Raw genomic sequence first — 72,089 nt, 5'->3', positions numbered from 1 at the left:
AGACCTTGATGCAGCCTTAACATCTGGTCAAAGCCATCTACGTTGTCCAACTGGAAACATATCTTCAATATCAGGGTAAGGCAAAAGTGTTGTTTCAAAAGTTTCCCTCACATATAATATTTCCAAATTTTCAGCATGACATTTTATCCTTGACACAATATAACTGATTTACATGTCTCCTAATCTCTTGACCACTTGCAATCACACATATATCAGTGAACGCAGTACCTATTTGATTACAACTTTATTCCACTTTCTCTTCTCTCCTTCCCTCTTATCTCTGGCTAACACCTGTGTAGGAGAGAATACATTTCATTTTTATTAATTTGCTTTCATGTTCTTTTACTTGTTTGGCTTGTATTTTTCTTACAAATATGTTGCTATTTGGGGTCTTAGCTCTTGAGAAAGAATCTGATTCTAAGAGATCAAAACAGCTCATTTTGGCTTTTCTGCCTTAGAAGAATAGCATATGAAAAAAAGAAAATATTTTGCAAACATTGGTTCGTCCCTATGTCTGAATGTTTGCCTTTCTCTTTTACTTTTTTCAGTGGTTCCACCAAGACCTCTCCCAGCCTGTTTGATGCAGGATAGTAAACAGCTGATATGTTTTACGAGTATGTTTTATATCATTTTTCTTTAACAATGTGTGAAAATCCTTAAATGTGAATTGAGGACCAATGCCTGATATGACTTTGGCTGGCTGCCTGAGTGCAGTAAACACATTTCTTAAGAATTTGCTGGCATATTATCTAAATCTGTTGCATCTGGACACCTTGAACATGAGTCAGCTAATAAGAGGAATATTTGCCCACCCTCCTCTGCAGTGTCGGTATCCATTGTCTGACCTGGGTTTTGGCTGAGACCATTTTCGTGAGTAGCAGTATAAAGAGCCTGCAGACTCTAGTTAAGCTGTGCTCTCAGTAACTCTGCATCCTGACCTAAACTTGGCTACTGACAACAGCTTTCTTTTTAATTAGGCCAGTGTGGACTTTATGCAATTCTGGCAACAATCTGACTTGAGAGGACTTTGATGTTGCCAGATGAAAAATCTGCAACAGACCATCGTTAGTCAACCGCAGTCTTGTCTTTTGGACAACATGCCTGATGTTTTAGGCCCCAAGAGCTAGGGCAGTGACCTGCTAAATCTCTTTGTACACAAAAAGGGCCTCTTGCACAGCACCTCTCATGATGGTTCCCTGAATGATCAAACACAGCCTTTTCCAGGGGATCAGGAGCGATTGTGACAGTGGTATCATAATAGATTCAAGCTCTGCCTCTTAATCTCCTCTGCAGTTCTCAGTGGTCTTTTAGCTAATCCAGTTCTAGACTTAATATCCCTGATTAGTAGTGATTGAGAATGTTGCGCCGCAGCCTTCACCTCTTCTCAGGGCCGGCTCTGCCTTTTTTGCCGCCCGAGGCAAAAAAGCCTCCGGCCGCCCCCCCTCCCGCCAGCGCAGCAGGGGAGGGCGCGGGGGGGAGGGCGGCCGGAGCCCCATGGGGAGGGTGGAGTGCCCGGCTGGGGCTCCGCTCTCCCTGGCGGCGAGCCCCGGCCGGGGCTCCGCTCTCCCCGGCCGGGGCTCCGCTCTCCCCGGCCGGGGCTCCGCTCTCCCCGGCGGCCGGAGCGCTGGGAGGAGGGTGGAGTGCCCGGCCAGGGCTTCACTCTCCCCAGCGGCCAGAGCGCTGGGAGGAGGGCGGCGAGCCCCGGCCGGGGCTCCGCTCTCCCCGGCAGCCAGAGCGCCGGGGGGAGGGCGGAGTGCCCGGCCGTGGCCCCGCTCTCCCCGGCAGCCAGAGCGCCGGGGGGAGGGCAGAGTGCCCGGCCGTGGCCCCGCTCTCCCCGGCAGCCAGAGCTGGAGCACCGCACCGCGCCGCCCTCCTCCAGGTGCCGCCCCAAGCACAAGCTTGGTGGGCTGGTGCCTGGAGCCGGCCCTGCCTCTTCTTGTGGAAACTCCAACTGCCCCAGCTTCAGTTCCTATAACTTGGCCAGTTCATACCTATTGCTCCATCCTATGGGCATGGGGTGGCATAACACTGACTTTAATTTGGTTTTGCTATAATTTCATCTTTGCTTAAGGATGCACTTTTCCTTGAAGGGGAAGAAATTTAGATTATTACTGTCAGAATAAAGTTTAATAAGTCTATCCAGGTTTGAAGTAAGCTCTTGTTTAGATACCATTTGGACACGGGGAAATTGAGTTATTAGCAAATATTTGTGGGGATTAAATGAAATCGGCCCAGAGAAAGGAGCTGTAGTTTATAAGGAGGGAAAGGCTCTTTCCTGCGGAGATTATAAATTATGCAGTAGAAAGGGTCCTTCCTGGGGAATTTATTATCCATTCAGAACTGCAGAATTTATATACAGTACAGAAAAGAGCTATGAACCCACACAACTAGCACCTGATCCAAAGCCCATTAAAGTCAATGAGAGTTTTTGCATTGGCTTCAATTGGCTTTGGATGAAACCCCTTGTCAACAATGTAAAAGTGGTTCAAGGGATTTTGCTCAAATGTTCCTGAGTCAGTTACCCTGTGGACTGAAGAGCAGCTAGAAAATGTCAGCCTAGAAGGAGCGTTTTCCAGAAAATTATGAGCAGCTGAAAACAAGGAGTTATGCTAAAAGTCCTGAAGTTACTATGGCTGAAATGATTTCAACCAAATGTCTGCGCTAATAAGGGAAATATGGTGCTGCTATGTTACTCGCTGTTTCTGAAAGTGTGAGAGCTTGTCTATGTGGAGCATTAGTGCACGGCAAGCTGGGGTGAAAATCAACCATGCACTAAGTCTGCTGCACACTGAGTGGCCATGTGGACCTGCTACCATACTCTAAAAATTGTATAGAGTACTACTACTCCCATTTCAAACTCTCCATATAGCCAAGCCCTTAGGTGTTTATTAACATAAACAAACATAGCCAGTGGAACACAAAAAGAAATAAAGGAGGCCACTAAGACCCTGACCCTAAGGCCCTGCAGAGACTTCCAAGTGTGGGTTAAAGTAGATTAACTTTAATGGCATGAGTGGTCTCATTGATTTTATCTGGACTACTCAGATGCTTAAAGTTGAGCATATGCATAAGTCTGCAGGATCTGGGCTTTTTATTCTATCTACTATGCTCTTAGAATCTGAGTCAAGATTCTCATTGACTTAAACAAGGTTTGGATCAGGTCCTTTAAAGAACTTCTTCCATTCTCTCCATGACTCTGCTTATGGAAGTAGATTTTGTTTTTAATCAAGTAGGATTGTATATGAATGTTCTCAGTCAAAGTGTCTAATTTTAATAGATTTCCTGTCTACTGTGAAAGGTCAATAGGAATTGTAAAAGAAAGTATTGAAATCCTTGCCTAGTTTTTGTGGCTAACATTAACACTTCTTGAGATACACACATACACACACACACACACAAACGCACACCTTTCAACAAAATTAGGAAGAGGAGTAATTAAGATTACAAAAATATTTTTCCAACCAGCAAAACTTTACTGGTGGTTTAAACATAGTACTTTAATGATATTTTTACCTTACACATAAAAGTTATTGATTCAGCAAAATGTGGTTTATTTCAAAACCACTTATAAAATCATTCTCTGTGTGCCAACAGGAAAAAATTATTTTCTTTATACCACAGTTTCCAAAATGTCTTTAACCCAAAATGCACAAGAGAAAACAAAAATACAAGAAAGCAGTATCACAGACAGCACTTTTTTGGAAATTTCCCAGTGCAGAAACATACTGTAATAGATAGTCCATATCTTCATTGGTAGAGAAAAAAATTGTATCCATATTAATGAGGCTGTTCAGAGGATTGGACTTAAAAAAATATGAACACTAATCCAGGGCAGCAAACAAAAAGCCTCCTTTGAGGGAGAGATGGGAAATGACAACATACTTTCATTTTCCTACTTCTGGGGAAAGACTTTCAAAACAGCTCTGGGTACGATGTCCAAAAACTACATTCAGAGTAAAAGTATATAAACCACTACATTCAAAAGCATTAAGCATCTGTCTTAAACCCACCAAGGTAAGGAAATTCAAAGTTAAGACTGTAACTCGATCCTTAACTCACACCTTTGTAGCCAGCACATATGGAATGACAGATCACCCACTGTTTAGAGACCACCGCAATGTAAAGTCAAAGGTAGAATTTCAACTTTAACTCTAAATACCTTTGCTCTTTAAGTTTTGAACCAGACGTGGAATTTTTAACATATTTGTTGGGGTTTTCTCTTTATTTTTATTCCTTTTTCCAGTAATATGAATAAAGACAAATAAAAAAGTGTAGACGCTGTATATTTTGAAATTGTTTTTCTTTTATGTTTTGGGCTCCTATAATTTTTCAGTGATCAGATTAAAAAATAAACTAATTATGGTGAAAACATGTTTTTTTGTGCTATGATCTTATGCCAGGTCTCAGTACAGAGCAAACTTTTATAGCCCCTTTAAAAAGTTTATAATGGAGGCATTGACGACGAACCTTTAAGTATAGCCGGGAAAGTAGGTGTCTCTATAATATTACTCAGTAAGACGCTTGTGATTACAGCTCTCTATAGAGGAGGAAGGATTTTCCTCCATGTGATATTTCTGGCATATTTGTGCTGAAAATTTTCCAGGGTCTGCTGAGCCATAACCACAGATCACTCCTCCAGTAACAAAATATTAATGATACAACCATTTTTCAACTAGACTTTTAGAAGAGTGCTTGTTTTCTTAACAAGAACTATTTTTCTCTCTGTTGCTTAAGTTTCAATTACAGTTGAGAAAATAATTTTGGAAGTTAACTTATTCATGAATGTTGTCATACAGGAGGAAAAGGTTACATTTCAGCAAAATCACACTTAGTTCCAAGGGAATAGGTTTCATGAACTGTAGATTGCCCGCTGAAAGTCAGTACTGTCAAGCCCTTTGATAAAGAAGAATAGTTTCAAAGTTTAAACAGCTATAAAAAGTTTTTCCGTGATTCACTCAGCTCCAGGTGTCAGGCTTTGCTGCCACAGTTTCATCTTTAAAACTTTATTTGTAGAGCTTTCCATTTGAAATTCCACATCATTCTAAATATCACCCCTGTCTCCTAGCTGGTGTCACTCTTTCCCCAACATCTGTGCTGTGCTCCTGCAGCAGCACCCTGGTGAGGGTAAGAATCAGAGTTCTGCTTCCAGCCAACTCTTAAAGATGGGGCCAAATGGACAAGAGTTTTAACTTGGATCCCCTGCATCACAGTTTGCTGTGCTACCTCTAGGACACAGAGGTTAGTCAGACATCAATTTCTCATATGGTCAGAAACTGGAAACCAAGTTACAGGTAGAAGTAAAGAGGAAATGGACATGAAGATAAGGCATTATTGTAAGGTCAAAAAGAGTATGCAGTAAAATGTGAATAATTAGCTTTTTGCCAAGTATTTCTAGAAACCAATGTTCTTTTTCAACATTTACTTAGCCCTTGCTCAGGCAAAGTTCCTATGATCTGATATGGAATTTGCTTGAGTCCTTAATTCTTCTCATGCCAGTGTAAATCAGGAGCAGCTCCATTGCACTCAATGGAATTACACTAGTGTAAATCTAATGTAACTGAGAGAAGAATCAGCTCCGCACTGAGGATCTCAGGATGTGGCTTCAAATCAATCTAGTAAAATAATAAAAAATTAGAATCACCCTATCTCTTTGTGTACATGTAAAACAAATAGCAGCAAAAATGTTGTGTTCTGGGCTGTTTGCACGTCCCCATTCCTAAGTACTAAAATCATTTGTCATGGATGCATGGTGTGAGATTCTCACCCCTCTCTGGCCCCTGTACACTGGGTAAAATAGTGGAAACAGAGGCTCTAACAACCTCATGTCCAGTTGGGGGAAATTCCCCTGGTGCAGGAGCTGACAAAAGCAGCAGCAAACTGCCCTCCAAGGAGCTCCTTGTAGTGGGCACCCTATGAGGGTGGGGGTGGGAGGGATGTAGCCACAGTAGTTAGTGCTCTGGAGATTCTGGGAAGTGCTCCTGCCCATAGGTAGGCAGAGACAGGTATGTCTATGCTGGGAGCCACTCTGCTTCCTGGAGCAGATCAGGATCAGGAGAACTCAAAGGTGGCTTAAAGCCACCTTAATCCCATACCCACTGAGTGGTGAGTGCTGTGTTCTGCCTCTTCGAGGCCTTAATTTTAAGGCCAGAAAGGATTGTTATGATCATCTAGTCTGACATCCAGCATAACATAGGTCTAGAGTGGTGTGAAAAACAGATTTTTTTTGGTTTCTGGCAATTCCAAAAAAACCTGGGGTGGGGTGGGGGGGAGAAGTCATTTTGTGTCAAACCAAGAACAAAAATGTTTGAAATTTCTGGTAAATCAAAAAGTCAAAAGATCTTTTGTTTTTAATTCAATAAACCATTTTGTTTTTACAAAACTGAAGTATTCAGTTTGATTTCAACCATTTAAAAATGTTTTTGATTGTTTTTAAAATAAAAGTAAAGGGAATTTTGAATAAAGAAAAATAGAAAAAAAAGTTGGCTGAAAAATTTTGCCCAGCCTTACAGGTCATAGATTTATCCCAAGTCGTTCCTATATCTACCCCAAGAGCTTGTGGCTGAACTAGAAGATATCTTTTTATTTATTCAATTTTGGACAAACATATAAAAGTCATTTTCAGATATATGTTTTGTAAAAAGGGCCAGATATAGTATCACTACAAAAAAATACTGGAATAAGTTAACTTCACTCAATTAAAATCAATGATTTGTCCCATGGTATGTCCCATTGACTGGGTTACTACCAGAAACAGATATACATGTGTCATCATTTCCATTCAAAATTTGTTCATAATAAATAAATAAATTAAATAAAGCTTTGTTTAGCATGCTGTGGCATAGTCACAAACTGGGCAAGCAAAGGGACAAAGCTGTGTGACTGGCACGGCATGTGCTAAAAAGGCACTCGGCAATAAGTGAAGAAAAACATCCTCAGTGGGCCTGCTTGCAATGTTGGCAAAGAATAGCAGGGGAAAATAGTTCACTGAGGAATGAAATGATTACTCATAGTGGGGCTGGTGGTTACTGAAAGAAATGCTAATGGTACTGAATCAGCTGCAGAAGAGGGTGAAGTTTTGGCATGTTTTATTAGTGCTGTTAGAAGGGGTTCTTTAAAAACTCTTACTGAAGGTGCAATATTAGAATGAGCCTTGTATGTAGCCATTCAATAATCTATGCACATGCTTCTACATTTTTCAAAATGTGCTGCTCCTTTGTATTAGATCACTGTATATCATCTGCAGAATAAGGGAACTCTGCATTTAAGTCTTCTGTGCTTGGAGAGATCTATAGTCTTCTTTTCCCCGTAAACAAAATAATTTTTGCTTTGCTTGTATTCTGTGCCTGTGGTGCTTGATTTTATTGTTACTTGTACAGTGTATATTTGCAACTGGTTTTCTTTCATTACTTTTTATCCTTAGTGGCATCTCTGGAATTTTTTAGTCTCTGAAAATAAAGATATATTTGCTGTGGAGGGAAAAAAGAATCTCTGTTCAGTATACATTTCTCTGACATTGATAGGTTCCACAAAATAGCTGTAGCTTCCATACCTCTTCCCTGCAGCTTACATCTAAGTCCCATGAAATTATTATTAGTTTTCTAGAATTCACAAAGAGTTTGCAGTTTCAGCCAATTAAAATAAAAAGTAGGGATGAACAAACTTCAGAGGGCTTGGTGGTTAGATTTGGGTTCAGGTAAGGGCTCCAAAGTATGGAGGCTTCTCTGAAGCTTATGCATGTTATAATACTAAAAAATACCGACCAATTTTTCAGCTGGTATAGGTCGGCACTGAAGATATTGTAACTACACTGATCGTACCAGCTGAGAATCCGGCCCCACGTTCATGGACTACTAAGAATCAGGGCCTGATTTTTATTTACACCAAGCCATTTTAATACCATTCTGGCAAGCAGTGTAAAGTGGCCTTGGTTTACATGAGCATCAGTCCCTCTGCATTTAAACACTCAAAGGTCAGAAACTGAAAATGGTTAAAGTTTTCAAAGTAATTCTTAATTCTTCAGGATTGCACACACCATTTAAGAACACAAACATTTCTATGCTAAGCTACACATAACAAGAAATCAGGACTAGAAAATGCTATATTATATATATAAAAAATCATGTGGTCAAAGAAAGTTACTCTGAGAATACACATATTTATGTAATAAATAAATATTTACATATTTAAATATGTAAATATTTAATTTTCTGATTACTGAATGTTTAAACTTGTAACTCTAGTATTTTATAGAAATACATTTACAAATTTTAATTTATCTGGGTATTTTAAAAAGAAAGGAAGCTAAAAGTGGCATTAAATTACCTGCTAGGCACTTGGGACAAACCCCTATCTACAATGCTCAGTCATACTGTTTGTGCTATAGGTTTGTGGTAGATCTTTGGACTCAACTGCAAACTCAGGGCACCTGAGCTGCTTTCCCCTCCCCCTCCCCTTACAAATATGTGTTACTTGGTGCATCTGTATAGCCATATTTCCACTGGCTCTGCCCCTTCCTCTGCTCTTCCCCAGAACATCTCTGAATGCTCTGGCTTAGGAAGTCCTCACAGAGAAGATTTACAGCTTGTAGGGAGCTTGGACACAATGTAGTTTTGCTGTGTTCAGGGCCTTGTGGGGTGATGTGGGAAAAGAAATTTTAGTTGCATACAAAAATCACAAGAAATGGTGCAGCATGAAATGATCATCACTGAGGGGGCCTATGTAAGTGGAGTGTGATGTAATTTAAATATAGAAAAATGACTACCAAACTGAAGAAAAGGAGACATAAAGGGGGAATAAAGCATGAAATCAACATGATATCTTTAGATTCCAACCATCAGGACAACTTTAAAGAAGAAAAGGCCAACCCATCTGAATCACAAAAGGAGAGTGAGATTGACAAAATGGCTGCCATTACTGAGAAACAGAGCATAGCAGCACAACTGAAGGCAGAGCAAACTGCTGTTTAGAACTTACTAGAAGTTGCTAGAGACATTAATTACCATTAATGGTACAATGACAGATATGAAGACCACACTGCCTGAGCTGAATTTACAAGTAGCATTAACTGAGTTTAGAATTTCATATAGAGAAGATAAAATAATAATTACCTAAAAGCACCCCATAAAACATGCAACAATCAGAAAAAAATGGAAATGTCTTCAAAACTTGGGTGATTAACATATGAATTTTTGGCAAAGGAAAAAGAGAAGTATATTTTGAATCTCTACTACAGTGTTTTACATAAAATTGCTATAAGTATGCTAAATTTAGATGAGTCTAGTAACTGGGAAACTGGGAGAGCCCATAGACACTTAGCCCCAAAACTCTCAGCAAATCAACCATTCCAGGCTCTAATTGCAAAAGTTTTGAGATTCACAGATAAAGATTTAACTTTGAGAAGAGAGATACTGAAGTCAAAGAATAAACAACCAATAATATTGAAAGGAGGAAATGTAAGAACCTTCATGGATGTAACCAGAGAAATAGCAAATAGGAAAAGCTACCGATACGAGACCCCTTTTTGCACAGGAAAAAAGTGTGTCATGGCATCCTACAGCCTGCCACATTAATTTTTACTGCAGGAAACATCACAAGAAAATGTGAAGAGCCAGAGGCAGCAAAGATATTCTTGGGAAAGCTGGAAAGTGGGTTGCATTACAAGTTGGATTCAAATAAGGATGAATTCACTGAACTTGGATGGATACCATATGACTACTACCTAGTAACAAAAATGGCTAATTGGAAAAAGACTTAGACAACTATGAAGGCCCTGGAGAAAAAGGGAGAGGAAGGAAAAAGACCTAAAGCACATTAATATGCCGTAGAAGAGAGAGAGTTCCAGGTGAAGGACTGTTTCTGCAGTCACTGTATTAACTCCTTAATATTGTTATTATACTAGCACTTAGAGGCTCAAAACAAGACCGGAGTCCACTGAGCTAGGCAGTGTACAAACATGCAGTCAGAGGTAGTCCCTGCTCCCAAAAGCTTACACTCTAAATAGACAAAGGTTGGGAGAGGAAATATAAGCACAGAAAGGTGATGTGACTTGCCTAATTTCACACAGCAGGTTGGTACTAGAGCCAACAGGTTCAGCAGATCTCCTGAGTTCAGGTCCAGTGCCTGATCCATTGGACCATGGTGCTGCTCAAGTGTAATTTAGACATTGGACGTCATTTCCAATAGTCTCATTTTTAAAAGTGAATTAGGAATTGAGGAGCATATGTTTAATTTACAGTCAATTTATTACAAATAATATAATCGTTGAAAGAAAAGAGGATTGGTGCACAAAGAGAAGGAAAAGCTACAGTTGCAATTAAGAACTCAGCCACCTGCTGTGATAACAGTGCCATGATCATGCACTACTCTGAGAGCCCACTTGTGTGCTCTCCCATTCACTCTCTGAAGGAATCCTGTGTTTATAGATGTGAACAACTGCTGTGCAGTCAGAGCTATGAACCTCTGTGTATTTCTAAGAATGTCACTATTAATATAAACTTAATTATTGAGAGTGAGCATCATTTTTCCTTTGGCGCCATAATTTGCATCTTCTCCTCTCCTCCTTCTCCAGTAGGTGTGGCAATTGCTACCACCTGTTAGCTCCTTGCCAGAGGAGGGAGAATAAACATTCTACTAGCATCCAACTCCCAACATGGTAGCCTGAACATTCCACCACTGGAGAAGTATTGCAGTATTTATATCATGTTACTTCTGAGGGGATCATGTAGGTTTTTACTGGAAAGAGGAGGCATGAAGATTCCATGCCTCAGTGTTATCTTCCTCAGGTCTTTTCCCCAGGCGGTACTAGGGATTATGTCTCACGAGAGCCCAGGACTTGCAGCAGCCATCCATGTCTCTTCTTCCTCACAGATTCTCAGCACCCTAAAGAGGGGGAGTCAGGGAAAGTGTCCTTGATTAAAGCATTGCTTGTGGGTAGTAGGATGTTGAGAGTTTATCCAAGGGCTTTTGTTTTTTTTGTTGGTGGTGGTAGGTTTGTTGTGTTGTTGTTTTCCCTGGAGATACTATTGCATCTGAAGGAAAAGGATATGGGGAAAAAAGAGAGAGTCCATTGTGCACAGGAGTGTTGTGTATTAACTAGTTGCTTCCTCAAACCAGGAAATTGAGCTAGGATCTTTGAAAATCATCTGTCAGGGCTGAGAATAGGTGATGGTGCAAATAGGGGGTTGGTAGTTGAGATCACATTTTAGGAGAGATCACTTTGAAAAATAGCCCTAGATATGAGTTTGTATTATGAAGATGATCTATGCATGGAAAAGAAAGAAAGAAAGATTGACCCTTGAAATATGCAAAGCGATAGGTGTAACTGCAGATGAAAAGTGTTGTCACAGCAGTATCTCACAGAGAACTAAGTAAGCGAACAATGACATTTAAAAAAAACAGCTATATTTTATTTAAAACACTTTCATGTACTTGTTTTCAGGGAGTATTAAATATATGTAAAGTTGGAGGTTTTAACATTAAAGTGGATAGGGGAAAGTGTAAAATATAGCCCTAAAACTTAGGACCTCTGAGACTAAATAAAATTTCAGACTACTACAACCTTAAATATGGAACCAGTATTGCTGTTTCCATATCTAGGTATTGATCCAAAACCCATTGAGATAAATGGGAAGACTCCCATTGACTTCAATGGGCTTTAGATCAGGCCCTTAATTATTTTTTTCTCCTTAATTTCAACAAACAACTTTATACAGATTGTACTATTTTTTGCATATGGTATCTTATTGCAAAATAGAGCCCTAAGTATTTGTCTAGGTGAACTTCAGTGGGGTTCAGGGGTCTGTCCACCTACAGACATCTCATTGCAGGATCATGCCCATAGTATTTTGCTTCTAAATTACAGACACATCCTTCTCCATCCTATTAAATGTAGTGAAAGTGGATAAATGTGTAGCCTGGTGGGTGCTTAAGCATTTGAAAAAATATAGGGTCATTTGGCTATAGATCTGTTAGATCTTAGGCTTGAGGTAGTGCTGAGGAAAAAGTAGATTAATTCCAATTTTTTTAACGAGATAGTCTTTTCTCCTGTTGTCTGAATAGTTTTTCAATACTAACAAGTAAATGAGAAATTGAAGAATTATGATTCACAAACCAGGATGATACAAATGCCCTCTAATAAAAGGCCTGAGTGAAATACATTTGTTTCTTGTTTAAGGAGCAGTAGCACAGAAATGAAGCAACTGTTTCCAAATCCCCAGTTTTATCCTGGATTCCTTTTACTTTTGCTGGTCACATAAGGGTGAAATGTAATATTGCAACACTATAGAAAGATAACACAGGTATGTTTTCACTTCTTATTGAACAATAGCTTCTGGTTATTACAGGTGGGAATCACTTGCAATGAAGTACACACCACACCACATTCTCCCAGTTGAGAATGGAGATGCTTTCTTCAGATGAATAACTGCATAATTTACATCCACACTGTCAGTTTGACTCTTTTTTGTTGCTTTTTATGAATAATGTTTAAGTCCACAGGGGGGAATCCAAACTAAGTGGCACAATCAAGTGTCACATTTCCTGAGTTGTTTCAGGAGGAAAACAATTTCAGAAAAAATTGAAATGTATCATTTCAGCATTTTTACAATGACTTCGTTTAGAAACTTTTTGAAATTTCATTACAAAAAACTAAAAGGAGTAAAAAAAAGGTTGAAAATGTAACATTTCATTAGGGGTTGAATAACACATTTTGTCTGACACAAAACATTTTTTTAAACTTTTTCAACTCCCCTGTGTCACAGTGTGAGACCACTTAGAAAGAGGGATAAAATGAGTTTGCTCTACAGCCTTAGCTAACAGCTAATTGGCTTTTAGCTCATATTGCAGAGTCTTATGCACTAAGCTCCAGAGATCCCTGGTTCGATCCTGCCTGCTGATGACTAAGGTCTTATCAGCGTTACAACAGCACTTGCCCTTTAAGGTACCCAGCCTACCAGGCACAGGCTCCATTGAAGTTAATGAGCCAATCTGGGTCCACCTGGGGATAGTTAACTGCCAAAGGGTATGTTTACACTGTAATAAAAGACCCATGACTCAGTGGCAGGGCGTGGATCAGCTGACTTGATCTTCCAGAGCTACTGAATTGCAGTGTAGACATTTGGGCTCAGGCTGGAGCCCAGGCTCTGAGACCCCGTGGGGGACATGGGGCTCAGAGCCTGGGTGCCAGACTGAGCCTGAATTTCTACACTGCTATTTTAACCTCACAGCCCAAGCCCTATGAGCCCAAGTCAATTGCCCTGGACTCTGTGACTCAGTGCTGTGGGATTTTTATTGAAGTGTGATGTACTTTAAGTGGCTGGAAGGGAGTTAATTAAGCAAGGAGCACCTGAGCCTAATAAAAAGGTTAGGGCTCAGGTGGAAAGCTCCTGAGGAGAAAGGAAACTCAAGAGGAGGAGAGCTTTCAGGGAGCCTGAACTAGATAAAAACTGTTTAGTCAGGGAGACCAGGGAGAGGCCCAAACAAACAGGGGGAAGGCTGCAGAGTTCTCTCAGCAGCAGAAAGCCTGACCTCTTACCATAGAAGCTGCTGCCACTGGAACCTAGAGACTTTGGTTCTGGGACTTTAAAGGTTTTTTTTTTTTTTTCTGGGCTGTGAGGTTAGAGCCTTTTAACCATCGTACAAGTGCTCCTGTCCATAGGCTTTATTAAAGGCAGATATATTGCTGTAAAGTAGTGTTGGGCTTCTCCTTGACCAGACTGTTTAAATCAGTCGCTCTCAACCTTTCCAGACTACTGTGCACCTTTCAGGAGTCTGATTTGTCACTTAAAATCTACCTGCTTACAAAACCAGACATAAAAACACAAAAGTGTCACAGCACTCTATTACTGAAAACTTGCTGACTTTCTCATTTTTACCATGTAATTATAAAATAAATTCATTGGAATATAAATATTGTACTTATATTTCAGTGTATAGTATATAGAGCAGTATAAACAAGTCATTGTCTGTATGAAAACTTAGTTGGTACTGATTTCGCTAGTGCTTTTTACGTAGCCTGTTGTAAAACTAGGCAAATATCTAGACAAGTTGATGTACGCCCTGGGAGATTTCTGCGTACCCACATACCCCTGGTTGAGAACCACTGGTTTAAATAATGTGATTTTTTTTGCCCCACTGAGGAAAGCAAAGCAGAGTAACACTCCACCATAAGGGGGTTCCTGAAAGGCAGTGGTGTCCCTCCTATGCCTGAAAATCTTTTTTTTTTTAAGTGAAAAATCATTTATTTGCACAGCTCTATTGGAAAGGACTGTCAATTAAGCTCCTCTGTGTGTAAACCAATACGCTGCTATAGTTCCTTACAATTCTATATTTCTGAGGCAACAGTAGTGAGTTTTATATGGATATAAACCATAGGAAATTGGGGAAATGTGCTTTGAGATCCAGAGCTGGATAGCCTTTCAAGAATCAAGTAACAGCCAGCAAAATCAAGACAAAACAAATAAAACAGTTTTGATCTCAGTTTCTGAAAAAGTTGCAAAATTGAATGCCTGGTTTGCATGTACATTTACTGTGTCTGTATGTGAAAACTGAGAAATCATTCATGTAAATAGTTAATGATGGTCATTTCCATGCATAATTGTGTGTGAGAAGATGATTATTTTGCATGCACAGTATATACATATGCACACATATATAAGTATACAATTGCACACCACAGTGTTCAATACATTAGGCCCTTTGTATAGATCAGGGGTCGGCAACCTTTCAGAAGTGGTGTGCCAAGTCTTCATTTAAGGTTTTGTGTGCCAGTAATACATTTTAACATTTTTTAGAAGGTCTCTTTCTATAAGTCTATAATATATAACTAAACTATTGTTGTATGTAAAGTAAATACGTTTTTTAAAATGTTTAAGAAGCTTCATTTAAAATTAAATTAAAATGCAGAGCCCTCGGACCGGTGGCCAGGACCAGGGCAGTGTGAGTGCCACTGAAAATCAGCTCTCGTGTCGCCTTTGGCATGTGTGCCATAGGTTGCCTACCTCTGGTATAGATGTAAAGAGAATATTAAAGTTTCAGATATACATCTCCAACAACTCTTTCAGCAGAGGCCTCCACAAGTTCCAGCAAGCTTTGGAGAAGTGGTGCCATTTAGGGACTTCCGCATATGGAAGGGGCGGGGAGTAGAATTGCACCCTTCCATAGGAAATTTGGGGAGGGATTATGCCTCAGAGAGGAAAGATCTCTCCTGAGTGGCATGGTATGCAGAGACACTGTGTCCTGCATTATCTTTTAACGTGGTGCAGCCAGCTTTCCGCAGTGTTGTTGATCCTCTCCATCTGCTGTGCGGACAGGGTAAGGCCATGAGTCTACCTCTTCCCCAGTCCATATTAGCCTGTTTGAGGTGTTCAGCCTTTCATCCCTGGCAGCCCAGTGAAGGAGCCCTCTTCCCAGTGCAGGGAGGCCCTTGCAAAGGATGCACAGGAAAAGAGGAGGCTCCTTTCCTGCAGCCTTCTCACTCCTTTTACACAACCTTATAAGGGTAGAGTGTTAATTCTATCAGGTGTACTGACTAGTAGGTGACTACACACACTGGAGCTTATCTTACTCTGAAAAAAAATCTTTTTCTTAGGAAAATGAATGTTCTGTCACATAAACAAAAACAATTGTTGCCCCTTAGCAATCAAGTTTTAATATGATATTTCTGGCAAAATTGTCTGTTTTCATCAGTAGCAAATACCCACAGAAATGCACCTAAACATTTATTTATTGCATGTTCTGACTCTCTCTAAACATATCATTCTGATTCTGACTAGAATCTGCCATGTCTCTGCATAAGTCAAGGGGAACTGATGTATTCGATTATATGTTGTTATGGCTTTTTGGCATAGCTACTGGTGTCTCTATGTTCAGGAGCACAAGAAACCATTGCTGTGGCAGCTGTTTCTAACTCTGGTTATTGGTTCCTTTGGTGGCACTGAGAAATCTTCTGTTATGCAGGTATATCTATCCATCTATCTTCATCATAGATTAATTGTGCAGCTGCTTCTTTAGACAAATGCCTTTCTTCACTTTCCCTTTGCCTCTCTCAATTGGTGATGGCTTCTTCTTTCTAATGTGGCCCATTAGCAGTCCCGTGTGGTCTTTGTTTCCTTGATCATGGGGTGCCTTGATTTGCATTTGCACTAATTTATTTTAATTTTAAATACCTGCTGCTCCTTTTATGACCTGTGGCTGAAGAAGTATACAGCGGTAGTCTGATGCTCCTGGACATTCGCTTCTGGACCAGGCTGATGTTTGCACTGTGTATTGGGTATTCCATCAGTATGTTACAGCTTTTCTGGGATCTTTGCCCTAACCTTCAACTGTGACATGGCGATGAGCTTCTGTGCTCTGATTCCTCTACTTTACCAACCAGAGTAATCAAAGCACTTACAGAGTATTGCATATACCATTATTAATGAAACCAACAATGCCATGGCAGCTGATGTAACAACTGAGACGTGGGCAGTTGGACCTAGTGGTCGGAGCAGGAGGTCAGAGTCCAAGATGGGCCGGGGGGCAGACTGAGAATCAGGCACCAGGAGGCAGGCAGGGTTACTGGGAGGTCAGAGTGCTAGACAGGCCAGAGGGTGACCAGAGAGTTAGGATGCAGGCAGGGTCAGGTTACCAAGGGGGAGGTACTTGCACTGCTATCTGTGCAATTTTCATTCACATTCACACATGCTACAAGTTGTACCTTTTAAAAGGGTGTCCACCTGTCTGAGAATTTGCTCCTCTGTTTCTGTAAATGCTGCAGCAGTCATTGAAAACATTTTGAGTGGCAATTAAGGATTTAACGAAGATGTTTTCTAGACAATCTTAAGTCTGATTTGATCATATCTTGTCCCTGAAGACTGAAGATCTCACATACAAATACTATAATGAGGCATTCTTTTACAAACTGTGCATATTTCTACTGGGCCAGTGAAAGACACTTGATGCAGAAGCTCCAGGCTATCCTTCCTGTAACAGAGCTGCACCTTACCCTTTCTCACTGGCATTGCATTGAGTTTTGATTCTCCCCCTCCAAAAAAAAGATCCTGTTGTTCCATGCCATATTACTAGGTGCAAGATAACAAGTGCTGTCCGCTATATAATGGCTTTGCCTTATATGACTGCCACTCCTAGACAGTGCTCTCATCTGTTACCAGCCACACTGGGCAGATATCTTATATGGTACCTTACAAATCCACAAAGCAACATGCTGCTTGAACACTGTCTGGTTTAGGCAGTGCAATCAGCTTGGAACAGTATCACAAATTCACAGGAGTCAGAGAGAGAAAAGACCTGTTAGGTCATTTAGTCCATTTTGCTATCCCTTTAAATGGCATTTATTAGAGATTGTGAAGACTAGTTTTAAGTGTCCTAAGCAGTGGGTTTTAACAGCTTCCCTTGGGAGACTACTTTGTAGCCTAATAGAGCTCACACTCTTCTTACATTTTCCATTTTAATTTCACCCCACAGCTCCTGACTACACAGCCTTTTAGTATCTTACTTTGTTCATTCTGCTTCCCTGGGGAGTTATTGATTGTTTTGGTGTTTTAACACAGACTTATGCCTGAGTATTATCTGTAGCTGATATTTATTTATGGGGGAGACATTTCTCATCATTCAGAATCCTCAAGCTGTGCACATTGTAGCCTATGTAACAGCATGAACTTATCACTGTTACCCACATTCTTCCTTCCCCCTCTTCCCTTCTACTGCATGTCAAACTCATTTGTATCTTGTCTTAAGTTAAACTGCACACTCACCTCAGGGCAGGGAAAGTGAGTCTCCATTACTGGGAATCTTCAAATCAAGATTTGGTTGCATTTCTAAGAACTATTGCTAGTTCATTCACAAGTTACTGCGGGGTTCGAGACAGAAATCACTGGATGAAGTTTTATAGCCTGTTTTATAAAGAATGTTAGACTAGATGATTGTAATTGTCTCTTTGAGTCTTAATATCTCTGCATCTCATTTATATAGCACCTAGCACAACGGGGCTGATTGGGTAGTACTGTAGTATTAACGTATAATAATGGAATTAATAAATAAATAATAAAATAACCTTCATTTCAGTCAGGCATTCCATAAGAACTTGATCCTGTTATTGCAGATAACATTCTAGAACAACTACTATTCCAAATTACATGCTATGCCGCTAACATCCCCCCCAAGTAGAGTCCAGAAAGCTGTTTTCTGTGTGTACTTTTATTTATCAAAAGCCATCTTGAAACAGAAAAGACAATTGCTAGTTTGAGAATAAAAAGATGTCTTTGATAGGATTCAGTTGAAAACTATAGTACTAATACTAAATCAGCACTGATACGTATCTTCAGCTTGCCTGGTTTTCTAATAGCCATCATTAAATTCCTGTTTCAGTTGGCTTTATGACTTACTCCATCACAACTTATAGCATGACGTTGTTTGGTTTTGCCTTGAGTGATGCTGATTCTTTAAATTTTAGCGTGAACACCATCAGCCACGTGGAGGTTAGCTCCAAAAGACACTTACCCAGCAGGGCCCAAGTCCAGGAAATAAATCCCTGTAGTCAGCCATAGTTTTTTTTTTTTTCCCCAAATGCCAGACATGTGGATACATTGTGCAATTTAACCAGTTCAGTATGAGTTATTTTATAGATTGCTTCTTCCACATTTACTGAAATTAGACCCACTTTCACATAGATGAGAGGAATGACTTCTGCATCCTTTCCCTTACTTGAAAGTATAGACATTTCTCCTTAACCTTGCCTATAGCTCTGTGTGCATTGGCTTTTGGGGACTTTAAATAAAAGTATCATCATATAATTTTAGTCTGACTCGAAGTTGCTATAAATCCAGATTTCTATCCAGGATTCTTTTGCACTAATCTTGGTAGGTGATTTGGTTGCATATAGAACCTCAGTTCATTTGGCAGAGGATTTCTTTCACCAGGTGCCTGTTGCTGTCATGTTTAGTTTTATGAACCAATTTTCCTGTCGTTTTCACTGACCAGCACGATATATCACACTCACTGTGGGGTCATCAGGTGAACTATTATCTTGATCTTCACCTATATTTACCTAATTTTGCTGCTTTTTTCTAGGGACAGGTTTTTCAAGATTTGTGCACTTCCTATACTTTCTACAGACCTGTCCATATGCTAGCTTCTTCTGACTTTCTAGCATGCTTGCTACTGCAATAATGGTAAACAAGTCATGAGGCAGGACTGCCTCTGTTTTTAAATGCCTTTTCTTCTTTGTTCCTTTCTTGGGATGGGGAGGGATAAGCATTTTACTCTGTCTTGAACAAATTTATTTCTGTAATTTCACTGACTTTTCAAGGTGAAATTTTGCATGTGGCAAATCTAGTGTGGACGCCTAACATCCTAGCCTTGGTACCCTTATCTTTGAAAAAGATGAAAAGAAGTTACAGTGATAGTTTACTGAGGATTAGGCCAAGGGCTAGTAACTGTTCATTGGTTCTAAAAGCTTACTATGGTATAATACTGTGTCATGTTCCTCTAGAGCAGTGATACTCAGACCTCAATGGTTCAGGAGCCAAATTAGTGATCAGCATTACCCAAAAGAGCCACAGTAGTGTGAATTTCATTGTTTCATTTACTACATATAATTCTCACACAGCAAAATGACTGACCAAGTATTATTTTATCAAATACAATTGGTTAATAACATAGTAAAAGCATCCAGATTGGTTAACAACTTAGATTTGTTAATAATTAAATCACACAGAGTTTTAATATCACGCACTGCAAAGAGCCACATTAAAGAGCCACTTTTGGCTCTTGAGCCTCAGTCTGAGTATCAGGGCCGGCTCCAGGGTTTTTGCTGCCCCAAGTGGGGGGAGGGGGGAAGGGGGGAGGAAGCAGCTCCACCGCACTGCTTTCTTCTTCGGTGGCACTTCGGTGGCAGGTCCTTCCCTCCGAGAGGGACCAAGGGACCTGCTGCCGAAGAGCTGGACGTGCTGCCCCTTCCCCTTGGCCGCCCCAAGCACCTGCTTGCTGCGCTGGTACCTAGAGCCTAGAGCCAGCCCTGCTGAGTATCACAGCTCTACAGTATTGTCCTCTGAGAAAATTCTCCACCCACATGATCAAAGAGGTCAACAGTTTTTCAAGAGTGCACAGCTCAGGCAGCTGGAGTATATTAATGGAACAAGAGAGATACTGCAGATCCAGAGGTGACTTTGTGGTCACCTATCTAGTTATTCTCAATCTAAACCTGTCCATATAGGATTGTGGCCCCATTGTGGTAAACACTGTACTGCCTACATGGTTCTTGCCACAGAGAGTTTACAAGCTAAGTATGTGACAAGAGACATTTGGTAGATGTAACAAACAGATGAGGGTGCGGGGTGGGAGGTCACACAATGTAGCAGTGAGATTATTATGATTAGCTTAAGAAACAGAAGTCAGAGCACAGCAGCTGACTAGCAATTGTTTTGTCTTCAGTGTTTTCTGAAATAGCGATCAAGGGGTTCTGTCTTTCATCAAACACATAAAGCCAGAGTCTAGTATGCTTATTCCTGCTGAGCAGTATCTTACTCTGCAATTAGTCCTAGCTGAAGTCAAAGGGACTATTTGAAGAGTAAATATAATTCAACAGAATAAGGGTGGACAAGAGTATGGGTTGACTGGGCATATTTCTTGTGTGCCTCAAAGGTCTGTACCATCCCGACTTTGAGATCCTTTTTTCAGCTCAGTTGCAATTTTCTATTCTTCCCACTGTAGCAATAATAATAATTCATGTTTTCTAAAATCCCATTAAGAGCTGGGTTTCCTCTGCTCTCCATGGACGATGGGACTGGAATGTTGTTGTCAGGCCTTTCACCACTTCCCATCCTTGTTTTTTTTACCACAAAACCAGACTTTCTTTGCTTTCTCTGAATATTCAGGACTGAAGCTAATTAAATAGTACATGTTGTTTTTTGTGGTTTGGAGTCTTAAAATAGCAACAAACTTTAATCAGCCCAATGTGCTAACACAACAAACATTGTGATCTACATACATGCATAAAAATGTCTGGAGGGTAAATCCCACAATTTGCAAAACATCTAATGTTCTCTAGGCAGCCCCCACACACTTGAGGACAGTGTGCAATGTTGTAAACAATCACTGTTGCCATCGTACAACAAAAAGTTCATTTCCAGCCTCCCCAAAATCATAATCTAATCAAGAAATGGCCTCCATTAACTTCCAAAGTAATTTTGAAGGAGTGATAGCCTATATTATTGACCTATAACAATTTTTGTCCATGTTCTCATCACATTAAAGAATACCAGTTAGATTATACTTAATTATAAAGAGCTGCCTGATTGGGTATTGTTTCTTTGAATGAACTGACAGCAGTGGGAGAAAGTCAATTTGCCAGCTTGTTGCTGAGAGTGGTGATATCAAGATGGGAACCGCTGGAAGAGCATTTCCTGATTATGGACTGATCAGGGGCTAAAATGCTGCAAATGTTACTGTGTGCTTAGGAGAGATAAGTATAAGGAGGCTGGGACAAGTAAGAGCTGCTGCTAAACTGAATCCAGAAGTCTGTGGTGAATTATACTTTGAAACTGAAGACCTAAAAATGTGCAATATGCCTCAGTTACAAACTTTCTGACAGATGTTTATGTACTAAAAACATTAAAACAAGATGGAAACTTTGCTTCAAGAGCAAATGAACAATTACTATACTTTTAGCTTCATTGTGGGGTGAGATTGAGTAAATCCTATTCAACATTGCCTGGGATGCTCTCAATCAGGGATTGGCAACCTTTGGCATGTGGCTCGCCAGGGTAAGCACCCTGGCGGGCTGGGCCGGTTTGTTTACCTGCCGTGTGCGCAGGTTCGGCTGATTACAGCTCCCACTGGCCGCTGTTCGACCGCTCCAGGCCAATGGGGGCCGAGGGATGTGCTGGCTGCCGCTTCCTGCAGCCCCCATTGGCCTGGAGCGGCGAACCGTGGCCAGTGGGAGCCATGATTGGCCGAACCTGAGGACGCGGCAGGTAAACAAACCAGCCCAGCCTGCCAGGGTTCTTGCCATGTGCCAAAGGTTGCTGATCTCTGCTCTCAATAAACAACCCTATAAGGTTGCATAACAACCTAAAGAAGAAATATAACTCAGAGTGATCTTTTCTTGATGATTAAATTAAGGGCCTTTAAGGCATTGCTTTTGTAATCAGATTTGTGTCCCAGTCCCTCAGTTTTCCTCAGCTTTCATTAAATTTTTTCCCCTACGTTTTTGATTTAGAAGAGGAGCACCAGACGATAACTTGGGTGGAACCTATGCAGTGACACCTGCCTGAGTCTGCAAACAGCCTGAAATAATACTCGAACTACCCCTTTCATTGTAAGTCTATCTGAAGGAGGGTAATGGCATATGTTTGGTTTATCCTAGGGTCCCAAATTGCCTTTGGCCTTGTGTGCATCCATTAGTACCTGACCTATAAATGCTACATATTCTGTCAAAAATGTGTGACCATCCAAGACATATGGACTAAAGGCCACAGCTACTAGCTGTGCAGGTGGTCAACCTAGCTCAAGTCCTAATTCTGCAAGGCCCATTGAAATAAAAGATGTAAGCAGGTGTTTAAGTCCTTTACTGGATTGGGGCCATAGTCAGAAGATAGGACAATCTGCTGCATACATTATAAACATACAAGAAAAAAATGGTACATGAGGGATGCATAAAGCAGGTAAACAAGAAGAGCCCATCACAGTACCTGCAAGTTGCAACATCTTTCTCTGGCACTGCTGCTATCCATGTCCCTGGTGGGTGTGGGGATTTTCCTAGTGGAACTCTGAAGTTTGGTAAGGGAAAATTGCTCTCCATTTTGGGACTAAATAGAACCTATTACTTGAAAGAGCAAAAGATTATAACAATGTGAAAATTAAACACCCATTTCTTTTACAAAATGTAAGAGGTATGTATTAAAAACATAGCTACCATTACAATTATTCTTCAGCACTGAAAATATTCATTCCAATTAAATGTTGATTACAGGGTATATTCCATCCTCATTACATTCATATTTGAAAGAGTATTTACATCAAAACATAATAATGTTAGACTCGTTCCTTAGGATATAAGATACTGTAAATAATTTCCTAAATTAAAACCACTAAGAAATCATTACCTATTTTGTAACTGCAAGTTTAATAGGCAATATGAATTCATGTGTTGTGGAATTGCATATTTTTATGCAAATTGGGAATTCCAAATAAGCTGTCTTTCATTTCTTAGATTTTATTTGTGTTTGCATTTTAGCAAGCTTAATAAAATCTTTTTAAAACTAAACTGCAGAGGTTAGACCAGTAATACATTTAATCATTTAACCAGATTAAGTGGAGTTCCTAAAGTGGGATCATTTTCTTGTAACTGAAAAATGCTGTAATCAATTCCATTATACTAAAAATGCATCTGAACCAAAAGTACACTTTTTTTTAAAGGCTGAAAAATAACAAACCAATTAGCGATATTGATATTGGTCTTGGGTGTTCACTGTCTACAGGGAGTGAGATGGTTGCATAGGTCAACTCCTGATTGAGGCTCTAGCTATGGGGAGCGGGGGTGGTGAAGAGAAGGGTTTGCTGTCCAATACACCCACTGTATGTGTGGAGTGTTGTGAACTTGTGATATCTCCTGATATCAGTGGAACAACTCTCCACCCGGGTTAGGGTGACCACACAGCAAGTGTGAAAAATTGGGACAGGGGGTGGGGGGGTAATAGGATCCAATATAAGAAAAAGACCCCAAAATTGGGACTGTCCCTATAAAATCGGGACATCTGGTCACCCTAACCCCGGTACCTTTTTCATACCAATGATTACAAAACAGGCAGTTTCAAGTGGTTTTCTATTTGGCACAGCCCAGCCATGCCTCCACTGCTGCTACCAGTGATATTCCAGCTACACTGCTATTTATCCTCGCGCTAGCTAGATGTATACATCAGAAAGGGAAGTAGTATTGTAGACATAGTCTTAGAAATACTAGGCGCATGGTTTCTAGGAGCCTGATCCAAAGCCCATTGAAGTCAATGGAGAGATTTCCACTGACTGCCAGGGCTTTTGAATCAGGCCCTATGGCAGGAGTTGCAGAGAAATTTCATACACCAATAGTTGAAAGAATGTGGGACTGGGCAGAGAAGACACCTTTGCTAAAAGAGCAGAGGGAGTTTTGAAGATGGAAAGAAGCACTAGGAGCCCAATCCTCATTTACACAAAGGCTCTTTTATAGTGCTCTGGTGGTCTTAATATGTGTGTAAATTATACTTCTGCTCACTTTCAGGTGCTGTTACACTGCCTGAGTGGTCTAAATGGGTTTTTGTATACATGAGAATGACACCCTTTATCTGATACTATATTCACTGTTAAGTAATGTATTAAAATGAGAATTGTTCTCTTTCTGCGCAGGGAATGCTGGGTTCATTTTAAGATTTACAAAGCAGGTGCTGTACCAACACATTAGATAATGCTGGTCATGTAAGGAAGAGAACATTTTCCCCACTTAATCTTTGAATGAATAAGTATGATACATTTCTAGTTCAAGGCTGAGAAGTTAATTTAGTTGATAGTGGATTATTCCTCCAGTTCTAGTCCTCGGGCATGACTATTTTAGATAGTGCTTATATGTAGGATTATAATTCAAATTCACAAACAAATTAATAGTCTAACTGAAAGCCCTTTAATCTTAATAATTCATTATATGAAGGATACCTCAAAGGTTACTTATGATGAATGGATAAACCCTGTTTTGTGTATATGGCTACACAAACTGATAAACAATTAAAGATTAGAGCGGAGATTTACAAAGCCACCAGTGGGATTTACATTCACAGTTCCCAATGCAATTAATAGGAGTTGGATGTTTAAGCCCTGTGGGTGGATTTGAAAATATCAGTTTTGGACACTCAAATAAATAAAACATGGCTGATTTAATGTTTGGCCAGAAGCAAACTCCTGAAAACTAATGCAGTATGTGTGTGTCTATATGCAAAGACCTTGTTAGGTATGTATGGATAGATGACCTGTGTCATTTGTCTTAATAGTAAGAGTTGGCGATTTTGTATTCCTTTAAGATTTATATATGAATGCTATTTATAGTACATATTAATTGTTTTAAATATAGGCAGACTATAAGGATGTGCACTGTTTCTTTAGAATCTGCCTGCCTGGATTTGTTACAGTATTAAACAGGGGAGCAGAGATACAGAAAATATCTCAGGGATAATAGGTTTTCCTTACTCTGATAAAGATCCAGGTTTTTTTGTTTGTTTGTTTACTGTTGGATGAGTGACTTTTCCCCATTGTCACACGCCAGATCCCTTTCCATAACTTTCACAACAAGATTGTGGTGCTACTGTGTTTTTAAGCATATATTAGCAGCTTTCAGTGTCAAGGATATTAACTCTTTCTTATGCAACACCAATATGTAGGGAAGATTTAAGCATATGCATATTTCCATGTGGATATTGAAAGTAGACACAGGAAGCTTTCTTTATTGGCCCATAAAGGTATGGACAGCTTCATTTTTGGAATATTCAGGCATTAATATTGAAATGGACTTACCTTCTTCAGCTGCTGCTATGAATCATGCTGAGTTTATTTTTCTTTTAAACTTTATTTTTAAATACATTTTCCATAAACCTCCGAGAGGAAGAAAGTTTTTTGGTTATAACAGAGGGCTCAGTTCTACAGCATTTGCTCAAGTGAGTCACCTCCATGAAGTCACCCTGAAGGGCTACAGCTTGCAGTTCAAAGTCCTTACACAATGAAGGTCAAATTCTCAGCCCTTCTGCAAAGCAGGCATGAATGGACCTTATGCAGGGGACCTGGCAAGGATTGAGGAATTAAGTCCACCCACCCCCAGAGCAGAAGCCCTTCACCATCCTGCCTCCAAACTTCATATCTTTGCTGCCACAGGGAGAGCCTCTGCAGGGCATATAGGGTAGAGAGACCCAGAAGGCAAATCTCTGCTGTCTGCTCTCCTTCATGCTAGCAGCAGAACCAAGGCATATCTGTTGCTTTTCAAGACTTGTGATTGCAAAATGGGGACAGGGCAGAATTAGTCCCTTTAAGGACTTGGTGTGCAAATCCTTATAGTTCCTGTTGGGTTCCGGGGAGGTGGATAGGCATAAGCCTATGGGGAGGATCCACTGAGCCCAGGAACTCAAATGATTACAGGGGACAACAGAAAATATAAACAAGGGCAGGTGTGAAGGTAAAAGGGTCAAAACAAGGGATCCTGAAGAGGACACCGAGCAGAGAGCCCCAAACAGCACCCACTGCTCCTCAAAAGTGTCAAGGGAGCCAGCAGATGCCGCCCAGAGGAACTCTGCCTCGATGGGTGAACGGAGAGAGGATCTGAAATAGGTCCCACAGTTGCAGAGAACTCCCTCAGTCAACATCGTCTCCCTGGTGTTATAGACAGCCACCTTGGCCATAGCTAGGAGGAAGTTGACGAAGAGATCCTGCGACTTTGTGGGGCCATGGACAGCATGTGCATATATAAGTGCAGCCAAAAATGTAAAAGGAGGTCCAGGAGGAGCCGGAGAAGGGTCTGCAACCTGGTCCACTCCATGTAAACGTGCGCCAGGATCTCCCTCACACCGCAGAAGGGACAGGCTTTGGGGACAGCAGTGATCCACGCCAAATACAAAACAGGTGATGGAGAAATGCAAATGGGAATAAGAAAGACACTCCAGTTAAAATGTGCAAAGTCAGTTGTGAAATAGGAAATATTCAGAGATTTTAATAAATGTTCTTATGGAAGGCCGGAGGAACAAAGTATAGAATCAAAGCCTGACCAGAAAACCGGATGTGATAATTACACATATGATTCCTGGATGGTATTAAAGTACAGGGTAGATGGGAAGAACTATAGTATTCTGGAAAATTAAGAATTACTGGTTCATGGGATGTAATGGTAGAAAATTATTTCATATGACTGTATATGCTAAATAAACCAGGTAGTTTTTGCAGTAAAAATAGTGTAATTATAATACAGATGTTAACAATTTGAATACTGCCCTCCATCTGCCTCACCAGCTCTGATGGCTTTTCATGATAAACAGGCCAGATTCCAAAAGTAACTGCTCCTGGACTCACTGGTTACTGCTTTCTCAACCAGACTATTCCAGTTCAGCTTATGATGCAGAAGACCAAAACCACAGCCCACTGCGCCAGTTCCCATACTGCCAAGGACACTGTGCCCACTGTTGGAACTGCAGTGAGGTTTCTCCTGGGTTTTGTTCAGCGATCTTCTTCTACAGCCTCCTTAAAAGATGGTTGCATACACTCTCTGGCTTTCCTCACACAAGCACAGGGAGAGAGAAACTTTCTTTCTAACATCCTCAACTTTTGTCCATTCACATCACCAACAAGGTAAGGTTAAAATACCATGAGCTATGTTGTTTGAGGCAATATAGAAGTTACGATGCCATAATACTGAGCAATGGCATGTCCTCCATTGGGGTACCTGGTTCAGTTTTTGACACTTCAGCCTAAGAGGAAGATACTTTTAGCTGCTATTGAAAAGAGTCAGAGAGGATCAACAAAGATATTTAGAGCTCTGTCACAGTTTATGAATCATGTTTTATTGGGGAAGAAAAAATAATTGTTTAATCTGGAAAGAAGGAAAATTAGACAAAATGGAATTGAACTACATAATATCACAAAGGGTATAGAAAAAAACCCTGAACCGGCCTGTTTAAGATGGCCCATATTTCACAAGAAAAAGGGGTCATTCAAAATTAATGACAGATAGCAATATTTATTTTTTAACTATTAACCTAACACAATGTTGTGACAGTCTGTACCTCGGGGGAACACCCTGCACCCTCATGTTAATCTTTATAAAATGATTGTGTGGCATCGAATGCAAAGTTTGTCATGTTGGGTGTCTTTGGAAGGCTCATGATGCACTAAGAATTTTTGTTATAGTGATGTTATAGGTTGTAATTTCATGTATATAGTTATGAGGCTGAAAATCTGGTTTAAAACAAGCCCAGGCAAAACTCTCCAGGAACAGAGGGGCAGTTCACACCTCATCAGGGCATGTATGGGACAAACCCAGCCCAGCCTCACAGGAACAAAGGACACTGGCCTAGGCAGCAACAAAGGATCTGTTGGATTCTTGAGTGAGTCACTCCCCTTCCCTTGGACAGTTTGGGACTAGGAGGAGGTAATGCTCACCTGACCCTGAGTGCGGGGGGGGAGGGGGGGCGCCAAGAGGGAAGAAAGCACATAATAAAAGGGAGAGATGTTTGCCATACTCTTCCTCTCTCTTCCACCTCCATCTACAGACATCACCACCAAGTGATGGTGATGTCTGTAGATGGAGGGTTGATCAAAGGGGAGAGCCTGGCTGAAGGGCAACCAGTCAGCCTGTGGTGAGAAGCATCTAAGTTTGTAAGGACACTGAAAGTGTTGAGATCAGCTTAGAATGCGTTTTCCTTTTATTTCATTTGACCAAAACTGATTTGTAGTTAATACATTTGTTTGTTTATTCTACCTGAAGCAGTGCATTTGGTTTGAAGCATGTCAGAAACTCCCCTTGGGATAAGAAGCCTGGTTCATATCAATTTCTTTGTTAAATTGATGAACTCATATAAGCTTGCAGTGTCCAGCAGGCATAACTGGACACTGCAAGACGGAGGTTCCTAGGATTGTGTCTGGGACCAGAGATATTGGCTAGTGTCATTCGGTTGCACAATCCAAGGAGCAGCTTACATGCCAGAGGCTGTGCATGGAGTCCAGGAATGGGGGTTCTCACAGCAGAGCAGGGTAAGGCTGGCTCCCAGAGTCAAGGACTGGAGTGACCTAGCAGATCACCAGCCCAGATAACACACGGGGAATGTCACAAATGTCACAGCCTGTGGAATTCACTATCAAGTTAAATTATATGGCTGGATTTTTAAAAAAGGAACTGGATAGTTGTATTGATGATGATAATAATAATAATAATCAAGCCTTGCAAGTGGACATGACAATTACCAGCTCCTACCTTGCCAGCTCTTTACTATGATGGTGATTATAATACGAGCTTCTTCTAAGAGGGAGGGTGGCTTTGTGGCCAAGATACCTAACTGGGACTCAAGAAATCTGGGCACAATTTCCTGCTTTGCCACAGACTTCCGTTGTGACCTTGGACAAGTCACTTAACTAGAGTAAAGAGAAATTATTTATTTGTAAAATGATAATGAGCACACTTTTCTCCCATTGTTTCTGTTTAGACTGCATGCTCTTCAGATCGGGGCTCTGTTTTCCTAGATCTATGTACAGTGGAGCCCTGCGCGGATACACAAATGTGGATCCACATCCGATCCGCATCCGCAAGGATCAACCCATGCAGCAGCAAGCCATCTCACAAGGGCTAGCAATGGGGGTGGGGTGGGGTGTCTTGCAGGGAAGATGCAGTGTGAGGGTGGGGACTGGGGGTAAGGGGCGATGCGGCGGTGGGGTCTGAAGGAGAAGGGGCAGTGCAGAGGTGGGGCTGGGAGGAAGGAGGACATGGCACATTGCTCCGTTGGTTCATGAGCAACGGCACATGGCAGCAGCAGTGTGTGTTGCATCACATTGGGGCGGAGGGGTGGGGTGCTGGGGTTCTGCCCACTCCAATCCCGGTGAATGGGGGTGGACCCTGCTGCCCAGGAGCCGGCAGGCTGGGCCCGGTACTGGGAGCATGGCCAGTGCTGCTGGGCCAGGCCATTGTGGGGACGCTGGCGCTGCCCGAGGGGCCCAAGCTGCTGGACAGGAAGCAGCAAGGAGCGTGGGTGCTGGACAGCCTCAACTCTGACCTGCCACTAAGCCCCAGCCACTGGCTGATCCCACACTCCAGGAATGTGGGTAAACAGTATTTTGCAAGGCTGCTCAGTCATCACATCTTGGAATAAATGGATCATCAGAAAAGATTATTAGCCCAAGTTACAAAACTGCATGATTAACAATTGAGTTGCTTACCACATTTTAAATCCTTCAGCACTATGAGATGTAAATGGATATTTTCATCTTCCTGTGAGGTGTCAAGTATTGGCCATTACTAGTAGCTCCATAGTAGATTTATTGCCTAGTTATTTGATTTAGTATAACAGATCATATGTCCTACTGGTGTGTTGTTGTTGGGTGTATACATGTTTTTGTGATTTTGTTATGTTCTGGGGGTTGTTTTTGTTATCATTTGTAAACCTGTCCACTATAAACTGAACTAAGACTCACTGTCAGTAATGTACAAGTAATCCTTTATGCCACCTAATATCCCATCTGATATATATTTGTAATTTTCCGGTATCTACAAATAATTGGACAGTTAGGTTAGATATCTTAGTTCTGCCTTTTGGTTCATATCCACATTCTCGTTAAAGGCATAAATAAAGAAGTCTGCAAACTGTTTCACTCCAGAGTGTATGCACATTATGCAAAAGCAGTATACTGCTAGCTTGTCATTTAACATTACATTTTGTACCAGAATGTGGCATAGTTGGATTATTTTGATGCACACTGCTAATTATCTACACATACGTATGCCAACAAAATGAAAAGTAAACTGCAAGTAATTCAGAATGATGATTCACTATATCAAGACTACTTCTTTTTGCCCCAATACAAATTATATCTTCTTTTCAAATGAATAAAATGAGGAACAGATTAAATACATAACCAATATATTTTCTCCCACTAGAACTACCATTTTGAATGAACAAAATAGCACCACTAAAAAAAGTGACATCTGCACTCTGCAATCTGTCTTTTATCCTTTCCTCTATGCATTGTAAGCTGACCCTCTGGGCAAAGCCGAACCCCTCCATTGTGGTGAACTTGTGCCAGGCCTGTCTAGCATGACAGCAGGTTGTGTGCTATTTTCATCACCTGTGTGAAACTATGAATGATTCATGGTTTAAATGATCCACTATAAAAATGTGGTATAGGCTGTCAACTTATTTTGTGATGAGCTGATATTACTGCAAGGTTGGTTTTATGAATTGGCAGTGAACTGACAACTCAATTGGAAAATAAACATCTCTGGAATTCATCTACTTTAGCAATTCAGAAATCCATTGTTTACTAACTCTATGCATAGTATTTGAAATCTGACTCTACTGAATAAGATATTACATACATTTCTTATTTTACCCTCAAATTTCTGCATTTATTTCCATATATAAATTGATTGATTAATACATTTGTTAGGAAACAGTTAAATTTCTAACATTACCAGTTATTTTTAACTTTAAATAAGTTATGTGAACTTTCCAAATATTCCTTTACCTCATTCAGTTGCCTCAGGCTACACAGATGGACCAATTCAGAATTCAAGAAGTAACAGCTTGTATCAATCACTTTCTCTCTGCCTCTCCTTATGGGCTTTCTTGAATTCAATATTATTTTGCCCTTTTCTTGCCTTCCCCCCCATACCCTTCCTCCCCGTGACACATATTTCAGTCACAACAGTGCTAATGACTATCTTGTTAACATCACTATATTTTGGTAGCTTAAAAGATAGGACAAGCACAAACACCCTAAAAGAGATTACTTTCTGACCAAAAAGGTTTACTAAAAATATTACAGTGAATGTATAAGATTATTGGAGAAAGAACAGGATAATATTATGTATTTGCTTTATAGTGCCCACAAGTGCTAAGAATTTTTTAGAACATATATTTTTTTAAAAGTCTGTCCTGAGAAGTTTACAATCTAACTTATCCACGTGGAGTAACTATGTATGTGAGTAGCCCCACTGAACTCAGTAGGACTTCTTATCTGTGTAAGTGTTTTCAGGACTGGGGCCTAGGTGGACATGGCATGACACAAGGGTACAAGAAAGTAGAGAATGAGCTGGGGTAGGGAGACAAGGCTTGTGAAATATTAAAACAAATGTTGAGAGAACATCTAGGTGGTCCTAGAAGATAATACAACAATAACCAATAAACAGCATAGGTTTATAAAAAAATAATCCTGCTAGATAAATTGAAGGTTTTTTCTTCAAATTACAACAGTAGATGAAAAAAAAGCAGTAAATCTTGTAATAAGACTGACTAACATATGGGTTACAGTGCCCTCTGCTGGATGAAATTAGGACTGATCCACATTGGGTCATAAGCCCTATCATATTAGCAGCAATCGTAACCAAGAATCTTTTTTAGCTCAAGTGGAAGACAGATGAAACCTTGGCTCCATTGACGTCAATGGGAACTTTGCAATTTGTTTCAATAGGGCCAGGAATTTTCCCCAGCCTTTAGTAAAGCATTTGAAAAAGTGTCTCCCAAACCCTTAGAAAATATCAGTCATTTTGACTTAGGTGTGGACACTGTCACATGGACTAAAAATTGGGTGAAAGGCCATGAAAAGCAGTGTGTCAAATTGTGGAGAGCTTTGAGTGGGACTCTGCGGGAACTGTTGTTACAGCCAGTTATTTGACACATCTTATTAATGATATAAAGAAAGAGACTGGGCAAAGCACAGGCATGTATACTCTAGGGAACAGCTTTTCACTGTCAGGGAGGTAGACACAATGAGTTTATAATTATTTTCTATCTGTAATTTTTAAGGACCATATGTAACTATGTTCTCCACCATGCACAGTGGCAAAAAAAAATGTGGTATGGTTTGAAGGGCACATATAGAGATGCCACACAGTTAGGCGGTATTGTACTGTGTCTCCAATTGCCAGGAAATATGGGCTACGCCATGAATATGTGAGAACAAGGTACTCACAAAAACGTGGACTTTGTCCAGGATAAAAGTGGGTGGATACATAGAAAATTGCAAGAACATGAAATCATGCAATTAAAACTCTCACACCTTAAAAACTGTATTGAATGAGACAAGGTTTACATCATTTTTCATTATGAGCCAAAATCCCACGCACAAATTTTAGTACAATGCAAAATGCCATACATACAAATGTGTGATACAGCCCTTTTTTCTTCAGAATGACGAAAGACTATTATTAAAAGGTGTTGTTATTCAAACATATATTCATGAACTATAATTTTAAAATGTTCATCAGTCAGATAAATTAAAACTAATTTTTCCCCTGACATTGAAAAGCTTCTTTCATCCCTCATTTCTATTTCCCTGCTAAATTTCAGCTTTCTATTCCATTCTGCTGAGGTGCTGGATCTATTCAAGATTTTATTTATTTATTGTTAATAAGAGGAAAGTGTATTCTCCCCCCTTCCCCGTTTATATTCTCAAAACTAGCTGAACCATTCAAGCCTGCATGGCTGAACTTTTAATCAAACGTTAAAATAAAATTCACCCTTAGGCAGACATGTCCCCCCATCTTTAAAATGCAATCAGACAACTTTAGCAATAACCATAGCTATCATCTAACATACATTTTCCTCTTTGTTTGCTGATATATGCTATACATTAAACGTTACCAACGTGTTACTTTCAGTTAGAGGTATGCTGTTTAAGTTTAATGTAATGATTCTATTTTTCCTCCATTTGTTTTTGGCAAGGTGAGAAGTTATTCTTTGGAGTTTGATGTAATGAAAAAACTTTTTCCAAGTGACTGTTCTTAGCCATTTTGCATCAAATTCCCCAATGAGATCTCAGTTTGCCTCTAATGCAAGTTGAATTTGCCTCTGCGAAGGGTTTAGCGGCATTGTTCTCTGCTGTACCCAGGGGTGAAAGTAAGGCGGTACGGGCCGGTACAGCGTACCGGTAAAAAGTGGCCACAGGTACCGGCACTACCACCTTACTTTAAGGACCCTGCTTAAAGCGCTGCCATAGCAGCGCTTTAACATCACTGCTGCTTTTGCACCCCCCCGTCAGTGGCCCTGCCAGGTCCCTTAAGTGCTGCTACGGCAAAGGACCCTGCTTAAAGCGCTGCCGCGGCATCACTTTATTGTCGTTGCCCCTTTTGCCCCCCCCCCCCCCCCCCCGGGCTGCCAATGGGCAGGGAGGGGGGCAAAAGGAGCAGCTGCCCTGGGACTGGCGATTTAAAAGGGCCCAGGGCTCCGGCTGCTGCTGCGGTAGCGGCAGCGGCAGCCAGAGCCCCGGGCCCTTTAAATTGTCGCTGGAGCCCTGGGCAGCACAGCCCAAGCAGTGTGGAAGGGCTGGCTGGGATGCTGACCCCCAGCCCCACCCCTTTCGCCCAAGGCCCCGCCCTTTCTGGGGATGGGGAGTGGGATGCGGAGCCAGCCCCATACTGTTAAGTTTTCAATTTTACTTTTACCCCTCGCTGTACCACATTTCTTATTCCAACCTGTGGTGTACACTCTATCACTGAACATCATGGTCTTGCTGCTAGAAAAACGGAACATTCTAAATCAAGGAGAATTACTTATCTTTAACAGTAACTGCAGTCTAAAATTTGTCTCCTAAGTTCTGAATCTGTATGTTCCCACAAGTCTTAGTCTGAGGTTTGCCCCTCATTCATACCGTTTCTTCCATATTAGTCATTAAGGCTCTGATCAGCATGTGGCAGCTTTACGGAAAGACTTGTTTTTCTCTTAAGGCAATTATTCCCTCCATGTTTCAGATGACAAATTGTAACATAAATTGAATTTAATACCCTAGGGCAAAATGTATGGGTTTGAAATCACTTTAAAATAAAATGTGCTATAGTCATTGTGATTAGGTTTGGGCATTTGAGTCCTCTGAACATATTAAAGTTAATTTTTCTTGTTAAAGTTGTTGAAAATGCAATGTTTTAAGAACAGGACGTGAACCATATGTTGTTGGCAATACGGATGGCCAGTTATAATTCTGTGGAGGATTTTATCCATGAAAATCTACAATGTAGTATTGATTATTTGCTTACCAAAGTCGAAGTAATTACCAGCATCACAGGTATAGATTAGGACTTCAACAGTTTGCAGGGGCTTACTTTTCCTTTTTCAAAGATTTCTCCAGTTGTTAGTACAGCTTCCACAATTCCTCTCTGTCTCTTTCCTCTAAACAGCAATACTCATCTGTTTGTTTTTATTCTCTCTCTTTCTACTTCTCTATTTGCCTACCTCTCTGTGCAATTTAAACCATGCTCATCACATGGTATCCAAATGCCTTAAAAATTATTTCAATGTATTGTTTTTTTCTCCTTTTAGGCCTTTTCCCCTTACTGTGGCCATGACAATGAGTAGACTCCTAGAGGCTGAGTCTAATTACACTTGCGTTAGAGTAAAACTAGAGCTGGTCAGAAACAGGAATTTCTGTCCCATGGGAAATTCTGAAAAAATTCAATTAAAAAGCATCAATGTTAAAACAATATAATATACAATTTTGAATATATTAAATATATTAAAATAGAATATACAAGTCTAAGGGCAGGTCTACACTGGAAGCGTTACATCGCCAAAGCGCATCTGGCGAAGATGCTCTATGCCGCCTGGAGAGGCGGAAGCTATCTCGGGGGGCAGTGTCTTCTGCCCACATAGCGCAGGTGTGGACAGTGCTTAGGTTGCTGTAACTTGTGTTGCTCAGGGGGGTGCCTTTTTCACACCCCTGAGCGATGCAAGTTAGATTGACTTCAGCGGTAGTGTAGACCTACCCGAAACAAAATAAAACTGAATAAAAGTCAAAATGAAATATTTGTACTTATTTTAAAAAAATGAGCAAGTCATAATAATTTGTTTCTGTTGAAAATTTCATCAAAATTAACACACTCCTGTGACGCTTTTCTGAATACGATGAAACTCCATTTTCCAATGGAAAAATTGTTCTTTGGGAAATTGTTTAACCAGCTCTAATTTACACCTGTCAGGTGCTGCATCCAATAATCAGGCCTAATGGCTGGCATAGGGTTGGACCTGGGCCAAGGGTGGTGCTGGCATTGAGATTGGAGGAGAGGCTGGCATCAAAACTGAGATCAGAGTCCATAGACAAACCAGGAGCAGAACCACAGCCAAAAATCAGGTTCAGGCCAGTGGTTGAAGCCAGGTAGTCAGAGTCCAAACACAAGCCAAATCAGTATCAAAGCCAGAGTCCAGATACAGGCTGAAGGATGAATCCAGGTAGTCAGAGTCTGGGAGTTTACGGAGGATTAGGAGGATGAGGCAAGGCTTGAATGGGTCAGTGACGGGACTAGAGTGAGACTAGAGTAGGACAAGGACAATACTGGGATGGGGCTTAGGCAAAGCTGGGTCAGGAGCAGGCTGGGAGTCTCAAGAGTCTGGTGTGTGGCGAGGCAGCAGGAGGGTTCCTGGCCAGGTAGCGCAGTTGCTCAGACTAATCTGCAGCTCTGGTGGGGTTGTAGAAGTGCCTGAGCCTGGGGAACATCTGACCCAGGCTCTGCTTAGTGATAGGTTGTTGTTACATACCTGAGGGCTGAGCTACAGCAGGCTCTGTTGGAGGGGTAAGTCAGTGCAGCTGGGATGTTGCTGCCTGAGTGCTGACTCACCCACAGCACCTGTTGAGTTTCTGCGGGGTGGGCGGGTACAAGCCAATCCACATCTAAAGGTCCCACTCCCAGCCTAAGGGGAGGAGCTACTGGACCCAGGGCTCAAGTAAATTTGGGGGGCAACAAATGATAAAACAGGGATGGGAGTGAGGGGCACAGGCCCAAAATCAGGGAAACGGAGCGGGATACCAAGCAGAGAACTCCAGACAGCACCCACTGCTCCTCTAAGGTGTTTTGGGAACCAGTGGACGTAGCCCAGAGGAACTCTCCCTGGAGACCTGACCTAAGGGAGGATCGGAAATAGGCCCCAGAGTTGCACAGCACCTCCCCATCCAACATCCTCCTCCTGGTATGATGGATGGCCACTCTAGCCAGTGCCAGGAGGAGACTGAGGAGGAGGTCTTGTGACTTCATGGGGCCATGGATGAGGTGTACAAACTTCAACAGGTGTGGGGAAAAGTGCAGCCAGAATCTCAAGAGAAGGTTCTGGAGGAGCTGGAAAACAGGCTGCAACTTGGCACACTGGAGGTAGACATGCACCAGGGTCTCCCTCACGCCACAGAATGGGCAAGTGTCAGGGAGGGGGGTGAACTATGCCAGGAACATGCCTGTCTCACAGGTCCATGAAGGAGCCACCAACTAATATCCCCAGCAGGCCAGAGGACCAGGGTAGAATACAGACTGGCCCACTGGGGCTCTTCACTCTCCACAGGTGATAGGAGGTCCTGCCAATTGGTATTGGGGCAGGACATGCGGGTGAGGAAATGAAGGGTATAGAGAACAAGCACATACAGTGGTTTTCTAGGTGTGGTTTGGAAAAAGATCAACTGCAGACACACAGCCAGCTCAGGTGTTGCAAAGGGGATGTCCAAGGGTGCTTACAGGGCAGGGGCCCAATGGTGAGGACCAGAGGGCCAGGGGTGAGGGATGGGCAGGGAGCACACTCCCACAGGACCAGCTCAAGGAAGGCCCGAGAGGCAGGCGGCTGACTCACCACAGCAGCTAAGCGAGCAGCCGTGGTCTGGCTGTGAATTTGCCTCACAACACCACTGTAATTCCATTTACTTTAGTGCAGTTATCCTTGTCTTATACTAGTGTGATGTGCTGATGAGAATGCTTTGTATTAGATGAGAACTGCAGTGTGGGTAATGGTCACCGAGGGAAAGGTGGTCCCTGAGATGATCTGGAGTGAAATCCTAGCCCCATTGAATCAAAGGGAGTTTGACTGCAGTGAACATTCTGCAAGCAACCCATAGTTTATGGCCCTTGTCCAAGGCCCATTGAAATAAATGAACAGTTTCCCATAGCCTTCCATGGGCTTTCGATCAGCCCTATGGGACAGATTTTCAAAAAGCATCTAAGTGACTTAGGAGCATTAATGCCATTTACTTTTAGTGGGACACAAGCTCCTTTAAATTACAATGTTAGCTATAGTGAAAAACTCTGATACAAATTTCTGAACAAATAATAATCCATGTGAAAATTCATGGCTCCCTCAGGATTCACAAATATTTTCACAAGTACACAGCAGCTGTCCAAATATGCAAGAACAATGAATATTATGACCTCACAAATAACAGTGATCTATACCTGCCACTTTTATTTGCAAAAAATATTCAGTTATTATTATTATTATTTGCCTATTTCTAGTTCTGCCTTTCCCCTTCCTCTGCCCTTATGTGCTTGTGAGGAAGAGAAAATCCCCTTTATCCCCTTCCTCTAATAGTACTGGAGATGTGATAAGGTAGAGAAAAACCGACATCAAGAGATACACGAAATTAACAATGAAAGCACAGTCAGCATTTGTACAATTTCTGACCATGATTTGATGTGATTGCTAAATTCTTTGTTACAGCAACACCGCAGTATTCCACTATCTCCAAAGTTAATGAAAACACAATTCAAATGTAGTCCCAAGGTCAGAACTTCAAAACGGAATGTTGATATTCCCTTGCCTCATCAATTTGTTACAGGATTTTTCCATTTGTAGTAGTGTCTCATGCTACACAAAGATTTCCCAGAAGTCATTAGCACTTCAGCATCCATTTTTAGACAAAACAAAATTGAGCAAAAGTTCACAGTCAAGAGCGTCTTGTAACAAACATGAGACAAGTTCAACCATATATTTTTTTAACATAATGGATAAATTTATGCCAATCCTGCTATTTTCTGATCTGTAATTTGTTCATTGGTATATGTAATGAAAGGTTATTTTTCTGAATTTAGATAAGAGGGTCAAGGCATGAGTTTTCACAAAGTGATTAAAATAAGCATGAATATTCATTATCAGAATCTGTTGCCCAGGAGATTTCCCAAATGCCAAGGACTGGAAGGGTAGCTAGTTTTAAGCTTTCGAGCTGGGCTCTTCCAATGAACTCCTCTGGCCTGCCTTATCCATAGCAGCATGATTCGTTCAGGAGCCATGTGGCAATTAATTGTGCCCTCCATACACACAACTTTCCCATTCTAATAAGGTCAGTAGCATGCCTCAGGCAGTTATTAAAGCAGTATTTACACCACACCAGATTTCTGGATTACTACTAATAAATCTGCAGAGACAGCAATGAGCATGGCAGAGAATGGCTACTCTCCAGAGATAGCACCTAGCACATCACTTTTCAACTTGCAGACCCCTGAGCCCCTGCTTTGCCTGGGGAAGAGGTTCCAGAAGCAGGGGGTCCCTCTTCCTGCTGACCCCACCAGGTGTTACTGCCAAATGACCCTGTAAGAAAGAAGGAAAGAATTGGGCCCTTTGTTTTTATTTGAGGTTTGGAGACACACTGATGATAGTACGAGGAAGAAACACAAAGGATGTTATTTATGTCATTAATCAGAAATGAAAAAGAGGGAGCTTATAGAATGAAGATGCACCTCAGTAATTAATGGCTGGCGGTATTCCTTTTTCTAGTGCAAGGTTCAAAGAAGCAGCAAGAAAACATCTTGTAACGATCCAAGACCAACCTATTTCTGAGTGATGTACCAACGTGGAGAAAGGCACAGCATGTGGCAACATAGTTAAGATCAAAATGACTTAGAATGTTTCAATCAAAGACAGAGCAATAAGACACCAACTGCTATAGCTTGGGCCAAATATCCCTGGTGTAACTCCATTATGGCAGGATAAATGATGGAACATTTTACTTAATGCCTCACATGAAAGACATGTCTTTTCCCATCTGGTGGTCAGTTCCTGCCAAGACATGGTGCACCTGATTGTGATTTTTTTTTTAAATAGTATTTATTTGGGAACCTGGATCATTTTATTTATTGGATTTGGACACAAAGAAAAAAATAAAGCAGTAACACTGGATTTTTGTGGAAAAGTAGTTCACCTGCTAGCATCATCTGGACATATCTCTCCGAATCAATTCCCTGCCATTACACGGGCTTTGGGCATCGGTGACACCTCAATCTATCCTAGTCTCTGCCTGTGGTGCACAATACTTTCATGTCCTGAGCACTAAAATGCTTTACTCTAACCCAAGTTATAGGCTTCATCACAGATGCTGGCTGAAATGTAATGGTCTTTAATGGATAGGAGGTCAGACTAGATGAGTCTGATGGTCCTTTCTGGCCTTAAACTCTATGAATCGATATATGCTTGTAAAATGGGGACATTGTACAAGGAATTTCCCTGTTGTTGACTCCTTTGGCACAGCCACACTCTGTCTAAGAGTAGGTGTGTGGTATTGTGTTTCGTTTTTAAGCACTCACATTACAAGTGCTTTTTATTTAATCAGTGCAGTGACAGCACTGTGCAAAATAGCTTATGATAAGAGGAAGCCCCGCCCAGCACTCATACTTTTATATTTAAACTTTTATGACAAGAAGGTAAAAATGTGAACCACAAGCTCTCTCTGCATCATGAGTAAGTGGGTGGTAGGTGGGCACAGGCAGTGAATTTTCTCAGCCTGCTAGCCTCTATAGCAGCTTCCTCTGTTCACTTAACACAGCTCCTTTCTTTACTTCTTATAGGAGGGTTGTCTGGCCCCTTTTTCAAGCTGCCTCCTAAAAACAGCTTAACCTTCCATGATGCTATTGACCAAAAATCCCTTCTTTCTCCACTCTCATAAATAGAAAGAATATGGAAAAATATTTATCAGAAAATAGAGCAGGAAATAATATAACAGGCTTTCTAGGCAGCTTACCAATATTTTGCTTCCCCGCTCCCACAAATTATCAGAAAAGCAGCACACTGAATAATTAAGAACCTCTGTGATATTCTATTTCAGTTGAGTTCATGTTGCAGGACTGGTTAAGTTCTTATTTGACTCACAACAGTTTACCCATCCTTGTTTGTGACATCATGACTCATCGTCACTGCATTTTAGCTTTGCCTTGCCAAGGAATGACTCAGTGTCATCCTGATATATCACTACACAACACCTCTTTGCTTGCATGTAGGTGGCATAAATCACATTATAAGATTTCATTTTCCCTAACTTATTTGAGATCCTATGTAAGTATGTCCTGAGGATTCTCCCTTTGACTGAACAGAGCTCATGGCCAGCAGTGCTCACTAACATTTTCCAATGATCACAGTTCATCTTGTCACTTGTTCATGATGTTATAAAGGAAATAAGATTCAATGAAGACTTCTGGAGTCAGAAAATGCTGAAAGTTCTGGCATACATTTCTGTGTTATGTACAAAAAGCCAAATTCAAAGACACAATAGCCTCACATCACAGACCAGGAATGATGTGGCACTAGCATGCACCTTGAATGATCCCTGCCATTATGGATATACAACAAAGTATCAGAAACAGGTTGACAATTTAGATGGAGAAGCATTAAAAAACCCAATCTTCCACCTCCATGGTGCTCCTGGCAGCAGAAGTAATGCAGCAATTTCTTTGGGGGCAACTGCACCAGAGATGTACATACACCTTCTGCATGACTTGGAACCCAGTTCCATGGGGGCTCCTTACACATCAGAGCACTTGGGGCAAGGGCAGATACCATGGTGAGGGGTGTCCTTATAAGAACAAAGATAGATTGAAGTGTGGCTGTGCTGCTGATCCCCAGTTCCTTTCTCTGGGGTGGAGGGATTCATTGGAGCCTATTGTCAGTTGTCTTGTGTGTGTGTGTTCTTTCTGTATGCTATTCCAGCTCTGGGCAGATAGCTGGTTCAGCAGAACTCGATAGTACTACCCAGTGTGGTTAAGTGCTGGAGGCTGAACTGCCATTGCCTCAGTAATGCTGTTCCGGCTACCTGGTGCTTCTGTCCTTGAAGCGTCAAATGTTATCACTCCTAGCAGCAGATAAGGCAGCCTGCTCAGCTGCAGGCTTCAGCAAACCTCAATGTTACTCATAAAGAAAGACCACAGGCTTGGTTCAGAGGCAAAGGCGGTTGCCAAGTTTATTGTCAGCGAAGCACGATATGAGCGCCCTGGACCAATGTCTACAGTTACACTAATACATGTATGCTCATTACAATGGACTTGCCACAGTCAGTGGTGGGACTTTCCGCTGCCCCCTAGGTTGGACAAAGGGCTAAGGCGAGGCACCCCAACAGTTATAGACTGAGATAAACAACTGGAATAAGCATCCTATACACCTCCTTACATGTTTCAAGACATCTGTTTGTTACCTCCCCTTCTTCCTGATATCTTGGACAAAATGTTATTTGTTATTTTGTCAAACCATCTTACCTTGTACTACACGAGGATGTATCTGTACCAGCTGGAATATATTTATGTAAATATCTAGTGCCTAGTACACTAGCAACAACTTTGCAAAGTTCATGCACTGAACAGTGAACTAGTTAGCATCTACTTTAATACATGGCCTGACTTTGGTTCAGAGCCTCTGGTTCAGGCCTCAGACCAGGCCCAGTACTCCAGGTTCTATCTCTCTATTGTTGGGCCACAGACAGCTACTTCAGTCATTGAGCTGAAGTTATCTCCAGGAGCTACTGTGCAGCCATTTTGAGGCCTGACTGGGAAGGATTCCTTCTCTGTCCCCATGGAGGTACCTAATGTGGAGGCTGCTGTCTGGGCTATGGGTTTCTGGATCTCAGTCTATACATACAATGTTTACCCAAATGCTGGGGAATATAAACATATACCTGTATCTGAAGGATGGAAACACTAGGGAAGGAGAGGAATTTCTGAGGGTGGTCCAAGAAGTATAACTAGAAATAATGTGATGAAACTGGGCAGAGGAAAATTTAAGCTGAATTAATCAGGAAAAAAACTCCAAACTTTGAGATTTATGGACTAGCTTCCTCAGGGACAATGATGGGATTCCCAACACTTGGATCATTTAAAGTGGACTGATAAATAGGCAAAAAAAAAACCCCCACACACTAGGAAACAATCCTGCAGCCCTTTCCATCTGTAATTGCTGTGATTTATGTACAGTTAGTCTCCATCTTCCAGAGCCACAGAACTGCCTGAATGCTAAAGCGAGCAGAGACTCTTTCATGCTTACCTTGTTTCAATACAGAAGGCCCTTTGTAGGAAGGTGTTGTACAGTACTGTATATCCTAAGGCATTTGGGGCCTGCTAAGGAAATAGAATTTCAACTTCTAAAATTTGAAAGTAAATCTGCCTTCAGGCAAAAAACTCTATAACAACAACATGGCAAAACAAAAACAAAAGAATACATAGTCATACAACATATTTTACTTTCCAAGTTACAATATGGTTTTATTTGATTTTTATTTTATTTTAAGGTGTGCGGAAATGGAAATGGATGGGCCAAGACACACATATTCAGGGTCCTTTAAAATCACAGTCATTTTCCCTGACTGCAAGTGACAGAGAGGACTATTACTATTACTGCTGATGAGAGAGCTAAAGGAACAATATGTTCCTCTATTAGTACAAAACATACTTACTCTGTGGTTGACGCATCTGTCTTTATTTTAGGCAAAGATGTAGCAGTCTTGATGGCTTTTCCTTTCCCTCACCCCAGAGATAAATTCTCTCTTATTGAAACCTTGCTAGCAGAAGCAAACTGATTAACCAAACAACATTACTAGTAACTGAAACGGAGGTCTCCATTTGAGTTGCAACCACTCAGCTGGAATAGTTTATTTTGGATTTAATTTGGTTCAGTAAGTTTTTTAAGCTCTTCATCTGAGCTAGAAGGTCTTTTCATGTACAAAGTGGACTCGGTGCATTGCTGAGTCTATTTTGGAGGAAATCAAATAACTGACTAGTTTAGAAGTCAATCTGGTACAGTGTGAAAGCTGAAACATGTACAGCTTAGGTTAAGTATGTGATTTATTATCATGCCAGGATTTGAGTTTTAAAAATAGGATCCTTGTTTAGTTTATGGTGATTATACTCACTTTAAAAAAACCCAACAAAAATAAAAAAAACCCTCAACTTTTCACTTTAATCATTTTGAACAAGAGATCTCTCTTTATACTCTGTAGCAGGAAAAACAGCATCAGAGCCAGAGTACATAGGTATTTTAGTTTCCTGCTGCAACAAATGACACTAATTGCCTTGCTGCTGGGCCTACAGGTTTTGTTATACTTAGCATAATTAGAGAAGAAAAAAATTAAGCATACAAAAATGTCACACCCATCTTCAAAAAGAAGGGCTAATCTCGTGTGCTACTTATTATTTTCTAAATTCAGCTCCAGCAGCATCTAAAGTAGTATGGCTGGACAAACCGGAAAAAAACAAACTGTATATCCAGCATTAAATTGCTGCAACTTGAGTAGCTTCATTAATACAGCTGTGTCAATACTAGGGGGAGAAGGGGGGAGGAGTATCTTTTGACAATGCAGACCTCTTTGGAAAGTTCTGAAGTTCTTATAATAGCTGAAGAGAAATCATACTTTATAAATTTAGAAAAGGTGAAGCAATAATCAATAAAATAATCCCTCTTTAAAAACACAAAGAATGTGTAGACAGGAGAGCGCAGTGTATCAGAGCATGTTTGTTCTTCTGAAGGAGCTGTGTGATATCCATTTTGGCATATAAGATTATGCCTTAATGTATTTTTAAATTTTGAGACTGAATTTAATATTTGAGATGGCAAAATGAGACAAAATATTGTGTTTGGAAGGACAAGAGCAGGTTAATTCCTCTAACATATCTTCTTCCTCTGGGTGACTCCAAAATAAGACACATGCCAGAGGAGAGAGTAAACTTTCAGAATATCTGCCTGAACATTTGCCCGTATCTGATTCAGTCAGTGCTGCAGATTAAAAAGAAGAAAAGCCCTTATAAACAAGGATTATAAATAGTGTGATCAGTGCTGCTCCAGGGAGCATTAACACCTATTTGATGTTCTGTACCCATTTGGTAAGAGGGACATACCACAGGAGCAAGAGAAACCAGTTTCAGAATGGTTTCTGAGGGAGCTATGCCGCTAGGGGGAGCTAGCCAGAATCATTGCGGGGCAGCAGCTCTGTAATGGATTTTCTTCCTTTTACTGTGGATCCCTAGGATTAAGTGGGATGGGAGGCCAAACCCTGTGGAGCAGGAGGAAGAAACCCCACAAGTTTCCTGGGCCCATTTTCACTCTTGCTTGAAATTGGACAGCGGGATCCCCAAACTCTTGGGTGTGCATATAAAGAAAGATCCCATTAACGTTGAACCAATGTATTAGATTCCTGGTAGAAGTGGAAAGGAAACATCAGGCAAGGCAGAACCATCAGTACGGACTTCTCTGACCTGAGGGATAAAAACACAGTAATATAGCAATACAGCCTTCACAGTTCCGATTTTTAATGTATATTTCCAACTAAATCGTGATTCCCATAGCAGAATGGACCTGCCATATCCAAATCAGAGAATGAATTCCAGAGACTTGAAACATGAGGCATATTAAAGTAATAATTGCCATTCCTTTTGCAGCTCTGAAAAATGTGGACATAGGTAAGTCACAATGCTTAGAAGAAAAATGACAAACAGAACTGCAGAGCCCCACATAAAGAGAGGCCTGAAGGCCATATCCTCCAAAATGAACCCACCAGCAGTACCACTAAACCTCATCATCAAGGAGACAATCCCATGGAAAGTAAGCATCACAGTAATCTCCAATCCAAAGAGCTCTTTCTGCCCCACCCTCTGCTGGGGATGATGTGAAAACCAAGGTCACCACACATATTTTAATAGAAACCCAGGCTACTGCATTTGAGGAGAAACACCCCTATACATAAACATGAACCCCCTTCATAGTTTTAGATCCAGTTTGGACCTAATCCTGAAGTTCAGGGGTGGGGGTGGAGGTGGTATGTGTTGAGATCTGGAATCTAGATTTGAGTGCATCTTTATTCCCTCTTGCTTTCTGCCCTTCTTCCTATAGCAGGTAAGGTAAGGAACATGTGGTAGTGGGGTGAGGAGGAAGGGAAGAGGGCAGGGGCAGCAATCTGCCCTGGTGAAGGTGAAAGGAAGGAAACTGGACCTGGCAAGTGAAATGGGGTGCTGCTGTCTGATCTGTGGTGGAGGAGAAGGGAACGGTCTGATCTGACTGGTGGTAGGAAGTTTGGAAAGTTTTCTATTAAAAGAAGCTTAATAAAAGTAACTTGTCAGAGGGACAAGAGAGCCTGAAAAAATGAAGGCAAAATTAGGATAAAAGGGAGAAAAATGTGAGTAAATACATGGCTAACTTGGTCAAATTGGAACATTTGTAAGTTCAATAAGTTTTTTAAAGACTGTTGTTAAAGTAGCGAGAGTTGAAATTATATAAGCATAACCCATTGGGTGAATTAGAAGTGGATTTGTAGAACTTTAGTTCAATTTACTCACTAGCAAGTGTTTTCTTTTAATAACTACAGTTATCTAATGTTGTCTATCAATGGATATTTCAACATATTTTACAGTGTTTTGAACAGGGCATGAATATACAGAGATTGTTCTTATAGGGCCTGGCCCATTTAAATCAATTCAAAGATTCCAATTGAATTAGGCGCATACAACTGCAAATAGCATGCTGATTTTTTTAAATGATTATTTCTTAAAGCATTGAGTGGGGAAAAGTACCCTTTATATATATATAAACAAGGATTATAAATAGTGTGATCAGTGCTGCTCCAGGGAGCATTAACACCTATATATATAAACATTCAGCAATTGTCCTGAATGCATGAAAACAAGAGGGCAAACAGAAAAAAGAAAATGACAGGACTGTGCTACATTTACAGTTATGCAATAGTTTTAAACACCATTTTATTCATTTGCATATTTCAATTATATTTGTCGTTTGCAACATTGGTCACTACTGGATCTCAGATGAGAATGCACAAAACACATTAAAATGATAATTCCATGACACTTGCAATTAAACTCTTATGACATATTCAACAACTATTTAAATGGTTTAGGAACTTACTTTAACTGATCATCAATGATAGTGAGTCATGTCATAAAATCTCACTTTTCGGCAGAAATCCATTTTTGTTTAAAAATGGATGCCATGATGAGACCCACTCAGTGTAATGGATCCAGGTGGTTTATTTTAGTTGTAAAATTGTTTCAGGGATATTTTGTATTAGTTTATATTTGTGCCTTCAAAAATGTAAATATTTAGGATTAAAATTTATTTAAAGAACTATGAAGAACCCTACCCTATAACAAATGTTATCACTGTCCCTCCAAGAATAGTGTTCATGGAATAAATTAGAATAAATCTGACCATAATTTGAAGAAAAATCCATCTACACTTACCTAATGGAATGTTGTACTTTTCTGTTGTATTTATTTATACAATTAAATTGATTAATTAAGATTAAAAATACAAACCAAGGAGCCTCTATCCAGTTCTCTGGGTACCCTCAACAATCTATTAAAATATATATTTTAAAAACATAAACAGATGCATCAATTTCATCAAAATCAGAATAACCCAGTGACAAGGTATGTATAATATCTGGGTGGGACGGTCTTTAATGTGAGTTCCTCCATGGATGGGGTGCTGCTGCCACCACTTGGGATTAGTCAGGCTGGGACCCTGATGTTAAGGTGGCTCCCTGCCCCCCTGCTCCCTAGCATCTGTATTTTCAGTGTATTGCTAATAATATTGGAAAAAGGGAGCAATCTCATTGGTTAGCAAGGATTCTGACCTCTGCTGAGTTGATAGCCAAAACTTTTCACCCATGACAGATGCCCCAGACAAGTCCACAAAAGTGTTAACTGGCAACCATGTTAGCAGTTTCAGCAACAGGCCAATAACCAAGGCCCAGATCCTCAAAGATATTTAGGCCCTTAATTATCTTTGAGGATCTGGGCCTTAGTCCCCAATTCAGCACTGATCTGAAGCACATGCCTAACTTTAAGCATATGCTCCAGTACTTTGCTGAGTTGGGGCCTGAATGGCCATGAAAACTGCTATCCATTCTCCAAGGAGATGGTCTTTGGTATGTTTACATTATTTAAAAATAATAATTCTTTAAAAAGTTTGGAGGTGTTAAAACCCTCACAATCAACTACTCTCCAGGGTGAGGTGAGAGCAGCACTTCTGGTTTTAGCTCCATCTCCTCTCCCAAATAGTTGCTTTTCTTTGGAGCACCTGCAGCTGAGATGAAGTAGCTCTGAAAATAGAGAAATAGGATGTTTGAAAACAAATAGCCTTTCAATTTATTTGCAGCTCAGCACCTGGGGCAGAAGCAGCAGCAGCAGCTGCCATCTGGCTGTAAGTAGATTTAAAGACTATTTTTAAAACCACTAAAAATGGCTTCTTCAGGTACTTCAAAGACAGGGGGGATACCAATGAGAAGTGTGAAGTCTGACTTGCCTTTGAAGTGTTTGAACTGTCTATAGGACTAGTTTCTAAGAATTCTCCTTACTATAAATGAATTATATTTTCCTTTTGCAATAAGGGAAGATAAGTTACTGTGTATTATGGTTTAACAATAACTTTTGAGTAAGATGCCAGTTTCTTGGGATAGTTATGTACAATTTCCTAACTGCACACTGAAAGGTTATTATGTTTGCAATAAAATAGGACATAGTAAAAAAATTAAAAGTGAATGTAATTGTATTGGGTAACCAACTATTTTCATTTTGAAACTATCATAGGTAATTAAATAAAATAGCTGTTAATAATCTGGTTATCCTCTTGTTGGCTGTGTTTGTTTTAAATGTAAACTGCAAAAAGTACAACTGTTATGAAGGCAGTCTGCCTGCACATGGCTTGAATGCTAGTTGTAGCTTCAGTACTTCCATAAATAGTTGCTTTAATAAAGAGCCAGTTTAGTTTTACACACATGGAGTCCTGTCATGTTATTAGCCAGCATGTAGTACATAAAACAAGAATGAAGTGAGCTTTCTATTATAAGCTTAGTTTTTACACACACACACACACACACACACACACACACACACACACTCTAAGGGCTTGTCCTAAAGGCCAGTTCATGCATGGCAAGCCAGGGTGTGAATCTACAAATCACTAGGCTGATGCACACTAACTTGCTATATGGACTCTGCTACTGCACACTAAAAGTTCCACATTGACATCTGAAATCTCAAAGCCCCCAGTGGCAAATTTTAGTGTGTAATAGCACAGTCCACATGGCAATGTAGTACGTATCAGGATAGTACATTGTAGATTCACAGCTTGGCTTGCCATGCACTAACTGGACATTTAGAAAAACCCTAACTTTGCCAGAACTAAAAACAGAAGAATAGTGTTATATAAATACAAAGTGATATTATTAATTATTATTATTATTATTATACTACAAAATCTATCCAATTCCCATGCCACCAGGTTAAAATATTTCTGTTATTCCAAAGCACAGGTAACTTTATAACCATTTTAACCCATTACAGAATTTGGGTTCCTGAACCTGCAAATATCATGAGTCTATTATGATTAGACAATGAATGCTGTGCTGTTCAAAACTATGGTGGACCTACTTGAAGGTGTTTCCAACCAGAGATGAGGCACCAGAATGGAAGGGATTAAAGAACTCTCAACCTGTTAAGGTTCCTGATGAGCTTTCAAAGGTCTGACATTGTTACCTCTTTTGGCCCCAGTGATTAGCCAATGTTAGGGGTCCTGCAGGATGTTCTATTACAGGGGTTCTCAACTTCTTTCTTTCTGAGGACCCCACAGCATGATAGAAACATTCCCTGGCCCACTAGTGCCACAACTACTCTTTTTTCAGTAGATTAAAACCAGAGCTGGCATTAGGGGGTAGCAAGCAGAGCAATTGCCCGGGGCCCCACACCACAAGGGTCCCCACAAAGCTAATTTGCTTAGGCTTTGGCTTTAGCCCCGACCAGCGGCGCTTGGAATTTGGCTTTCTGCCCTGTGTCCCAGTGAGTCGAATGCTGGCCCTGCTCTCTGGTTTATTTTGGCAGACCCCCTAAAACCTGCTCACGGCCACCTAGGGAGCCCCAGACTCCTGGGTGAGAAATCAATGACAGGAGACTGGTATTTCTTTGATGCAATCCTGTTTATTTACAAAGAATTTACATATTGTCCTGTTCCCTTGAATGCAGCAGGAATCAGACAAACAGGAGGCAACTTTCTTGCTCACAATTCCATGGTTACCTTTCCAGTCACCATTCTGTCCCAACACTCTCTCTCTTGGCTCTCTTCCAGGGTCACACTATGAGTGCTTCTTTTGCTGTCTCCTGGCTTTGCTGCTGCTTTCTTCCTGCTTCTGACCCACAGCAACACACAGCTTCACCCATTAATTGCCAGCTCTGGCCATTGCATTTAGTTCCCCAGGGAAACCTTTTGGCCCACATGACCTAGTCTCTGTCCAGGCTTTGCATGGGCAGAGACTGGGCCATAACTTTGGACAATGTTCAGTGATAGTTAAAACAATTGACACCAAAGAGGGTAGCATGCCCATCAGCTTCAACTAGAGTGACCAGATAGCAAGTGTGAAAATTGGGGTGGGGTGGGGGACAGTAGGCACCTATATAAGACAAAGCCCCGAAATACTATGCCTGTCCCTATAAAATTAGGACATCTGGTCACCCTAGCTTCAACTGAGGTCTGTGATTGCCAGTATATCAAAGACACACTTTCTGGGACTTCCAGCATAACAATATTAACTAGCTGCAGTATTTGTCATAGCCATGGAGAATACACAGGATAGCAAACATACCAGGGAAGAGTTAAGGTTGTTTGAGAAATCTTAACTATGCATTTCTAGAGGTTTTTATATTTCTTTGTTGTGTAACCTTAGTTTCAAATTTTCAGTCTTTCAGGCATTAATATTTCCCCCCTTAAATTACATATTTACAAACATAACTCCTTTTTAACTATTTTTAGTCTGTGAATAAGCTAGCTTTTCTTACATTTTCCTCATGAGGTTTGAACATTCGGAGGAACTCCAGGTACAGCAGAAAGATTAGTGAAACTTTATTTTCTCAATTGTCTTAAATGTCACAGGGCCAGAGTTTGCCACAGGTAGGGTGGTAACTTACTCTGAAAAACAGTCCATTTAGTTTTGACAAGACCACTTTTGGCCTAACGTACTACCAGGTGAGGAAGGGTAGCAGAATCTGATCCTTAATGACTCTCCATAAATATATTTTGTCACTTATGAAACTCTTTTATGTCAGTTATTTGCAATATTCTGTTGCCATTTCAAATCCATGTAGTGCTCTCAACTAATTAATTGTTTTCCAATGTCTTTAAGATTCATAGATTCCAAAGCCAGAAGGGACCATGATGATCACCTAGTCAGACTTCCTATGTAACACAGGCCCCAAAATAATTCCTAGAGAACATGCTTTAGAAAAACATCCCATCTTGATTGAAAAATTGTCAGAGATGGAGAATCCACCACAGTCCTTGGTAAATTGTTCCAATGGTTAGTTACTCTCACCGTTAAAAATATATGCTTTATTTCCTGTCTGAATTTGTCTAGCTTCCACTTCCAGCCATTGGATCATGTTATTCTTTCCTCTGCTAGACTGAAGAGCCCTGTATTAAATATTTGTTCCCTATTATATACTTATGGCCTGTGATCAAATCACCCCTTAACCTTCTCCTCATTAAGCTAAATAGATTGAGCTGCTTGAGTCTATCCCTATAAGGCATGGTTTTTAATCCTTTAATCTTTCTTGCGGCTCTTCTCTGAACCTTTTTCAATGTATCAACATCCTTCTTGAATTGTGGGCACCAGAACTGGACACATTACTCCAGCAGCAGTCTCACCAGTGCTAAATTTAGAGGTGAAATAACCTCTCTACTCCTACTTGAGATTCCCCTATTTATACATCCCAGAATCACATTAGCTCTTTTGGCCACAGCATCACACTGGGAGTTCACGTCCAGCTGATTACCCCCTCCCCCCCCTCCAATCTTTTTCAGAGTCACGACTTCCCAGGATAGAGTCCTCCATCCTGTAAGTATGGCCTGCATTCTTTGTTCCTAGCTGTATATGTTTACATTTAGCTGTATTAAAATGCATTTTGCTTACATCCCGTTTCCCAAGCAATCCAGATGCTCTCACTCAGAGACCTGTTCTCTTCATTGTTTATCACTCCCCCTCTTTTTGTTTCATCTGCAAACTTTAACAGTGATGATTTAATGTTTTTTCCCATGTCATTGATAAAATTGTTAAATAGCTTTGGGCCAAGCACCAATCCCTGTGGGGAGACACTGGAAACACAGCTGCTTAATGATTATTCCCCGTTTACAATTGGATTTTGAGACCTGTCTATTAGCCAGTTTTTTAAACCATTTAATGTATAGATGAGTACAGAGGATTGCCTTTTATTTATTTATTTATTTTACAGACAATACCCTTTATACATGTCCTATACAAACAAACATAGTAACATTTTACTGTTTTTAACCCTTTATTATGTTTTTTCTCAGAACACATTCCATTACCTCATGGCCAGTTGTACTACTTTGGCCACGGTAAATTCAAGCACATGCTTTTATTAGCAGAGCTGCAGCAACTAGCAGCTGTGCACTCTAAAAGCTCTTAAAGCCAACTCCATTACCAGCAGACCTGGGGTTTTTCAGTTACATCATTATGGTGGCCCTAAAGGGATACATCATCATTAATAGAAGTCAGCCCAAGACTGGTAGGGGGATCTGGGGTTTTAATAGCAGTGCTTACATGCAACTGCATGCCAGGCCAAAGCTTGAGAATGAACTGGATTCTTTTGAGACTGGAGTTCAGACTCCTTATGTAGTTAATGCCAGCAAACATCTTAGCAGTAAACACAGTGATAATGGAAAGTAAGAATTGCTGGTTCTTCATCAGCCTTTTTTTAGCACTCCATACTCACATTGTGATCATGGAAAACGAGCATTGACTTCTGCCAAAGTGAATTGCTGCTGAACCCTATTGAATCAGTTCTTCCTTACTACTTCATATATTAAATAGTAGCTTGATGACACTGTGCAGGAGTAGAGGTGCAGAAGATCCATAAGAAGTCTGGTGAGTATAAAGTGGGCTTGTGAGCAATCCTGGGGCCACATTCTGAGCCCGTATGTGCACATGCAAGTCCCATTGGTTTCAGGATAAATGGTTTGCATATATCTGAGAATAGCATTTGGCCCTTGCATTGGATGTCAAATGCTCCAGATTTTTTGACCCTCTGTCCCTGCCAGTCATCTGCAAGAAATGGCCTTTAAAGTTAACATTTCAAAGGACAGTAGTTTAAAGTAGTCTGTCCTTGCAGCAAGAAAAATGTCCCTGCAGTAGATGGGCTGCTGGTACCTTAATGCCGATGTGCATCCGTTCCACGGAACCTGCAATTTTCTTTTTTAAAACTTTTTTTTTTTTTTTGAGGACTGATTTCCAATTCTTCGATCATTCTACTGTCAAAATTGCAGACTAAGATAACTGAAGATGGATGAATCAGGGAGCACTGAAAACTCCCCATAAATTGCCATTGCCACTTGCTAATTCTAGTGATAGCCTGCAGGAAACACACTGAGCGCTTCTTAGTTAACTAACATGACAATTGGTGAAAAGCCACAAATATATTGCTCATAGCCTCAATAAGTGTGTATTTTGTAAATCCAGGATAGGCATTTTTTAGAATAATTATGCCAGCACTTCTCAGAGGCTCTATCTGTTTTTATAAGGTCATGGATCTTAAGTGGATAGCACTCAGAGACTCATAAATTCTTATATAGATTTTTTTAAAGTTATGACTGGCCTTCTGAGTTGGCTGTACAAACTTCCTACTAAATGAGCAGGTACATGCTGTTCATCTATATTCATTTTAAATGGATTTGTTGTGTGTTAACCTGGTCAAAATGTCTTCCATATATTTATTGGAGTGCATACTATCATTCAAAATATTTTTGTTGTGTAATATATCACAGTCTTTCAGTCAAGGACTTTGCATTAGAAAAAGAAAATAAAAATACTTACAAATAACAGTGTTTTGGGGATGACTTACAACACAACATTAATGCATTATAGTCACTTATTTTGTTGCTGGGGGCACAAAAAACCAAAGTTAATGTTTGCCTCTTTAAGCCATTGGCAAAAGATAACCCTCTGTTCCAATGAAACAGAGTTATGATTTTACTTTACTTCTTTTACTTCTGTTTCAAAATAATAAATTCCTATGATTCTACAGAAGGTGAGATAGCCTCAAAAGAATACTAATAAATGAGAGAAGTAACTGAAAAAAATATGTTGAAATACATACAACAGAATCAATACCGCTTAAAAAATAGACACCAAATTATGGACCTGTGCACCTCAGAGGGGCAGTTTGGATCTGGATTTTAATTTTTTCTTCTGGTCCCATTCTCCATATATTGGCTGAAATAAAACCCTGGATCTGAACACCTTCCCCACACTTTAACTTTACCACTTTGACCTAGTCCAGCCTCTCTTTCACTTAATTTATTGGCTTTTTCTCACCTTCTGCATTGCATATAATATCCATGAACAAAATGCTCCTCTTACACTAGTGTAAATCTATTGACTTGTCTGCCTCTCTATTCTGGTCTCTTCTTTCTTCACCTCCAATCCTCTGCTCTGCCCAAGCTGCAAGGTGAACCACTCCTTACATTGCTTTCAAACTCTCCTGTCAGTGTTCTCCCATTGTCCCTGTGAAGTTCAAAGCGGAAGAAAATACAGCCCCTATGCTATGTCAACTTTCTGTGGTGAGCCAGCCAGTGTTTTTAACCAGTATTTGGTAGAGACTGGGTACAGATGAGGGTTTGCTGTCTGAAGTTCAAGACTGAGGTGATGCTGGTAGCTTGGAGGAAGCAACTGAAAGATGTGGCAAAGACATCTGTTCCTGTAAATGATGGTGTGTGTGCACTGCTTGTTTCTGAAGTTTGCAGTTTCCAATATTAAAATAAAGGGCCAGATTCTCAGCTTGTGTTTTATATACACCTCTACCCTGATATAACGCTTTCCTTGGGAGCCAAAAAATCTTACCGCATTATAGGTGAAACCGCATTATATCAAACTTGCTTTGATCCGCCGGAGTGTGCAGCCCCGCCCCCCCAGAGCACTGCTTTACCGCGTTATATCTGAATTTGTGTTATATCGGGTCGCATTATATCGGGGTAGAGGTGTATATATATATATATATATATAACAGAAGCTGAGGATCTGGCCCTTTAATTTATATCTATATCTATATGTATATATCTGTTCACTTCAATGAAGCTACATCAACATACACCATATGAGAATCTTGTCCAAACAGTGTCCTTTTTTCTCAACTCTCCCTCAAATGCAAAATCTACACTGATTTTCATCTTTTCCCCAGTTCATGCAAGGCTATGAGTAAAACAAACCATCCTTAGATGTTTACAGCTTTCTCTACACTGATACTTTTCCTTTGTGCTTACCCTAACTGAGCACAAGCTTGGAGGTCCAGCAGCAGGGAGCTGATCTTGGAGGAGAAAACTCTTGAGAAGAGCTTGCTGCAGCTTCAGATTTACCCACAAACTGCAAGTATTCCCTTGGATATTTCGTTGTCTGCACACCTCACATTAATTATAAAACATGGTTTTCCATTTTAGTAGCAAGTAACCGAGAAGTAGGTTTTCAGCTAATCAGTATGCAGTGATGACCTACCTTCTTCACTTTATCACTTTGAAAAGGTAGGTTGATGGCTTGATAATCTGACAGTACTTCTGTAGTCTGATTAGTGCTGTGTGGGATTATTTACAAATCCTAGACATTTGCTGACTTTAAAGACACCACCTCTCTGGGGGAATAGGATCCCATAATGACTTGGACCAGTTTTAGCAATTTGGTTGCACTGGACAAAATAGAAAATATTTGCCCCTCACATCCTGCAGTTATATAGTAAAGAATCAATGAACATTTTCCCGTGACTAATATTTCTATTCCTATTAAAAACACCTCTTCAACCTCTATGGCAGAGCTCGTCTTGGTGGCTGTGATGAAGAAAGTGTGGCCTGTTTTCTGATATTTAATTTGAAATCAATGAGACAACTCATAGAATAAGATGCTACTCATTGTGAGCAGGTGGCAGAATCAGGACTTCAACTTATTTAAAAGTCACCTGAATAGACATTCTTTGCATCTGTTAACTTTTCAGTAAGTAAAACCATTCAAACAAATCCTTGATACGGAGTTTCTGTACAGCAAGTATCCATCTAGTTGCTAGTTTGCAAGGCACTATAATTAATAGATGTGAAATCAGTGTGTATTTTTCCCTCTCAGGGAGACCCAGCAGCACTACCAGTGGACTATAAAGGATTCCATTTGTATAATATATTTATTCATTGAAAAATGCCTTCTCCAAAAGCTTTTATCTTGGCACAGTTCCACAAAAAGTGGCATTTTGGGTTCTCCAATGCATCTCCAGCATTCAGCACTGATATCTTTAGAAGCTGAATACTATTGACATAAGATTTGTAAATGATTTTCTTTAGTCCTATTCTCTATCCTGATGAATCAAAGACCACATCCTCCAAGTACAGATAAAATTACATTTACCTTACCTACTATACACGTACTAACCACACATCTGAAATACAGTGGGAATATTTCATAGCTAGAACTGGCCAAAAATGGAAGTACGTTTTGAAGAGGATCCTTTGGGCTTTTATAGGTTTTTTTTGTTTGTTTGTTTTGAAAATCTTCATATGTTGAAAATTTGTATCGGTTTTCATTCTTTTGCTTTGTTTGTTGACCAGAGCATTTCAAGTCTGAACAATGTTGGTCACATGAGGAAAGTCACCTAGTATACTTCCAATGTACCTGCCTGGTTGAATCTACTCCATGTTATTATGAAGGTCCTCAGAAGCTAATTCATTGGTTAGAATTGTGTTTTAGCTCAACTTTGTGGCAGCGATTGCTGTCAACATAGTACTTGGTATCCTCGGTCATTTTGTTTGAAAAAGTGGACCTTGACAGCAGACCACACTCTCCACCGATAACCAGCGAGGGCAGGCTGGTCACCCGTCACTGCTGCTGCTATTTTGTTTTTGCACACCTCCCTCTTCTGCAATTACCCATCCCCCTTTATTTTACCACTACTGCCTTAGCCCCACAGTTCTGCTCATTTCTTCCTTACAGAGGCAGATTAAAATTTCCTGGTGCCCTGGACCAGAGCAAGTGGGGGGAACCCTCCCCACCCCTTCCTGCCCCCATTCATCCCTTCGGCCTGTGGCCCTGCCCCCCCCTGCAGCCCCACAACCTGTTTGCTCCTTTCTGCCCCCCCACAGCATCCCCAAGACCGGAGAAGCTCTGTCCCCCCACTCCGTCGCCATGGCCACAGGGCCACAGCAGGGAGTGAGAGCTCCCCCAGCCCTGAGGCCATCGCAGGGAGCCAGAGCTCCTCCAGTCCCAGGGATGCAGCCAGGGTCCAGGTACTGGGATTTCCTCCACCACTTGGTGCTTCTGCCAGGGAGTGGGGTTGGGGTTTGGGGGTGTGATTTTTTTAGGGCCCCCCAATTGGCCAGGGCCCCTGGCCACGGGCCCCATCAGCCCAGTGACTAATCCACTAGTGCCTCCTTATTCTCCTTTATATTTAAAGATGTGACTGATTGATATTTTTAAATTTGCTCTCTCCTCTTTTGAAAAATGGCTCTGTTCTGCTCACTATAGGTTGACTTTAATGGTCTTTGGATCAGCCCTTAAAACTCTCAGTGATTTTTTTACCAATATGGCCACTTGTTCCGTTAAGGGATCCAATGAACATCTGCAAACCTATGAAAATGTTTGTGAGAATGAACCTTGCCTGTGGCTATGCAATGAGATTTGAAGATATGAACACTAAGTAACTCAATTTAGACCCAAAAGTGTTGGAAATTCAGGACCTGCAAATCACTCCATCAAGGGAAAAAAACCTACTCTTACTAACCCAGTTCAAATTGACTTTGGAAAGCTCTGTAGAACTCTACTTTTAAGTTTGGGGTTCCTTGCTGAATTAATGCAGAAAGAGCCCATTAAAATCACTCGAGGTGGGAGTCAGATTCCCATTTGAATTTTCCACAGCTGATTAGAGTGTATAACTTGAATCTGTGATACTGCAGAAGTGAATAATCTTCAGTCTAACCTATGATTAAACTGAAGCTGTAGAAAGCAGATAATAGATTTGTGATATAATCGGGAGAGGAAATGCAGAGAATGCTGAAAATAATAAGAAAAGTCAAGAAGGAAACAAGGCACTGTGAGAATATCTGAAATAAATGCAATTATTTTAAAAGTGACTAAAATACGAAACTTGACATCATTTAAAAAAAAACAAGATTGCTCATTATAACTGGGCTAGACAGTATATATATATTTAATGTAGCTTTCTAGTCACATATCTTCCATTTTTTAAGAAGTGAAAAAGAGCAGCAGGATATTTCAGGGATTGAAGGGCGTATTAACAACATTCTTGCTCAGTAACTAAATAATGCTTCCTGTGCAGATGCGATTTTTGACCTAATTCCCAGATTTAAATGAGAAGACGACAAATGTTGCCTTCAGGACAAAGTTGAGTTGCCAAATGTGCTACCAGAGTAAAAGATAATTGGCTTTGGCTAAATTCAACATGTGCAGCATAAAGTTGAATGAATTTAATATATCTACCATGAATGTGTACTTATCCTTTTGGAAACAATGGTGAGAGAGAGAGAGAGAGAGAGAGAGAGAGAGAGAATGAGACTGAGTTTTCATGGCATGGTCAAGGGGACTGAGGAGACAAGTTCTGTTCCTGGTTCTGCCACTCACCTTGTGTGTGACTTTGGGCAAGTCACTTCACCTTTTTGTGCCTCTGTTTCTTCTGCTCTCTTTGTTTGTCTTGTCTACTTGGACTGCACATTTTTTGAGACACTATGTCTGTACAAGTCCTTGCACTATGGTGACTCAGTTTTGGGCGGGGCTGTTAGGCGGTATGGTGATTCAACTAATAACACCACCACCATATAACTTTGATTGAATTCCTCCTGGTTTACCCAGGTTTAAAGCAAGAGCAGAATGGGGCTAGCTAAAATTTCCTGAAGGTGAAACAGCGTTCCTACTCTGTCCTAATCAATGAAAAAAGTAGCTTTGGAAATCAGAGAGTTGCTTATTTCTTGTGCCAAACATAAGCGTTAGGACTTGGTTCGATTAATTAAAATAAATAATAGATGTGGAGTGATATCCCAAGCATGTCTTACGTATTAGATGTTGGATAATAAAGACCAGCTGAAGGACATATCAAGAGTAAAATTTCAAGACAAGTAATACAAAAATTGAACCCAAAAATCCAACCCCAAACCCTAGGAAAAATAATATTGGTATTTGTTACTAGTTCTTGAAATGGCTCGGAAAATGTATTGAGGTTGGTCCAAAATTTTTAAAATTTTATTTAGATATTTTAATCTGATCTACTATATTCAAAAGTTCAATATTAAATATATTAGAATTCTGGTATCCAGTTCTGCTTATAACACATATTCACTTACTCACATATGTAACTAATATAGTTTGCTTTCTGTGTACATAGGTGGATAATAATCTAAGTTGTTTCAATAATATTTTAGTGGCTCCTGGAAAAGTCATTTACACAGACATTCCTCCTACTATTCAAAAATCTATCCTTTATTCAGTTATTTATCATGCTTTTTGTGATAAACATACTAGCAAATTTAATCTCACCCTGAAGAGTGATCATTACTTTATATCCATAACATCTGAAAGACGTGTCATACAAAATGTTGAAGGCATAAGTGAATTATGTTATTTTCCCCCTGATCTGAATGAAAGATAGTAAACCTGGTCAGTCATATATTCTATTTATGCCACACACATTTTTTAATTTCATGGGGAAAAAAACAGTTGTGGTTTAAATCATTGTTTACCGTTAGTAATTCAGTTCAGCTGATAGGCAAAGCGTTTGCAACACTGCAGCAATAACAATTTAAATTTAAATTGCTCCACTCCATGACTAGCTTCCAAAAACAATAAGCAATGGAAAAGAAGAACACAACAAATGAACACTGAGAAAAGAAATAATCTGAAACTCTGGCTCCAAACAGGACTATAGCTATGAACACCCTAGCAGCATATTTGGTGGTATAAGGAGAAAAGTAAAAGAATTCACAACAGCTCAGAGTTGAACACCTAATCAAGAAGCAGCAACCAAGTTCAAGGTAGCAGATCACAGTTTGTAGCACTTACTGGAGGTCACAATGTAGCATCTAAACTGAATGCAGCATATTGCAATTAGTTGGATACTGTATTGAAAAAAAAAAAAGTATAGTCACTCTTAGTTGTTCTGTATTTCCTGTTTATTGGTGAAATCAGTACTTTGGAGAACATTTTCAACACAGGATAAGCAGAAATACACCCATTCCCTCCTACCACTGTTCACCAGAGCTATGCTCATAATGTGCTTATTATAATAAAAATGCAATCTCTATCATTTGAAGCCCATGGGAGAGAAGCTCTTCAAAACTACTCTATAGCTAGAAGTCTGGTGTAAATGGAAAAACAGCACATTTTAGATCTTCAGGAAAAGCCATGAGAGAGAAATAGATATTATGCATCCAATGTGGAAGATGCATCAAGTTCATATGTGACTAGATGTTTTTAGTTTGCCATCCTATCCCATTCTGTGCAGAAGAGGTGGCCTTGTATTCTGGAGGGGGTACGCCTGAAGAAATGTCCATGTGGGAGCTTCTGCATCTGAAGACCAAGTGACTTCAGACTCAATATCCTATTCATATCAGTGGGGCAGTTCATCTCTTCAAGATGTTGCTTCAGAATGTCTGCTGGTTCAGAAAGCAAACACTGCATTGGTTTAGATTTGGAAGCATATATTTTGTTAGTTTTGTTCTTGCCACAGTAATACATCTCTACCTCGATATAACGCGACCCAATATAACACGAATTCAGATATAACGCGGTAAATCAGCGCTCCAGGGGGGGCGGGGCTCCGCACTCCAGCGGATCAAAGCGAGTTTAATATAACGCGGTTTCACCTATAACGCAGTAAGATTTTTTGGCTCCCGAGGACAGCATTGTATTTGGGTAGAGGTGTAGTTTAAAAAAACTATTGTTTATTAATTAAAGTTTGGATTCTTCACAAATTGACTGGATGAGCAGAAAAGTGTGTCTACTAGATCAAAATGATCCCTGGTCAATAATAGGTGTCAGTGGGATTTATATAAAGTTAGGCCTGAATTCAGGAAAGCATCTAGGAACATGCTCAAATCAGTCCTTACTCAGAACACAGTTGCTTAGTTTTAATCTCCTGCCGTGCAGCCAGAGAGAAGCGGCGCTTTCCCCTTCAAAACCAGCTGGAGAGAAGCGGCGCTTTCCCCTTCAAAGCGCTGCTTCTCTCTGGCCGCTGGCTGCGCGGCTGCCCCTGCTCCTCCTGAGTCCTCCGGCCCATGCTCACAGGGCCGCATTCTGAAAGGGGCTTTAGAGCTGCAGGCCAGGGCCCCGGGGCCCCCTTAGCCCAGGGCTCTGCAGCCCCTAAAGCCCCTGTGTTCCTGGTGGCCCTGCCTGCGGGGGGAGGGAGAGAGGCAGCTCCCAGAATCGCGGCCATGGGGGTGGTGCCGCGCTGTGCAGAGCCACCTGCACACCTCCTGCACCAAACAGGAGCTGCCCTAGGTAAGTGCTCTGCACCTCCTGCCTGCCCCAGCCCTGAGCCTCCTCCCGCACCCTAACTCCCTCTCAGACCCCACCCCCCACCCTGAGTGCCCTTCCGCACCCTAACTCCCTCCCAGACCCTGCACCCCCAGCCCTGAGCCCCAGGGGTAAGCCAGGGGCACCTCCCCACCACAGTACAGTATCGTACAGTACAGTATATAATGCCTTTTGTCTGCCCCCCAAAAATTTCCTTGGAACCTAACTCCCGCATTTACATTAAAGCTTATGGGAAAATTGGATTCGTTTAACATTGTTTCACTTAAAGTTGCATTTTTCAGGAACATAACTACAATGTTAAGTGAGGAGTTACTGTAAATGGTAGGAGAGATGTAATGTCTTAACAGATTTTCATCACTTTTTACTTATTTTCCCCATAAATACAATTTTCTTATTCTATCATCCATTCCGCTAATGAAATATATATTCTCTACTTAACAAAGGATACATTTTTCCCCAAAAAATGTTTCTAGGCTTCCTGCTTTCACATTTTGCTACTATTTTCTACTATCCTTCTTTCCAGTTCACCTCAGCTCAGCCCAGCTGCCAAACCACCAATAGGACCATTCAAGAGCCTAGCTTACTGAGGCTATGTCTACAATGCACTCCCGGGGTGTAAGTGCAGCTTGAGTAGACATACCCAAGCTAGGGGAGGGATAGCTCAATGGTTTGAGCATTGGCCTACTAAACCCAGGGTTGTGAGTTTAATCCTTGAGGGGGTCATTTAGGGATCTGAGGCAAAAATCTGTCTGGGGATTGGTCCTGCTTTGAGTAGGGGGTTGGACTAGATGACCTCCTGAGGTCCCTTCCAACCCTGATATTCTATGATACCTTAAATCTAGCTAGCTCAAGTACTGATAGCAATGAACTGTGGCAACACAGACTTCATTGTGGGCTAGAAGCCCCTGTAATTGCTCAGTGTCACAGGCTGGCTTCTGAAGCCTATGCTGAACCCTGTATGGCATCCTCTTCACTCCTTTTGGTACTTGAACTAGCTAAATTTAAGTTTGCTTGAGTATGTCTACATGCAGTCACACACCAATTGCAATGTAGACATACCATCTAACCCACTTTCTTTTCTGACTCTTAAAAATTAAGAAGTAGCCTTTTACCTAGCAGCTAAAAATGAAGCTAGGTCTGAGCACCTGTATCTTCCACTGAAGGCAATGGGAGTTTGGGCACTCACTACCTCTGAAAATCAGGCCAGGAGAGGCACAACACCATCCAAATTGTATAAGGGCTTGATCCTGCACCATTAAAACCCATGGAAGTTTTCCAACTGACTTGAATAGGAATAAGATCAAGCCCATTGTGATTTTTATTGCAGGTCTAATTCTAGGCTTTTTTCAGCAGTGTCCCTTTGAGTAAGAATTCCCAAGAACACTCAATTCCAAACGTGAGTAAAATTAAGTAAACCCAAAAAATTAAAAAATAATGTGGTTAGGTTAGCCCTTAATTAAAGTGGAAGACTGCTAAAACCAATGAATCAGGCGGGTCATTACAGTGTAAAGTGTGCTTAAGAAAACAAATTCAAAGTACATACGCTAACAAATGGCAATAAAATACAAATTAATGAGAAACACTCCAGTAAACGCAATGTGACATCAAAACCAACCAAGCTAAAGCACGGACTAAAAATGAAGATTTATTAACTTGAAGGAGTGATAACATTCCCTAAAATCAGATGAAGGTGAGCTAATAGGAAGGGGGGGGGGGGAATCAATCTATTCAGACCATAATTAACATATGAAATAAGCAGTGACCATAAAATATAAATGTAACAGTGACAAGTTGAAATAAATGAGGTCTCGGTATGGTAAGTGGGTGCTGTAACTTTACAAAGAAGCGCTTACCCACATTTTAAGCAGACTAGCAATGGTTTTAAGAAGTATTCAGAATATATTATCTTGACCCTTTGTGTTGAATGAATATTTTTGGCACACCATTTATTTTATACAGAATTAAATTAAATTATCTAAAAATACCACATACAGGGAAAGCAAAGGCAGTAGCATCGATTTATTTATTGACTTCTCCACAGACTAAACAGGCATTTGTATAACACAACCCACTTGAGCTGTCAGAGAACAATTGGCTAATATTATAGAGCGAACAACTATTGTAGAAAATGATTCTCCTCCACAAATATTTTTTCTCTCTGCTTTGCTGGCAGAATCGATACTGTTTGGGCTGATTGAGCACCTGCCATGGGATGTTATAAATACACGGACTCTTCTGGTTGAGTTTCATCCAGTTTCATTCAATGAGGACTTATTAAATGGGTACAAGTTCTCCAACACATCTAACTTGGCTATTAAAGTCCAGCACAGAGATTTTAGTTCCAAGGGTACAAACAGTTTTAAATGGACCACTCCCAAGTACTAATCCAAATTTGTCTCCACACAACAGTGACACCCTGTCTTTTTGCCACTTACCCAAATGGCAGTCTTAACTCACACAAACTATTCCTAAAATACGCATGGACAGCAACCACAAAAGGGTGAGAAGACAGAATAAATTAAACTTGATATTTAGGCTCATATTTGTGTGAACTTTGAGGCATTTGTCCGGTTCTACTCCAGACTTCTTGTAGTGTGGCTCAGTAGATAGGGCACTGAACTGGGATTGTGGAGATTTGTGTTTTGCTTCTGGCTCTGCACCTAGCCTGCCATGTGACCTTGGCACCTTGCTTCATTTCTCAGTGTCTCAGTTTCCCAATCTGGAAAAGGGTGCTTTCCCCCTTGTAAAACACTTGGAGATGTATGACTGAAAACTTTGTAAAAGAGCTAGGCATTATCATGGACTATTTTTGTCTGTAGTTACAAGAAAACCTATATATAATTTTACCATGAAGCTTGGAAACTTTTTTAGGCTTGAAAATTAAAACTGTAACTTCTCTATTCTTTCTAGGGTCTGGATGCTGAGTTTCAAAAATCTCATTAAGCATACCCGATAACTATAGGATCCTTAAAAGTTTTATAGAACTCCCTAAGAAGGCTATCATATCCCTTGGAGACTTTCCTTTTTTCAAGAATTCATTGGCTGGGTTTAGTAATTTGGGGATTTTAATTTCTGAAGTATCTAAAATAAAGTTAAGTATCAGAGGGGTAGCCGTGTTAGTCTGAATCTGTAAAAAGCAACAGAGGGTCCTGTGGCACCTTTAAGACTAACAGAAGTATTGGGAGCATAAGCTTTCATGGGTAAGAACCTCACTTCTTAAGATGCCAGTAAAATAAAGTTCTCCATCAAACTGCCTCTAAAGTTCCATGCTGCATGGAGTTAGATACCTTTGTTTGTGACCTACAGAACTTTTACTCCTCTGAAGAAACTCCAGAGGCATTGACACCTATACCTTTTCCTGGTTCTGAGGCATCTTTATGAAATTGATTATGAACATAAGATTCACTTCTACATCTTAGTCTGTCCTATTTTTCCCCTGGGTTTTATGACCCTTGAAATTACTGACCATCCTGAACCTCTGTCCCGGTATCCTCAGTGGTCGAAGGAAGGAAAGGAAGGAAGGAGTGCAGATTCTCTGTCACACTCTCTTCTTTGAAAAGTTCTGAAGAAATGAAAAAGAACTTCACACAACTCCTCAGAATCAGGTCTACTAAGGCCTTGTCTGCACTACGAAGTTTTGTCAGCAAAAAACAGGGGAGGTGTACACACTACAAAGCTACTTTTGGTGGAAAAACTCTGCTATTTTGCCGACAAAATAAAACTACCTCAATGAGAGGCATAAAGCTTTTTTTGCGGCAAAGTTAAAGTGACAAATAACTTTTGTCCACATAACTGGGCTTCCACCAGTATCCCACAATGCCTGCCATGACCCCTCTGGTCACTGTTTTGATCTCTGCAGATATGCACCCTTCCCCTTTCAAAACTCCCAGAAGTATCTGACAGCTAAACATGCTGCTCCATTTGGGGAACAAAGAGCAAAGCATTATCATGGAATGCTCCTGTTCTGCCCTGCACTAGGAACACAGTGGCAGGCAGACTGCTGCTGGGGGTGGGGTGTGGAGAAACTGCTGTGTTGCTTTGACATTCCTCAGCATGAAGAGCTCACAGAACTGCTCAGGATGCCACTTCAGGCACCTGAGGTGGCTGTGGGAGAACTCAGAGGGAATCAGAGCCCTAGGCAAGCAGGCAGAGTGGGCTGCTTCAGGAAAGACTGCTGTGCCAAGCAGAATCTACTAGGATGCTCCTGGAAAGATGGGATTGAGAAACCTGCATCATGTGATGCTGTACCTGCCCCATGAGGCATTGCAAACCCTCCCCAAAGCACTCTGTGGCCAGTTGCACAGCAGGATAGCTAACACAGTGCACTGCTCTCTGTGCCAATACAAGAGCTGTTAGTGTGGATGCACTCTGCTGACACAAGGAGCTAGTGTGTTTAATTGAAGAGCCATAACTTTTGCCAACAAAATTTTGTAGCGTAGACAAGGCCTAAGAGATTGGCGAGTACCACAAGGACATATGCGAGAACCCCAAACAATTTTTACATATTAGAGCAAGCCCACAAACCCCTCCCTATTAATTACAGTTAGTGGAAGCAATGAGGTAAATTTGGGTTCAGCCTTCGCCCTCTTAAAAATCCTTAACTAACCTCAGGAACACTTTAAATTGTGCTGGTTGGTAACAGCCCAGAAGGGGGCATTCTGTCAGCTGGGAGTCACCAGAGTACAGTGGTACTAAAGTGACACATCCTTATCACTTGAGGGGACCACTAGAAAGAAGTTACAACCTGCCTGTGTATGCTAGAGTTGTTACTTGCAGCGTTCCAATAAATCCTTTCATTTCTATAAGCAAGGATTACAATATTATAATTCTGGCAAGTTCTGTTGCACCTTGTCAGTACCAAGATGGTGACTTTTATAATGCTATATGGAAGCCATTGCTCTTGTTTGGCATCACAACTGCCCCAGAAATCTTCCAACAAAAAATTAACAAAATTCCGACAGGCTTGCATGGAGAGGAAATTTATATGGATGACATTTGCATTTACAAGGGAAATCAAAGCAAGTAAATAAAGTCAGGTTAAAACAGCCAATATGTTTGTCTCAGATTTATCTCATGTTGAGATCAGAAAAAAAAAAGATGGATGATACCACATTTTCTGATCTTTTGCATTTTACAGATATGTTTGCCACTCAGCCTGTCATTAAACTTCACCAGCCACTCCCTCCAATAAAAAATCCTCATCAGAAATGAACCCCCTTTTGCAACTTTATCCCAACAAAAATATCCACACATATGGTATTCAATACTGTCTGAGGTCCATTATAAAGGGCACTATCTGTTTGATATATTTATTTGGGGAAAGGAACTTAAAGCTGAGCTGGAGAGAATTAAACAGTAAAGTATTATGAATTAGATTAAAAGTCTGCTCAATGTAGTTGAATAGAAACTCAATGCACACAATGGTATATTGGGAGAAAAAATCCCAAGCTCCTATATTGCATGTGGTGGAGAAATTGAGGAGAGTGAGGGCACTTTAACTTTATGTTCTTTGGAAGTGCTCAAAATGGACTCATTATTGGTCTCTATTCACCCATCACACTGTGAAAATTACCCGATCGCAAATCCCTTCCGCACCAGAAGTATGCATCCTGCTTTTCTAGGATTTCACAGTCGGTGACAGTGATGTTGAAACTCTTACTGGGCTTCTATTATTAGCAGCACAATCTGTTGGAAAGGTGACAATCCTCCTTCATTTCTTGAATGGGTTCATGAAGGTTGGCATGCAGCTGAAATGTAAGCTGTCACAGATACGTATGGACACGGTGATCAGATTTTCAGAACTGTGGATCCCATTCCCTGAATACTTTAGGAAAAAATAATAGCACTAGTCATTAATATACTCAGCGGCACCAAGTAGTAAGGTGTGCTGAAAACTTTGAACATCTACTACAATACAGCGCATGTAACACTAGAAGAATACTTGAAATGGAATAAGAACTGAGGGGAAAATAATGACATCTCTTCTTGTTTTTCTCTTAGACAATTCTCTTTGTTCCTGTATAACACTGTAGCCTTCTTTGATCTAGGTTATGTATTTATTTTTTAAAATGTAGTTACAATGTTACATTTATTAAGATTGGTCTTTGTAACTAAAAAGAAGGCAGTTGTTGTAAATAGGTGCTAAACTATATCAGATACCATATGCTTTATAAACCATTGCAATGCAAAACGGGAGAGAGAACATTTCTGTCAAATCTTGATGGTTCATTTATTTTACAAATAAAGAATTATTAATATGGATATAATGGACCTAGAGGTCCCAACAGAGACCACAGCTGCACTGTGACACACACTGTATAAAGACACAATAAAAAATTGTCCCTGCTCCTGAGAACTTACAGTCTGAATGGACAAGACAGTCAGAATGTGAGAGGGGAAACAGAGGAAAGAGAATTGGAATGACTTGCCCAATGTCAGACAGTCAGTGTCAGGGCCAGAAACAATACCCAGGGCTCCTAACTGCCAATTTGGTGCCCTATCCAGTACACCTCGCTGCCTGCCTAAGAACATGCCATATTGCAATATTACTACAATGCAGACAAACTGTGAAAAGTCTTTACATTAAAGATTAAAAAGAAAGGGGGAATAAGACACAGCAGAAGGAGCTCGCTGTCCAAGTTTCCATGTGCAGCTGGCTTGCAAAAGTTGCAAACTCAGTGTATTCATTCCATAGTCCCTAATTATGAAAAGTCCCAGATGATTTCACTTGGATGCCACACAGGCATATGGGTTTGTATGCACTGATCCTTTTGCAAGATTGGGGGAGTCATCTCTTCAGTTGCATGCATGCTCAGGATCTCCAAATTTAGCACTTTCCCCCTGTTTCCTAGCCCCAGCCATCTCACCCCCTTGTCTCTGGGTTATAGTCATTTCATTAAAACAGGGATTATAGAGATTCACAATTTTGATTATGTGTAAATAATCAGTAATGAGCAAACCTCAAAAGCTTCATGCTGAATAAGCACCCAAACATTCAGCCATTTGGCCAAACCTCTTTGGTTCTAGAAGTGAAATTAGGAAGCATGTATGGACAGCTTTTCTCATACTATTTCTCATAGTACCAACCAAAACTGGGAAATGGAGAAAAGTGTGAAAATGCGAGCAGGGGAAGGGGAGGATTGAGAAGAAAGCAAAAATAAGGTCACAAGTTTTGATACAATTGCAGGTGAATGTTAGAGTTACTTCTAATTGTATCTGAACCACTTCACACATGTGTACGCTCCATAGACACCAATTACCCACCTTGTTCTGCAGTCCAGTTGTATCTGAATCTCTGTGATTCATTTGCAGACAGTTGTGAGGCAGACACTAAACTACTTATTTGAAGCAAACAACACTCTGTGTCTTTCTGATTATTCCTGAGCTTTGGACACTACAACATCCCAGGCAAGCACATGACTTGCAGAATTCTGGATGCACTGTAACTTAGCCAGAGATTTTGTATTTATTTATTTTAGGTTCTGACAGTAAGACATCAAGACATTCCTTCAGGGACTGAGTCTTTACAGCTGCAGCATCTAAATATGGTTGTATAATTTCACAGGTGGAAATATGCTGTCTTAAAAATGAGTATATATTAGAAAGTAAACTCATTTGTAAGCCAATAAAGATAATGAACGCTGTGTGGCAGACTGTGTAGTTTGTATAAAGGCTCACACTGGAGATGATGGGGGTGCTCCTCCCCAGGCGGGGTGTCACCGTAAACCTCAGTCTGGTTATGAGTGGTCTCCCACATGTGAACTAGACTGCAGCCTCAGAGAGGACGACTCCTTAACCTGTGTTTTTCTGACCAAGAATGCTGGGTGGCTTAGGTTCCAGACATTCTCCTGTCCCTGCTCCTAGTTTGAAGTTGAAGGATGTTCAATGAGTCTGGGATGGTTGAAATGAAATTTCCCAACATTCTAAGAATCAAATGGTCTAATTAAAATAGCATTTATTAAAAATAGAAAGATGATGAGATAGAAATAGGAGGCACAGTCTAGTGGAGTCTATCTGCAAAAAGGACCTCTAGATAGGTGTGAACACAAACATCCTATATTTCTAGAGAATGGTGTTTTCCCGTTTGCCCTTTTGACAAACGGCCCACCGCAGGCTCTGGTGTCACATCTCTTGAATCATCTTTTTCTTATTACTTTGCTCAGAGCCTAGGGTTCTTGCCTGGCTCATTATCACCCCAGATTCATTTAGTCCATGAGCTCCTTGGAGCAGGGGTTGTCATGTACTATCTGTTTGTACAGCATCGAGCACCAAGGGGCCCCACCTGGTTGATACTTTTAGATACCACAACTATATAGGTTTTGAACAATAATAATTCTCCCTGCCATAGGTGCCGACTCCGTGGGTGCTCCGGGGCTGCAGCACCCACAGGGGAAAATTGCTGGGTGCTCTCCACCCACCGGCAACTCCCCCCCGCCCAGCTCACCTCCGCCTCCTCCCCTGAATGCGCCGCATGCCCACTTTTTCCTCCTAACTCCCAGCGCTTGCACCGTGAAACAGCTGTTTCGCGTGGCAGGGAGGAGGTGGAATGCGGTGCGCTCGGGAAGAGGCAGAGTCGGGGTGGGGATTTGGGGAATGGGTCCAATAGGGGCAGGGAGGGGGCGGAGCTGGGGCAGGGACTTTGGGGAAGGGGTTGGAATGGGGGTGGGGCAGGGGCAGGGAAAGGGTGGAGTCGGGGCAGAGCAGCGTGAGCACCCACCGGCGCCGGGGAAAGTTGGCACCTATGTCTTCCCCTGCCCAAAAGTGGTGTTCCCTAGAGTCCCTCTTGCCACATCTATTGACTGGTTCCCAAAGCTGTTCAGGATAGTCCTCATTACTTTTGATAAAGAGTTTCACTTCCTGCTTTTCCTGTTGTGTTTTTGCAACTTAGTAAAATGTCTGGGAAATTCCATTCATACAGTGCTATCTTAGTACTCCAGATGAGCATCCCTACCTGGAAGGTGTGTCAGCTCTTTGCATTGGTCTCAAAACCATGATTTGGCAGGATTAATACCTCGAGGTGGCCCGAAGCTAGCTCAGCCTGCTTTTCAAGATAGAGGGTTTAGATACATTCATTCTTAATATTAATTCTACTCAATATGAACCTGAGTAACTCAGATTAATCCCTTTCCTGGCTCTTTGGCATGCAGGGGAGAGTACACATGCTTCACCTTTGCATATTGCATCCTGCTCTCTCCAGAGCACCAGGCCAGTTCTGGTGTCCATTGTGGAGGGAGTGCTCCTTCCCCCTGAAGTGCAGCCAACTCTCATAATTTTATCATGCATCTCAGGATATTCAGCATATTTCTTCAAGCCCTACCTCTGGAAACCCTGTGATGATGCAAGAATCTCAACTGTCATTTCTTTAAAAAAAAGTAAGTTTCTAGCCTTCGTGGTTGTGGAGAAAATCTTGCAAACATGACATGAAAGCACCCAGAAGGCTCAAAATCCAAAAGGTGAACACACAAAAAAGAACTTGAAATGTGTGGGGTTTTTTTTCTTTGAATAATTACTTTTAAACCAATCTCATGATTCTGAGGGCCTGACTCAGGTTTTTTAGCTCTTGGGGGTAGCATCTCACAGGCACAAAGGCTGCTATTGGGTCTGGCCCTGTGTAGGATACAAGATGGATGGGGGAGTATCTTTGTTCCCTCCCTCCTCTTGCACATCCACAGTAGGGCTTCGGTACAACCTGCCACTTTGTGAACAAACAGGAAACCACACAACCTGGCCATAAATTGCTGGACAAAGCACCTAGTGCTTTAAGTAACCAGTGATTGGTCCAAGACCTCTGTAAAAGAGTAAGTCCTCACTCTCAGTGATCTACCAATCACAGCTAGAAGAGACTGGCTACTGTTAACATAAGTGCAGGATGAATATACCCATAAAAAGAACCAGCAAACCTTGTATATGTGAGTATTTTCCAAGATAACCTCTGATATTTATGCATTAACCTAACCGAATTGTGTTATATGCTGATCTCTTTTGATCCTAGTGCAAACTATGAACATCTGAGCTGAGCATGAATTCTTATACTTTTGCTTACAATATGCCTTTCCTTTTATTACTGGTTACAGTTTATATTTTGTTTGGAAAGACTACTTGTTTTTTAGCTTTCTTAATTTTTTCCTGTTTATTTCAGCATGCTTCTGGGGCTTGCTCCAGTCCCATATCCATAGGTAGTTATCTTGTAAAATCACAGGCTGTGTTTGCATACACTTGGAGTCATTGATTTAATAAGCTGGGCAATGAAACATATCTGCCTGTCTGAGGGCAGGATTGAACCATTAATATCCACTTTTTATTAGACCTAAAAATTGATTATATGAACCAAGATTTGTCCCCCATCTTCTTTATGTTAAAGGGAACTAATAAAATAAAGGATAATATGCATGGTCCATCTTGGTTTACAGTGACTCATCTGAATAGTAGCCATTTACTCCTACTTATACTCTTCCTATGTATTCTGTCCAGAACTCCATTGATGTGTAATGAACAAAGTTTTACTTAATTAATTTAGATTAACTAAAGTGTAGATTAATTACATCATCATTAATTAATGATAACATCTTGTTCATCACCCATAGCTAGCGCTGAACAGACCACACTGCTGTTCTCAAGTCAAAGTGATTTCTCTTTGTTGTGTACAGCTTCCTGGATCAAGGGATTTACTTCTTGCATAGTTCATAGTAACCTTCCTTTGCAGTTCTCACCCTGCTTTTCCTCTCTATGGCTGGTGTATCTATAGTTCACTTGCCCTTAAGTACAAAACTCCCCTAACTTCATACATGAAACATGAACATTATTTTATAGAATGT

At 40.8% G+C, this 72,089-nt stretch overlaps 1 long non-coding RNA gene across 1 annotated transcript; it reads right to left on the bottom strand.

Annotated features, from left to right (window-relative positions):
• Nucleotides 1–36,058: 36,058 nt before the first annotated feature.
• LOC135982055 (uncharacterized) lies at nucleotides 36,059–43,664 on the bottom strand. The gene is made up of 3 exons (XR_010599262.1): nucleotides 43,150–43,664; nucleotides 42,741–42,814; nucleotides 36,059–39,029 (listed from the first exon to the last, which is right to left on the bottom strand). It is a non-coding gene; the product is annotated as an uncharacterized LOC135982055 (long non-coding RNA).
• Between the last annotated feature and the right edge of the window lie 28,425 nt (nucleotides 43,665–72,089).

The sequence above is a fragment of the Chrysemys picta genome, chromosome 3 (genome assembly GCF_011386835.1).
Source record: "Chrysemys picta bellii isolate R12L10 chromosome 3, ASM1138683v2, whole genome shotgun sequence".
Taxonomy (NCBI): domain Eukaryota; kingdom Metazoa; phylum Chordata; order Testudines; family Emydidae; genus Chrysemys; species Chrysemys picta.
Note: the sequence above shows the minus strand (reverse complement) of the source record. Positions and strands in the feature narration are given on the sequence as shown.